General features: G+C 39.6%; 4 protein-coding genes and 3 long non-coding RNA genes across 11 annotated transcripts in view; 4 read left to right on the top strand and 3 right to left on the bottom strand.

Moving 5' to 3' along the window:
• Positions 1–11,638: 11,638 nt before the first annotated feature.
• LOC111605840 lies at positions 11,639–16,148 on the top strand. The gene is made up of 2 exons (XR_002751853.1): positions 11,639–11,943; positions 15,127–16,148. It is a non-coding gene; the product is annotated as an uncharacterized LOC111605840 (long non-coding RNA).
• A 786-nt stretch (positions 16,149–16,934) lies between these two features.
• On the top strand, positions 16,935–25,750 carry LOC102232689 (neuroepithelial cell-transforming gene 1 protein-like). Its single transcript, XM_005796394.2, has 12 exons — positions 16,935–17,247; positions 18,944–19,010; positions 19,287–19,346; positions 20,089–20,196; positions 20,293–20,460; positions 20,532–20,594; positions 20,678–20,774; positions 20,864–20,940; positions 21,015–21,272; positions 22,163–22,333; positions 22,422–22,608; positions 24,944–25,750. Exons 1-12 carry the CDS (start codon positions 17,102–17,104, stop codon positions 25,240–25,242), a joined length of 1,701 nt encoding a protein of 566 aa, XP_005796451.1. The 5' UTR covers positions 16,935–17,101; the 3' UTR covers positions 25,243–25,750.
• On the bottom strand, positions 22,622–24,862 carry LOC111610967. The gene is made up of 3 exons (XR_002753837.1): positions 24,841–24,862; positions 24,604–24,648; positions 22,622–22,717 (listed from the first exon to the last, which is right to left on the bottom strand). It is a non-coding gene; the product is annotated as an uncharacterized LOC111610967 (long non-coding RNA).
• Positions 25,751–29,333: 3,583 nt separating the features above from the next.
• On the bottom strand, positions 29,334–35,657 carry asb13 (ankyrin repeat and SOCS box containing 13). Its single transcript, XM_005796298.3, has 6 exons — positions 35,414–35,657; positions 32,420–32,619; positions 32,187–32,337; positions 31,062–31,196; positions 30,404–30,595; positions 29,334–30,311 (listed from the first exon to the last, which is right to left on the bottom strand). Exons 1-6 carry the CDS (start codon positions 35,454–35,456, stop codon positions 30,163–30,165), a joined length of 870 nt encoding a protein of 289 aa, XP_005796355.1. The 5' UTR covers positions 35,457–35,657; the 3' UTR covers positions 29,334–30,162.
• Positions 35,658–37,849: 2,192 nt separating this feature from the next.
• Positions 37,850–42,302, bottom strand: LOC111610964. The gene is made up of 3 exons (XR_002753836.1): positions 42,221–42,302; positions 40,038–40,087; positions 37,850–39,848 (listed from the first exon to the last, which is right to left on the bottom strand). It is a non-coding gene; the product is annotated as an uncharacterized LOC111610964 (long non-coding RNA).
• Positions 40,043–61,362, top strand: LOC102230443 (protein TASOR-like). 4 transcript variants are annotated; one of them, XM_023346214.1, is made up of 22 exons: positions 40,043–41,133; positions 41,400–41,548; positions 41,790–41,885; positions 41,984–42,056; positions 43,347–43,438; positions 43,521–43,658; positions 43,768–43,898; positions 43,990–44,006; positions 44,601–44,700; positions 44,794–44,888; positions 44,994–45,100; positions 45,391–45,463; positions 45,562–45,633; positions 47,852–49,981; positions 50,778–51,081; positions 51,180–51,642; positions 52,882–56,085; positions 57,519–57,641; positions 57,725–57,878; positions 57,972–58,077; positions 59,505–59,686; positions 60,365–61,362. In XM_023346214.1, exons 1-22 carry the CDS (start codon positions 41,100–41,102, stop codon positions 60,460–60,462), a joined length of 7,941 nt encoding a protein of 2,646 aa, XP_023201982.1. In that variant the 5' UTR covers positions 40,043–41,099; the 3' UTR covers positions 60,463–61,362. The 4 variants fall into 4 exon arrangements, with proteins under 4 accessions (XP_023201982.1, XP_023201992.1, XP_023201972.1 ...); XM_023346204.1 differs by having other exon boundaries at positions 40,048–41,133; positions 50,352–51,081; XM_023346216.1 differs by lacking the exons at positions 40,043–41,133; positions 41,400–41,548; positions 41,790–41,885; ... (1 more) ...; positions 43,347–43,438; positions 43,768–43,898 and having other exon boundaries at positions 43,576–43,658; positions 50,352–51,081.
• Positions 61,363–64,904: 3,542 nt separating this feature from the next.
• Positions 64,905–65,939, top strand: part of taf3 (TATA-box binding protein associated factor 3) — a 7,713-nt gene continuing 6,678 nt past the window's right edge. For both annotated transcript variants that reach the window (XM_023346246.1, XM_014473655.2), the window contains exons 1-2: positions 64,905–65,264; positions 65,631–65,873. In XM_023346246.1, coding sequence (XP_023202014.1) covers positions 65,099–65,264; positions 65,631–65,873 — 409 coding nt within the window. In that variant the 5' untranslated portion in view covers positions 64,905–65,098. The remainder of the gene's footprint in view (positions 65,265–65,630; positions 65,874–65,939) is intronic.

Raw genomic sequence — 65,939 nt, 5'->3', positions numbered from 1 at the left:
ACAACTGAGATTCCTGTTAAGTTTTTAGTGTTTTGACTGTCACTTGCAAAAATATATATATATATATATATATATATATACAGTACAGACCAAAAGTTTGGACACACCTTTTAATTCAATGAGTTTCCTTTATTTTCATGACTATTGACATTGTAGATTCACACTGAAGGCATCAAAACTATGAATAACACATGTGGAAATATGCACTAAACAAAAAAGTGTAAAACAACTGAAAATACCCCTTATGTTCTAGTTTCTTCAACCTTTTGCTGTGATTACTGCTTTGCACACACTCTGCATTTTCTTGATGAGCTTCAAGAGGTCGTCACCTGAAATGGTTTTCACTTCATAGGTCAACCTGCCCTGTCAGGTTAATAAGTGGGATTTATTGCCTTATAAATAGTCATGAAAATAAAGAAAACCCATTGAATTAGAAGGTGTGTCCAAACTTTTGGTCTGTACTATATACATATATATATATATATATATATATATATATATATAAACAATTTAGGTTTCCATTTGTCAATCTTCACTGATAAAACCTTTTGGTTTCTGAAGATCATCCGACATGGTTTCCTCCCAACTTCCTGTTTGAGGAGAAGATGGATGTACGTGTGCAGCGTTTTTATCTGCATAACATGGATTTATGGCACATCTCTGAGCTAAAAACTTGATTCCACTGGAATTGGAGAGCTACTGTTGCGACATCATGAGACATTGACAGATACTGATCATCTAATGATCAGTATCTGTCAATGTTAATGATCAGTTCATTAACAATCATACTGTTCTCAAAACTCAGCAGTAAAATTTTAGTATAGTTCTAACAAAGCAAACTGAAATGAAAACAGAAGAAAAACATGATTTTTGTGGCTAAGGAAAAAGAATGCCAGCCCATCCGTACATCTCTGAGTGCTACAGAAGTCCGTTTTTGTCATCGGCCCATTTTCCTTATATGGTAAGTAGGAACGTTTTCACCATCCGGCTCCAGATGCCATCGTGTGTTTTTGACATGTCTCTTTGTCCAAACTTATCAAACCATCAGATTTGTGGCCATTTGATTTGCTTTCTTCATTTGTGTTTTGTGGCAAAAAATAAAAGAAAATAACTGGAAGGAAAAAAAGAAGTGTAACTCAAGAAATAAAATGGCAGTTCCAAGTTTACCACAGCCACGTGTTTAGTGACTCAAAAGTGTGTTTCATATGTCCCTTCTTGGTCACATATATGTCCCATCAGGTGGGAAAAAAACCTTCTGTAAATGTAGATGTATGTGCTATATCTATGATGCTTTGATACATCAAACGCATCACCAGCGCAGGTTGTTACGGCAAATACTGATTTATCAACTTCTGACTAAGCTCTCTGACTAATATCTGTATTTTACTCTGCTGGTCTGCAGCTGAAGAAATGCTAACTTACCCGTCGTGTCATCTCGAATGAGTCACATTGGCAGGGAAGATTATTCACGGCAAACCACAAAATTGTCATGAAGCGGTGTGTAGAGGTGGTGAGGCAGACGCTGTAGACCCAGGTGGGATGAAAATGATGATTTTAATGGTGAAAATAAGTCCAGTAACAAGAAGCAGGCACAAGGAAACACTGACGAAACATAGACGAGGACCCGACGAGGAACAAAGAACACAGGTGGAGTTAAATACACGGGAGGGTAATCACAGAACGAGACACACCTGGGAACAATCAAGGGGAGGACAGGACAACGAAGAGACTAAGGACACAGAAAACTCTAAATAAACACAGAAAAACACAGATCCTGACAGTACCCCTCCCTCAAGGGCGGCTACCAGACGCCCAAAAAAAAAAACCACAACAAGGGTGGGCGGAGGGGCGCCGGATGGGGGGCCAGAGTCCAGAAAAAACAAAAACACAACAAGGGTGGGCGGAGGGGCGCTGGACGGGGGGGCCAGAGTCCAGAAAAACAAAAAACTACCCACCATCGTGGGCGGAAACACAGGGAGGGCCAAGAGTCCAAAAACAACAAAAAACTACCCACAGGGTGGGCGGAGGCAAAGGAGGCGGGAACCACGGAAGTGGTCCGGCGGTCGTCCGCGGCGGCGGGAACCACGGAGGCGGTCCGGCGGCCGTCCGCGGCGCTGGAGGCGGGAACCACGGAGGCGGTCCGGCGGCCGTCCGCGGCGCTGGAGGCGGGAACCACGGAGGCGGTCCGGCGGCCGTCCGCGGCGCTGGAGGCGGGAACCACGGAGGCGGTCCGGCGGCCGTCCGCGGCGCTGGAGGCGGGAACCACGGAGGCGGGAACCACGGAGGCGGTCCGGCGGCCGTCCGCGGCGCTGGAGGCGGGAACCACGGAGGCGGTCCGGCAGCCGTCGGCGGCGCTGGAGGCGGGAATGATGAGTCCCTGGGGCCGCCCACAGACGGCGACGACGAGCCCCCCGAGGCAGGCTCTCTGGTGGAGCACAGAGAGTCGGGGTCTCGGTCAGAGCACAGGGGGTCTCAATCGGAACACATGGGGTCTGGGTCTCAGGTGGAACACTGGGGGTCAGGGTCTCGGGTGGAACACTGGGGGTCAGGGTCTCGGGTGGAACACTGGGGGTCAGGGTCTCGGGTGGAACGCAGAAGGTCAGGGTCTCGGGTGGAACGCAGAAGGTCAGGGTCTCGGGTGGAACGCAGAAGGTCAGGGTCTCGGGTGGAACGCTGGAGGTCAGGGTCTCTGGAGGAACGCTGGCTGACTCGGCCTCGGGTGCGCCGGCAGGAACGCCGGCTGACTCGGCCTCGGGTGCGCCGGAGCGAAGCCTTGGAACCGGCCGCGTAGGCGAGCCGCGGCGAAGCCTTGGAACCGGCCGCGTAGGCGAGCCGCGGCGAAGCCTTGGAACCGGCCGCGTAGGCGAGCCGCAGCGAAGCCTTGGAACCGGCCGCGGGGGCGAGCCGCAGCGAAGCCTTGGAACCGGCCGCGGGGGCGAGCCGCAGCGAAGCCTTGGAACCGGCCGCGGGGGCGAGCCGCAGCGAAGCCTTGGAACCGGCCGCGGGGGCGAGCCGCAGCGAAGCCTTGGAACCGGCCGCGGGGGCGAGCCGCAGCGAAGCCTTGGAACCGGCCGCGGGGGCGAGCCGCAGCGAAGCCTTGGAACCGGCTGCGGGGGTGACAGCTCCGGAAGGCGACGAGGGGCCGGGTCCACCGGCGGCTCACGTCGCTGTCTCCGGGCTGACCGTGGAGGTGGCGGCTCCGGAAAGCGACGAGGGGCCGGGTGCACCGGCGGCTCACGTCGCTGTCTCCGATATGGCAGCGGAGGTGACGGATCCGGAAGGCGACGAGGGGCCGGGTCCACCGGCGGCTCACGTCGCTGTCTCCGGGCTGACCGTGGAGGTGGCGGCTCCGGAAAGCGACGAGGGACCGGGTCTGCCGGCGGCTCACGTCGCTGTCTCCGAGCGGGCAGCGGAGGTGGCGGCTCCGGAAAGCGACGAGGGGCCGGCTCCACCGGCGGCTCAGGTCGCTGGCTTCCCGGACGGAGGTATCGACGGGGGCCATATCCGGGGGGTGCCAACACCAGTCTTGTCCCCCGGAATAGCTCCCGCTGCAGGTCGGCGAGGGCTTCAGCCAGCTCCCTGTCCTCCCTGCCGGACCTCCGCCTCGGGCCGCTCTGCCCTTTAGGAGGTAACCTCCTGAATGCTGGGTCCATGTTAGCAGCCTCACCGATCGGTCTGGTCGGGTCCTACTGTCATGAAGCGGTGTGTAGAGGTGGTGAGGCAGACGCTGTAGACCCAGGTGGGATGAAAATGATGATTTTAATGGTGAAAATAAGTCCAGTAACAAGAAGCAGGCACAAGGAAACACTGACGAAACATAGACGAGGACCCGACGAGGAACAAAGAACACAGGTGGAGTTAAATACACGGGAGGGTAATCACAGAACGAGACACACCTGGGAACAATCAAGGGGAGGACAGGACAACGAAGAGACTAAGGACACAGAAAACTCTAAATAAACACAGAAAAACACAGATCCTGACAAAAATAACCGATCAGAGAGATGATAATCGGCATCAAATTGAATAAGAGATCATCGTTCTGCAGCATGACTGCTTCCAGCTCTTGGCTCATTATTATAGCACATAAATATGATGATGCTGAAACACTGTTTGTTGATTAAAGTCACACCAAGGGTCCACTGTCTTGTATACCGAAAAGCATACCAGCTGAAATGACAAATTGACAATGACCAGACATTAAGCTGAGAAGCTGAAACTCAGACTGCAGGATCAAAATGAAACCGCTGTGATTTCCTCTAAAATGCCTTGCAAGGAAATGAGTGGGAGGCGTCAAAGGCCGGTCATTGTTGTGAAACGCTGATTGTCATTTTAGTCGAGTTGCTGCTGGTGTCGGTGAATATGTGAGTTTCAGCGTCACATGATTGTAGATACACTTTGTCCTGCCTCATTTAAGGAAGAAGCGGGTGACTGCATGTTTGGTGAAACTGTTTTGGACCAAAACTCAAGACTCTTAAGAGTCTTTTCTTATGTCAACATTTACATTTAGGACGATTTGCCTCTTTAACTTCCAGTTATTTGTAGTTTGTTGAAGCTCCTCGTTATTCTCATCCAACATTTTTCAGATTACGCAACCGCTTCATACTTATTCGCTCAAACTGAACCTCCCCTCAGCTCACTACGTGTCTCGGTGCAGAGAAACAGCTTCTCTCATCCTCAGGCGATACTCGGATAACAAAAACCAGAAAAGACTAAACTAGAAATGAAGCTGTGGTCTCCGTACCAGAACTGACGTCTGGGTCAGCCACAGAGGAAGCAGCGCTCACTTCATCGCAATCTATCTAAGACTTAATGTTTGTCTGAGCAATAATTTAGCTGAATGAGACGACTCAGGAAGGCTTGGAGAAATAGTTTTCTGTCTTTGTGTTAGTCTTTATCTCCTGGAATTAACTGCACTTCATTTTATGATCTATTAGCTGCACTTTAAACCTCTGTTGTTTTGAGTCTATGTAGCCTGTAAGTTCAGTGATGAAATAAAAACACATATTGTTTCCAACGTCCCTTAACATGTCTGAACATTTCACTGGAAAAGTATGTACCTGTTCCTTTCTTTATTAAATTTATAGGAAAAAAGAAGAGCGTTGCATACTGCTGCTCTCTGCTGAGCTTTGCTGCTAAAAGGAAGGCAATAAAGCATTTATATTAGAAGGACATGTCTTTTCAGCAGGAAGGTGAATTTCAAAGAACTAACTAATTAAATGCAGCAGTGTTTTCATGAGCAAAATGAAATAAAAACACAAAGGAGAGAATATTTGTGGCTGCGTGCATGTTGGTATTTGGTATTTCAGAAAGGCCAAATAATATGTCACTTTACAACTGAATAACAACTATTGGTGTGAGTCAGATCTCATCCCAAATGGATAATATAAAGGGGGGATATTATGTAAAAGTGATTCTTTTTGAGCCCTATCTTATGTCAAAAATATAAAAGTAGTTGCTTTGATTTGTTGCTTGAGAAATCTTTGAATCTCCCGTGGCAACCATTCGGGGTGCCTAGACACTCCCACAAAGTGCCGCATATTTCCACAAAGCTCCTCCTTGGAGCCGAGGTTCCGCCTCACAGAGCACCTCTCCCCCCGTGGTTCGCCCACTCAGCTCCTCCAGACTAGTGGCAGCAGATTAGCAAACATCTGGAACTGAGAGTCTGCTAAGATTATTAACTACGTCTCAGTCCAACACGCCAAAGAACGGCTGTAAGCGGCGTCATGGAAAGGCCTTGTTGGAAAGAGTTGGAGTATCAATTTTTAAGAAAATATTTTGTCTGTTTTATTTACAATTTAAGATACAAAATTGTATGTTGAAACTCCTTCATGTTCTTCTCAGTAATAATTGGAAAAATATTTTTTGTCATTACAGCAATCAGCCCTTTCTTCTAATTGCTGATGAGCTTTTTGCGTATTTTCTCAGATTCTTCCCAAATGTTTCTTTGGTGGTGAGACTGGAAGCCCTTCTTGCCATCAACCAAATCTAAAATCTCCACCGCAGATTCAAGTTGGGACACTTCTTCGAAAAGAAACAAGTTGGTAAAAGTTAAAGATCCCTTTATATCTAAGTTTGCCATGGGTGTGAGGATCAGTGTGTCCGATGTTAAAATTAGTTTGGTGATCTGAAACATTTAGCAAATGGAAGAAGAAATCTGTAAGGGAAAAATTGTTTTTCACTGAACTGGACAAAGAGCCACAGTCTAAACTTAGCAATAAATGAGTTGCAAAGTCACTGAGTTTGTTGTTATGTCAGCCAGCCATTTCTGCAATGGTGCCATGGCGACCGTTACTAAGGATGGTACTTCAATGAGATTGTTGCATAAAGTAGCTGTTGTTTGTATATGTGTTTTCCCTTTATGTTTTATTCAGTGAGGCCAAGGAGGAATATAATGTTTTGTTCTATGTTACACCAACAATAAAGCTGGGCAGATGAAGTTTGAGCAGAGCAGGTGCAAGAAGGTTTTTATGTCAGTAAGCAGTTGGAGCTACAGTATATTAATGGTAATGGCAACAGTAATGGTCAACAGACAGCAAGTAACACTGTTTTGAATATCAGGTGTGCCGGTTGGGGTTGGTTTCCTGCACTTCACTTCCCATAAAAATAAAACATAAGATTGACTTTTTGTGCTACATTTACCTTTTTTTTTGCAAGTGCAAACATTCATAACTGTTTCCAGTCTTCTTCTTTTAGAAAGACTTTATGTAAACAAAATAGTTGAGGTATTTCTAAAGCAATTTCCCTAGCAAGTGCCAAAGCTCCCAACACCTGGAATGCAACAAAGAAAACAGCAATCCCTTCTAGGCATTGTCGGTATCATTCCATTTTTAATCACCCGTAGTATTTATTAGGCTGGACTCACTACATATCAGAGAGATCTCGCATAAAACATTTTTATCAAAGAGCTTTCAGCTGACTTCAAACAGAACAAGGTCAGTGTTTCCATTCCTTTCATGATAAGCAATGAGGCTTCTCCTAAAACCATTATGAACAGCATTTTATATGAAATTTAAAAAAAAGGACAGAGCTGCAGGAACAGGTCCAATGTTCTCAGAGCTGACTGAATAGTTAAATGGCTTTTACATTTTACATTTATGCCACGTTTTAAAATGAAATACATTCGCTGTTTACCAGACTTATGTATTTAAAAATGTTGCGTAAAGACATAATGTCACTTTGTGTCTCCACATGTGACCCAGCCGTCTATTTCACTAATGTGAAATATTAGCATAATGTCACTCGATGTTTCCTGAAAAAGATATGTGGCTCAGCTAAAATGAGTCAAACATACAGAAAATAGGATTCCGGCAAAAAATTTAACATCACACTCTTTTTTTTTTTCTTTTTTTTGTACAAATACGCACTTCTCAGAGAAACCACCACCTGGTGCTTATAATTCAGCAGGCGAAGTGTTGGAAGAATTCAGATTACCGATCATCATAAAACAAATTCCCCTCTGTTGCATTTTCGTTTCAGGCCTAAACGTTTTACAGAAACAGCCACAAAATAATCCTTAGAACAGGGTAAAGGTTTTTGGTAAAGGATGGCAGCTCTGCGTTCCATGACCAATACAAAAAAAAGATTTATACACATATAATCATACATATTAGTTCTTGTTGGGGCCTGCCATGCAAAGCAATGGCAGGAACCTATTGCTATTGTCGGAGAAAGTGTTTCTTTATTCTTTATTTTTCTTCCGTAACCGTTAATGCGGCTCATACCGCTTGGTGCACACCTACAAATGAGGTATCAAAACCTGCAGAAAATTCACGCCATTCCAGCTATTACTTCTGGTGGGATTTGGGCTTAACGTGGCGACATAATTCGCAAAAAACTACGAAAAAAACCCCATTATAAGTCAATGGGAAAAATCCTAGAAATACCCTATTTTTGAGGATTTTCTGTGTCGTCACAAATTCACCTAGAAATGCCATTCAAATTTCATTTTGTAGATACGTCTGTGATCTCTTCGAAAGTGAAGACGGCTCGTCGATACCAGTTACGGTTTGTCCACAATTTGCCTCTAAGCGACCCAAAGTTTCTCATTTTTCCTAAAGTTAGAGTGCGTCTCTGGCTGCTTAGAGTGAGAGATGAAGACAACTTTTTCAGCCCAAATCATTTTTGAAATCGCCATCACGCCCACAAATATCGCACGATTAGTATCACAATCGGTCCTGACATTGATACGCCTGTCTGCTCCGGTAAAATGTTTTCGAAATTTATCTAGACCGTACGGTTTTCTGTCACGGTGCTTCAGAGCAAAGTCATGCGACAGGATTTTCTGAGGCTGTCTGAGGCTCTCTCCCATGTATTTGAATAGAATTTCAGATCTGGGCACAACATTTCTTTCTCTCATCACTGTAAATGCTCTGAGTGAGGTACAGATATGAATCTCGGGACTATCGCAGAAGACACATAGGCCTCTCATACGCTCGAAACGCTTTTCGAATATGTATTACGGTTCCCGAACAAGAAGGATTTGTTTCCAATGCTTTTTTTCAGTAAACCGTGTTGGCTCAAACACACAATTGTGTGTTTGAGCATGTATGACTCACAGCTCACACCTGCTGAGACCATTATTTGCCATAGCAACGGAACTCAAGAGGCTGTTGGCTGCTGATTTGGACTACAAATTCGCATCGCTGTAGTTCTATCTATCCTCAGTTGAAACAGATCAGGACTGAGAACTGGCCTTTAGAACTACCCGCTGCTATGGGCTGTATATAACTGATTTAACTCAGTAACTGTTACACATGGGATTATTTTGGAACTTTAAAATTAAGCATACTGAAAATTTCAAAATAAAAGCCTTGAATATTTTACATGACGTAATTGCTCTTTTTGGCCGTATATGACTTTTTCATCCAAAGCAATGTTACACATGGGATTAGTTCGGAACTTTAAAATGGAGCATAATAATAATTTCAAAATAAAAGCCTTGAATATTTTTACATCAGGTAATTGCTGTTTTTGGCTTTATGTGACTTTTTCATCCAAAGCACTGTTACACATGGGATTAGTTTGGAACTTTAAAATTAAGCATACTGAAAATTTCAAAATAAAAGCCTTGAATATTTTACATGACGTAATTGCTTTTTTTGGCCGTATATGACTTTTTCATCCAAAGCACTGTTACACATGGGATTAGTTCGGAACTTTAAAATGGAGCATACTGAAAATTTCAAAATAAAAGCCTTGAATATTTTTACATCAGCTACTTGTGTTTTGAGCATTATATAACTATTTTAACCCAAGGACTATTACGCATGGGATTAGTTTGGCCCTTTGAAATGAAGTTTAACAAAACTTCCAAAATAAAAGCCTTGACAACATTTTAAATCGTACTGAATGGTGCACGTCCGCCTCGCTTAACGTTCTTGTGGTTCTCCGCGTGCCACTGATTACGTTGCGGCGTTCTTTAGCGTCGACGCCAATTTGTGGCGTGACGACGCCGGGCCCAAGCCCGACGGGCGCGCCTTGGCAGGCCCCGGCTAAATTTCTTCAGAAATTTTGTTTTTCTAGTTTCTGCTCTGTTATAGTAGTAAATAGTAAATCCACTTTCCTATGTTTATTAGCTGGTGTCCCAAAGGACTCTACATTTTGTCTAATTCTCTTTTATATGATTATCAGTGATTTATCCTCTTTATGTGGATGCAATGTGTTAAGGATATGATACGTACTATGGCAAAAAAAAACACACAGAAGAGTTGCATGCTGGGTGATACATTCTATGGCAAAGATGGACTCAGCAGATATTGTTAAAAACGTCACAAATCAAATGCATATTTACTTTGTGGGGGAAAAAAGACAAGTGTATATCAAATTCCTGCATTTTTTTTGTTTGTTTGTTTCCAGAGAGTTGCCTCACAATGTAAGAATTTTAAAAATATTTAAAGAATATTTGCTGATAGATAGGATTCTGCATGAATTTACCATTCCAAAATGTGTCCTGCTTAAAGAAATCTGCAGAGAATAGAGGCGATGGAGAGGACAGAAAGGTGTGAATTGGGTCTTAGACCGGGTCATTCTTAACTCGGCCACCCAAAACCCGGCTTGCAGACGTCAACAGAACCACATCATCTGCAAAAAGGAAAACTAAAACCAGACACCTTCCTCTCCATGACTACACCCAGAGATCCACAAAGATGATTGGTGATGGAGGACGTTTTGGATCAGTCAGACCTGACACTGTGCCAAAAAGGTTTACACATACAAAAAAAAAAAGAAAAGGAAAAAGAAACCCTACATCTGCGGTACATTGCGACACAAGCGTCAAGTGACTGGTCAACCAAACTCTGCGAAAGTGAAGATTTGACTCATTGTTTCGCAATAAGAAGAAAATCCCTGCTGCACCTCATCAAGTCGAGGTTCAATAGCTGATTGGAACCTCTTTTTTTTTTTTTTACAGGAAAGAAGACTTCCTGTTGATACTCATGTTTTAATCAACTCCACATGCTGGATGCCATCAACTTGAGACGCACGAACTAAAACGATCCTCTTGGCTCAATTTGCATTTATCTTCTTTCTATGTGTAAATGAAACAATTTACCACCAGCTAGTGGACACGAGGAGAAGTCAGCACTCTGCAGACTCGGGGCGGCTCTTTCCTTTCTAATACACTGGGAGAAGGAGTCAAGGAGAGAAGCACATGTTGTGTCTGAATGGTAAGTGAAGGAATACGTTGGGTCTCTCCTTTCCTCACATCAAATGAGTTAAAAGGAACTGAACCACATGGAATCCATACATCGATTTTTAGCTTGCGAAAGAGAAGAGAAAGGGAATAGCAAGTGGAGTTTATGTTAAGATGCATCGAGGTCTGTTCCTTGAAACCAAGCCGAGGAAGAGGAGGAGGAGGGGCTCTGCGAAGCAATCAGGGTGGGAAGTATACATGACTCAGCCTCGTCCTCTTCAGTGTTGGACAGATAAAAAGAGGAGTCATCGTTTGGTCAGCTGACTCACCGGATTTCAGGGGAAAAAAACCCACGTGGTTTTGATGGTGTGTGTGTGTGGGCCTTGTGCATGCTTCCTTTACAATTGAGGCCTTTGGTCCTCAGCAGAGGTACAGTTATTCAGTTCCCCGTCACTCTGCAGGAATGCAGGCTGGGATTCCTGTGCTGTGACTCGTGACCTTTCACCTGCCATCCCCATATGGATACCATTTCATCCTTCCTTTCTCTCTTGGCCAGGGAATTTCCCAGATTGTGTGGTTTGGCTCTCGGGGAAGAAGTTATACTGCATAGCATTGTTACTTCATGCTGAGTTTAGTTCAATAATAAATAAATAAAAAAATCACAGTTTTATTAAAGCTTTTTTTTAATGATAACCAAAAAAAAGTACTTATCAGAGCAGTCATGGTCCAAACAAATCACATGTGTGGCGTTAATGCAGCTGCTCCCTGTGTGCGTTTGCGAGCTCGAAGATGCCTCGTCACGCAGGGTGTGTAACAGCGTGTGTGAGAAACGACGGGCAACGGTGAATCCGGCTGGTTTCACTTGTAGAGAGAGCGCACTAGCGAAACCTCGCATGTTGACATCTTCCACATTCACATGAGTACGAACTCGTACGCTCAGCGTCCGCACGTTGGCGTCTCCGTGTGTGTGTGTGTGTGTGTGTGTGTGTGTGTGTGTGTGTTTACTTCAGCCCACGGTGACTCAGAGCTCCGATAATGACTGTGGCAGCGCGGCGGATGAAAGTCTCGCTCCGACTGCAGCCGGCAGAGAGAAGCAGGAGTGAGGGCTGAGCGCCTCGGAGCCTCCCCGCTGCTGGTTGGGTTGAAACGCATCCTGGTCCGAGGCACGAACTGTAAAAAAAAAGTCCATTACACGGATCTTCAGGCGCCTGGAGCAGGACTCAGCTCCAGGTCCGACCGGCGAGTGAGAAAACATCACGAAGGGAAGAGAGCTGTGCGTCGTTGGGCAGGGGATGGTTCACTCGCAACAGGTTCGTATTTTCTAGTCGTCGCTCTGTTTTGTTTTTCCCATGAAGGGATTTACCTCTTTGCATGTCTTTAAATGCCGCAGTTTAACTTTAGGTCGTTTTTGAACAGTCACTTTGCAACGTGGTGAATCAGAAAGCTTTAGGTTGTCAGAGAGGAGTTTAAACTGTGTTTAAATGCACTGAGGCTGACTGTGTTTCTGATCCTAACAAGAATTTTGACATTAATTACTCTATCAGTGGTCAGGAAAAATCTGCTCTAATTTGTCATTTTATTCCTGACCATAACATAGTTGTTATGGGTGACATGAATGCAAACATCTCAGATAAAAACTCGCTGTTTGCTAAACACCTGATTCATTTTTGTACAGAATCTAATCTAATATTGTCAACTATATATATATATATATATATATATATATATATATATATAGATAGATAGATAGATAGATAGATAGATAGATAGATAGATAGATAGATAGATAGATAGATAGATAGATAGATAGATAGATAGATAGACAGACAGACAGACAGACAGACAGACAGACAGACAGACAGACAGACAGACAGACAGACAGACAGACAGACAGACAGACAGACAGACAGATAGATAGATTTTTTTTTCTTGATCTTTCTTTACTGATGACCTTTGTGTTTCACGTCAGCACACCTAGAGGCTGTCCAACGGCACTGCATGCAGCATGCATAAGTAACTTGAAAAAGCCCATAATGTCATTTAAGCCCATGTGAGATCAAATCTTTCACTTTGCCTCACTGCTGATTTCAGACAAGGTAATAAGGCTCCAGACTATTAAATGACTTGCTGGCACTTGAAATCCCCTTGTTACTCATCTTGTAGCATCAAATTAAGTGACATTTCTACTTCCTGGCATAACTAATCCCATTACTTTGTCTCTGTTTGCACAACGACTTGTAAGTGATTCTGTGAGTCATTTGTCAAACACAAAAAAAAAAAAACCCAGATTGTCAAGGAAGTCGAGGAATAAGAGCTGTTTTGTTGGTAAATGACACACATTCTAATTAACACTGTATCAAGTACATGCCAATCTTTTGTTGCTGGACTAGGTGTGTAATCCCTGTGGTGCAATGGTTGACTTGGACCAAAACCAGACATTCCTGACATTTAGTAACTATTGGGGAAAGAGTCCTGAGATCTTTATAGACTTGTTAAAATAACCAGGCACCTCGAGTTGGAGCAAAGAGATGTTGGGGCTGCCTTTCAAAAACTGGAATTATGTCTAGACCACACAGCTTTCCCCTGGAGGGTCTTTCAACTTAATGGATCAAATGGGCAGATAAGTTTTTCAAAGCGATGGGTATTGAATACAGTCAGCACTTGTTGTTATTGTACTCCGTTGTGCTTCTAAGTCCCTTCTACATCCTTCACCAGAAACAAATTGGCCAGATGTTTAACCTGGGAAGCTGAAGCTCCGTCCTTCAGAGACAACACCTCTGGTTAGACCCTCTCGAGCTGATGTGTTGTTTTAGAGCCTGGTGCTAGCCGATGCACGCAAACCAATCCGACACCGTAGAATCGAAACCATATTTCTCAGATCGACTTTGGTCAGTTCATAAAGGTTCCAGTCTTGAGGTTGGCTGCCTCTCTTCCTCTCTTTCTCTCTCATTCGCACTTTGCTCTAATGGAGTGCTGAGTAGAGACCAGCCCCTTTCAGGAAGAACTTCATGCTCATCTCCATCTGCATGAGTGTGACCTCTGCTCTTTCAGTCTGGATGATGACCAGCTGACTCACTCCTGCCTTCAATTGTCAGGTGCCTGATGACACCAGGGGAAATTAGTTGGACAGAGAAAAGGCAAAGCTGACGTCCATCAGAGCTATGACTTCCCCCGTCCCTTGACTCTCGTTTACAGTTGGCTTTTACTTTTTCTTTTTTTTTTTTCTTGAGCACTAATTAATTCCTAGGAGGTAAAATTCAATTTCATCCAGATGCGATATGATGTAGCACTCACACCAGTCCTTTCTTTGGATGAAAATGGAGATGATATGGGTGTCCCTGCTTTTTGATTGAATTATTCAGTAAGCAGTGAAAGGAGAAAATCAAAGGATGATGATGGGATGACAAAGAGTTTGTCACAAGAAAAAAAAACGTCACCCATTTTCAATTCCCATTTAAGTGAAACCTTTGCGTAAATGACTAACTCTGAGTTTAAATTGTACTTGGATGTCTTAATTCCCAAGTTCCACATCTGAAAAATGGACTAACTTTCCCTAAGGTTGTAATTCTGATGGAAGTTCCTCGCCAACCTGATGTGTCTAAAACAGCTACAATAAAGTTTTGATTGTCTTTAACAACATCTTCACACTTTTGTTGGGCTGTGACTCATATCAGTTATAGCACAGCTGCATGAGTAATATCTCTATCCACCTTCACATTAACTGCCACCTCAGGTAGAATGTGCAAAAAAGTCAAATAAATGCATTTAAATTGCAGTTTCGTCACCTCACAATGAAAATGTAAGAAAAATGCATATAACCTCAAGTTTTAGTACATTTATGTTTTAGGAAAATATATTAAAAATACAAATAATCGAAATTATTGCTGAAATGGTTAATCGAATTAATCAAATTCAACTATCAATGAAATAATGTTCAATGTTCAAAGGCAATTTGCTGAAAGAACAACACAGAGCAGGAACTATACATATATATGAAATGAAAATCTACAATCAAGCGCCTTTTCCCATCTATTTATTAATAAAACAAATAATCAGCAGACTAGTAGACACTATTATTTTAGCTGTTGATGCAACACTTCCAACAAATGATCAAATGTTCACTAAAGGAACACTACGTTATTTCATTTCAGGCAACCAAATCTTAGTTTTCTTACTCAAAAAAGTAATTGATTTACTTGAATCTAAACCTAAAAGACTCGGACTTCACCGCCAAAACTAAATCAGCGGAAATATCCAAAATGCTGCATCAGCTAAGAAGCCCCACTGATGGTTATCAAAGCAAGATTTAAACATTTTAAAAGTAAAATGAGTGCTGTGCTCTTTTTTTTTATGTGTAATTAATTTAAATACTTTCAGTAGAGATACATTACCTTCTTGATCTAAAATGAAAACACATTAACGTTTCTAGATATGATTGCAAACATGATACTGCTTGAGACATCAATCTTTTTGTTCATTTTGTGTTTTTGCAGACACGGGATGATCCGGGGAAGTGGAACATCAGGTCACATTTCGGACTTCCACCCAAGCTCTGCCGAGGCCAGCCGTCCAACTTCTAAAATTTCAGACACTGACAATTGGCTCCGGTTTGACTTCTTGTTAATTTAGCACTCCCCCTGGTGTCCATCCGCAGAATGAGCCACTCGCAGAAAGAAGAGCCTTTCAGCTTGGCTGTGCATCTGGATCGACTCCTACAGTGTCAAGAATTTCCTTCTTTCTGTATAATTTTGCATGAAGCTAAAGATTTAAATCTTTTTGTCCAACAATCTGCCCTCAGGAGCTGATTTCATTTGGGAGCATAGATGTTTTGTACCCAGTTTCTAGCACCACATGAAATCAGTGTTCTGGGAGGCGGACTGCCAGCATGTACATCACTACACGTCAAAGTCATTTTCCTCTCGGGGCTTATTCAAGATCTTATGTCCTCAAATGACCAGTTGTGGAAGAATGTATTGATATAACAAACTGTTGTTAAGTAGCTGCAGGTGCATTCAAATAGTACTTCTTAAAATGAAATAATATTTTGCATCTTTTCACATTTATGTAATTTAGTACTATACAGATAAAAACTGGTTTGATTTAATTGACGAAATAATATTTAAGCACAAAACCGTTATCTTGAAGTTGTATTTATGTGGCTCTCTGGGATTAGTGACTTCTTCTCTGACTGGCCTGTGTTAGTACAGAACTCATGTCACTGCGGACAATAATACTTTATCAGCTTCTGTCAGCATCTATACACAATATTGTTTTGGTGCAACACATTCAAGTCTGAGATACAGAACCCATTTTCTTCCTGAATGGTATGACGGCTGAACATTTCCAAGGTGTTCATACTTGCCTTTAAGTGTTTTTATTTTTTTCTTAGACACTGAGGAAAAAATGTCTATCTGGATTTAAATAGTGTAAATAAACGCATGGCTTCAACATTATACGTAGAACAGTAGAATGTTTATATCTTCATTGTGGAACAATAAAATATATCGCTATTCAATTCTGTTCTATGCTAATTATTATAGGGATTTCTCTGGCAGAAAGTCATAACATGGAAATGTTACACTAAGCTTTGCTTTTCAAAATGCCAAACATTTATGTGATATATTATTTAAGTTGGTTTTGATACTTTTTAAGGGTTTCGGGAAATGTTTTAATGTTTGTCTCTGACCATTTGCTGTAGTTTTAATCATGTATTTCCAGATGTTTTATTTAATCGAGACTGTAAGTTGCCCTTAAAAATGAAGTACAAACATGGATGAGAGAAGAAAAAGTTATTTAAAAATCTAGTAGATAAACTCTATCTACAGTGTGAGAAAATTGAACAGAGATCACATAACACCAACATAGCTACTACTATATGCCAAGTTTTCAACTCTGAACAAATTACCTTATTTGTGCAAAAAATAAATCAATAAATGTCCAATATAACCCCCTTGAGTTTAAGAGACTAATGGTTCAACAATCGGCGAAGAAAAGCACCCAAAATAATTGTGGGACCTTCAAGAAATATAATACTTATTAGAACTACTTTAAAAGATTACAAGAAAGGTTTGCACCATAAATTAGTAAATGACTCTTTTTTTGTTAGGGAAATGTAATAATAGTAGTTAGAAAAATACCTCAGACACCCACTCCATTTAATTCATATCAGAAATCAGAAATAAGTTCGTTTTTTGTAGGACAGAGTTTCAGCCATTTCTTGTCGGTTTTTATTTATTCTAGCGCCATCTGACTGTGGGAGGAGCAAAGTTCTGAGCTTTCTCCTGATTGGTCCATTTCCAATAATCCGCCATATTCAAACTTCCGCCGTCCAGTGTGTGTGTTGTCATTGATTCCGTGTTTTCTTTGTATAGATAAAGCAACTTTTCACACACTCGGACTTAGTTTTTTTACCATCTACTCATTAATACACATTGGTATAGGATATCTGACAACTAACTGACTCACAAAATGGAAGAAAACGAGGAAGTTCACGGAAGGACGGTGGGAAACCAGAAGCAGAAACTGCGGAGGATTTCATCGAGGACGTCTACTACGAGTGTTATCAGCGCTGCAGAGCCGTCGCCTCCGCAAAGACTGCGGAGAAAAAACTCGAAGTACGTAGCTGCAAAAAACAAAACAAAACAAAAAATACCCCGCTCATCATTTGGTAGCACTAAGTAGTAAAACACCTAGGTAAAAATAGGTTTAATCCGTGATAATAGCCCCACTTCGTCGACTGAGACGGGCAGGGCTGGCATTAACTGGCAAATGATGCCTTCAGGTGCGCCTCGTAGATTCCTCGGATGTGCCACTTAATAACATTAAGTTTTTGTAGAAAATTCTAGTGAATAAAAAAAGAATTAATAATGACAATAATTCCTCGTTACAACTTAAGTAATAAATGTAGAATCAATTTAATTCTCGAATGATTGTTTATTAAGTCATCTTGTAAATTCTTAATTATGGAGCTTAGTTACAAGGAGTTGTTTTTGTCAGAAAATATTACAAAATTGCTTATTTTATTTCGAGCAATAGAATTTACTAACATTATTCAGCCCAACTGACTATCAAATTGTAAAAGATATCAAATCTGTGATTATTGAAGATTCTCTTGGTAATTGACAGAGGAAAATTTCCAAAAATCTTTTTTTATTTTTTCATTTATTAACTGCACCAAAACTAAAAACTATGCGTCAACCAGAAATATCTTTTGATGCACTTATTTGAGATGAATGAAATCAGATAAAGGCATGGAACATGCTTCGATGCATAAGCAGAAATAATTTAGTGATTAATCAGTTTATTGTTGAATTTAAAATGTTTACGTTGGTTTGATATCTTATAGTGGATAGGAAATGAAAACAGTTTGAATCAGCGAAAACAAGCAGGTCAAAGAAAAGTGTAATAAGTATCAGCCTTTTCAGTGTATCTTCAAATAACATAGCAAGTGGAATACATATTTTAACTCTGATCAACAGTTTAATCATTTCTGCAGCTGAACTATTACACTGTAGTAAGTGATAAACTATGTCATGCATTCAAATTGTCTTTGTATTTGTCAACTTTAATAAATGCAAATAGTATAAGGAGTTACATAAGGAGTTTTCTTCAGCCGGATCACTGCATTCACAGCATGCAGCAACTACAAACGTTCAGCAATGTGCCAAATATTATGTCAAATCATCATTAAAGTGTTTCACAAAGTATAAACTCATTTTAAAATATGAACAACAATAAAATAGTTGGGGGAAAAATAAATAGCTAGATAAAAATAGCTTAAAATATATAAGAAGATACTAACTTAAAAGTTAGCATGCTAAACTAGAGCAAAAAGCCGGTGAATGTCTTTATAAAATGTGGTCATGTGATGAGCACAAGCATAAGACTGGGCCAGTTTGTACAGCTGGCTTTTGACGGCTCCCTCTGAGAGTCACGACACTTTGTAGCTTCACTGTTTGGTCAATATAACGGACCGTTTTGGGGTTTTTTTAGAGCCACACAGCTGAACGACTTCTTACAAGGCTTTAAATATTAACATCGTTCAGTTAATGAAATGACATCCTTTCTACTACAGCCGCTAAAGGCCAGGAGAGTTTGAAAATAGGGTGTGTCCCTCCCTGTTTTTGAGATAAATTTCGTCTTGCCAAATTTATAAGACAGTTTACAAGCTTATAAAGTGTGAACTGTCGTGCAGTTTACAGTTTAGTTCTTCTTTTTAGAACTCATTAGAGTTGTATTGTTACTCTGCGGATGGCGTTCACTTGTTTCCACTGTGAAATGTTTGCAGAACATTTGTGTCTTTTCCTGCAGACTGTCACTGCAGAGAGGCAGCTCGTTCACCTTCCTCACTCCAGGGACGCCTTGGGACTTCAGTCTAGTGAGTTTATGTGACAGTGCTGCTGCTTTTATTTACTAATGACTTATATGATGAGATTACCAGATAAATGTAAATAATTATTGATCTATTACATCCTTTTTTTGTATCCTGTTAACCTAGAAGTTAATTAGTTGAACTGTTTGTACCAACTCTTTCCATTTACAGACGGTGGATATGTACTTTGGCAAGACGCTGACGTTTTACATGAAATTTGTTCTGTTTATCTTTAATCGGGTGTCTGAAAATAAACAATAACCTTTTGTTTTGCTCCTATAGAAAAGAAAGCGCAAAGATAAAGAGGATGACACCGTCAGCCTTTCCAGCTTTGACCTCAAGGTGAGCGATCATCCTCTGTATTCGATGCAGATCTTCTATTGAAAGAATCCATACAGTACCTTATAATCCATCTGCGTGACTCAGATCTCACATATAACGAGCTCAGATTTAGCCTGCTAAAACTTTGTACATGAAAACCACTTTACCTGAGGAAAATATAAAGAGAAAACCTTAAACATGCCATTCCTCTCTGAGGGTTGTATTTGCTTCGATATTGCTGCCATCCATACAGTTATTCAGTCTACAGTCATAGACTGACGCGTCTAAATGAGTGGTTAAACTTTTGAAGAATCCGTATGACCTGATAAGTATTGTTCTAACAGGAAAGTACTATTGAGTCTCTTTCCTGTTTTGTGAGGCTGCAGGAGCTGCTAGACTTGTCCTGACCTGCATTTTGGTTTCTTTGAGCTGCAAATGGTCTAAACACATAAACCGAATCTTATTACAAGCACCACGTCATTCAAATTCCTTGACCAGAATTTTACATTAAAATATATATACAGTATATATTACACATAATAACTAAACATGTTATTTTAAAGGTTAAAAAAAACTGTTAAATTTAATCTTTTCATTACATTGTGGGCAATAGGCATTTCTGTGCTCACTCATTCTCAAAAAATTCAAATATCATCTTAATTTATTGCTGTGGAATAAAACCTAAAGATGGAATGAGTGACTTTATATATTGACGATTTCATATATTAATTCAGTAGAGCTAATGTGAGATGGCATTTTCCAGGAGCCCAGTAATAAGCGAGTGCGAACCCTGGCTAAAGTTTCGTCTCTCGTCAACCTGATATCTCCGTCGAAAAACGGAGCAGTGCGGCGCTTCGGCCAGTCCATTCAGGTAAACGTTGACCTGTTCACACATTTATACCATAAAATAAGGTGTAACTGTCTTTCCTACAAACGTGTGAATTTGTATTTCCCCATTTCTCCCCAGTCCATGTCATTACGTAACGATGGGAAGTCGCCAGGGACGACTCTCAAAGCTCCCAGCAAGGCCCCTGCTATGACTCCCACCAAACGCAGGAACAGCACGCTGTGGTCAGAGACGCTGGACGTCCATCAGAAGAGCGCCTTCTCTGCTAAGGAAATCAAAAGACAAGAGGTAGTGTGAGTCAACATTTTCAAGATGGCACAAGGAAACAGGAAGGTTAATAGATTATATTTATCCTGCAGGCAATTTATGAACTTTTCAGGGGCGAGCAGGACCTCATCGAGGATCTGCAACTGGCACGAAAGGTTGGGAAAACGTCCTGCAAATTAAATGAAACATCTCGTATTAAATGTTTTCACAACCCTCTTATGGCACTTCCCGCATTTAGGCCTACCACGACCCCATGCTCAAGCTCTCCATCATGACCCAGGAGGAACTAGCTCACATTTTTGGTGACCTGGACGCATACATCCCCCTCCATGAGTGTGAGCTGCTGCTGACCAGCCTGTCCCCTAAAGCTCCATTTGTTCCTAGCAACTGCTCCTTATTGGGTGATCTTTGTTTTTTTCTGCAGACTTAACGATGAAGCTCACAGAGGGAACAGGCCCTGATGGAACAGTAGATCAGATCGGCCAGATAGTGATAGACTGGGTAAGTATGCAAGCAGGAAGACGTAATGCGACATATATTATTTCAGTGCACTAAAAAGTAAAATGTCCTTTTAGCTTCCTGGCCTGAACGCTTACAAAAACTACTGTAGCAACCAGCTTGCAGCCAAGGCACTGCTGGACCAGAAGAAACAGGACAAGCGGGTGCAGGACTTCCTGCAGCGCTGCCTGGAGTCGCCTTTCAGCAGGAAGTTGGATCTGTGGAGCTTCCTGGACATCCCGCGCTCACGTCTGGTGAAGTACCCTCTGCTGCTGAAGGAGATCCTCAGGCACACTCCTCCTAATCACCCCGATGTAACCAGTCTGGAGAGAGCGGTAGGTTCTCATGTCTAATGTGACATGTGGTGATTTCACACACACTTTGATTTACAGTTGTGGTTTTCTCAGACCTGAGCCTCCAGAGTCACGCAAAGACAGTTACAAAGTCGATCTTCTGTCATCTGAAGAACATTTTCAGGATTTAAAGACTAGTGCCCCTGCGAGATCTAGAGAAAGTCATCCATGCGTTTATCTATTGTCGCATGGATTACTGTAACAGTGTCTTCACAGACCTGCCTAAAATAATAAATCATCCAGCTGCAGCTGATCCAGTATGCTGAAGATGGAGCACAACATATTAAATTTGAGTTGGTGACACCTGCAGAAACCCTGGGACTGTGCTTAATTCATTTCGGTTCAATTCAACTCAAGTCACATGAGAGACAAATAGACTCAAAAGTAGTAGCTCAGACAATATAATTCATAAAATTCACACATACCTACACATATATTTAGGTAATAAAATTTTTATGATTGTGTGCATTGTGAAGTAATTATGTAACCCAAATGCAGCAGTGTAGCAAGAGTTCTTAAAAAAGCAATAAGAGTTGTTAAAATTATGCCAGAAGCTTGATTTTGACTACATGTAATGTGTAGCTTTTATGCAAAGTCTTGAAAGACATTTTTTTTTTTTTTTTCAAATATTGGATGCATGTATATATATGAGCTTTGACATTGTGAGAATTATGTTCACCCAGTTCTTCTTTTTAGAACTCATTAGAGTTGTATTGTTTCTCTACACCACAACAACAATCATTCACATAACTCACTACGAGCTCCAAATGAATGAAACATTCGTGCTGATGATGAGCGTATGTAAACATTTGACTGGAACTCTACTTTACTCATTGCCGCTTTTCCAAATCATTCTTCCATTTGGGATCCAGGTCACAATAATTCAGGACATTTTGTCCGACATCAACGTGACGAAAGGGGAGTCTGAGTGCCAGTATTACATAGACAAACTGGAGTTCCTGGATGAAAAGCAGTGGGACCCTCTCATACACGACTGTAAGACCCTGCTGTGTCACGGCGAGCTTCGGACCAAGAGCGGTTCGGTGAGAACGGCGGCTGCCCCCCTCGTCACCTCACCTCTCTCTGAAACAGTAAATATAAGCTTATTTCTCCATTAAAATGGTGTTCCAGAGGCTACACGTGTTCCTCTTCTCCGAGCTGCTGGTTCTGACCCGACCGGTGACGCGTAACGACAGGAGCTGCTTCCAGGTGTACCGGCAGCCCATCCCAGTGAGAGACCTGGTTCTGGAGGACCTCCAGGACGGAGAGGTCCGCTTAGGCGGGTCATTCAGGGGGGCGTTCACAAATGGAGAGAAAGGTAAGTAGAGTTGTGCTCCGCAGTGACGCTGCAGGGGGTTGTGTTGCTTTCCAACTTATTCCTTCAGGTCTGCTGTTCTTTAGTCCTGCTTCGTACATGACGGTTTCCGCTACGGGTGAAACGATTAATCGTGATTAATTTATGATTGAAATAATCATCAACTAATTTAGTAATCGGTTAATCGTTAACTGGAGTATACGGACTCGAAAAAATGCCATTTGCTGAAAGAACAACATACTCGGAGCTGTAATTAAGACAAAACTTTACCAAATATATGTACATTTAGCATTTAAGATAAAAAAAAAAACACCTTCTTTGTCTATAAATATGTTCTATGCAAAACTCCTCAAGCGGGATTGTTTTAGCGTCACCCAGTTCAAATTCTGGACAAAAAACTCCTATTAAACACCTGTTGATATCCAGTTGTTAATCCAAAAATAATCAGCAGATCAGCCCTACACTGTCTTGATGTTAAGTAAAGCAGTAAACTGAGCTTTTCACATGTTGATGTTAGAAGTATTTTCTAGCTGCAGATGAATCCTTTGCTAGAAATAACCAAGCGTTCACTAAAGGAATGCATTGCCATTGCATTTTAGACAATAAAATGTTTTTTCTTACTATAGAAGAGATTAAATTATTTGTTTATTTGCACCTTTTAATATATTTCTAATATTGCTTGAAATAGTTTAAATGAAAAATCTGCAGAATAGGCCAATTATTTTATCCGATTAATCATCAGAATTATTGACAGATTAATCAATAACTAATACGATCGCTAGTTGCAGGTCTAGTTTTTGTGTTCAGCCGTCCTTTTCACATCCATTCAAGTGTCATGTCAGCACTTTAACATGAGCCATCTAGTAGAGAGGTTTAATATACATGGAAAGCTAATTAAATAACACTTCCTAGATAAATTAAAGTAGAGATTCTTTTTGGCCCTTTGCAAGTTGGATTTCTTTCCCCCTCCAAATAACCTGAGATGTTGGGTTAATTGGGGAAATTTGTCATAATTTAAGAATGCAAATCAAAAAAAAATTTTTTTTGAAACAAGTAGTTGCATGATTTCACAAATCAGTTTGGCCTTCTTGAAACTGTCTGAACATGTCTAAGCTGTGAGTGGGAGGAGAGATAAAGAGTCTGGCCTTCAAAAGTAAATTTTGGTTCAGTTTACATTATAGTGATAATCCTTAGATTTATTCCTTATATTGCATCTCTCTTTGAATCTCTAAAATAATGGCATACCTTATGGTTTTTAAAGACATTTCAGGATAGCACCCACACTACCATGACCTGTTTAACGGTGATTTGTACTATTTGGATCACACAATATCATGAAAATATATTTCTGTTGAAAACTATAACGATATTGATTTTTGATTAACTCAGATTTTCCTGACTCTTTTCAATCTTTACCATTACACAATGGAAATGTACTAAAAACACATCAGGTAGACTAAAGGCCATCCAGCTGGGGAAATCTATCATCAGAACACAGAGTGTGAATCACACAATGCTTATATATAATAATCTATCAAGCAATACATCCATGCAGTTCTTTGTAATTGCAGTACTGAACACACGGACCTTGTAGTGATACATATTAAAATCCTACCCAAATCCTAATTAATGGTTTTGGATTTGATTTCAATTTGTTCATTTCTCCTCATAGAGTCTCTATTTGAAAACTCACAGCAGGTACTCAGTCGGGTTATGATCTGTGAAAAACGTGTAATATTATGTTGCATCCACTACAATGGACTGTATTATAGTGGTGCTTCGGTTTGGGCATGAGACTGAACTCATTGTGGCAGCACACAGCCTTTCTTCTCTGCACAGATGATATCAGGGGTCCCCCAAAAAAATGATTCATCAGACAAAGTAACTTTTACACCAGTTTCGGTTGCCCACTCTTGAACTTGCAGTACGATTCAGTCTGGTCTTTATATTATTCTAGAACAAAAGCAGAGAAAAGCAAAAAATGTTGCTAAAACTCACCTTCACCTCAGTGTTCATGCAGATGCCAGTTCCAAAAAGACGATCCTGCAGACAACACTGAAGTTATTGATACTCAAGAAGTTTATGTTTTTTACGTCCTTTATTGAACGTGCAGGGAAATATATATAAAATATATGTAAATATTTGTTATTTTTACATTTGGGGATGAAAATAAGCACACACAAAAATAATAAAACTAATCTAAAAAATGTGAAGCTAAGTATCTGATTCTTTTACCTCTGGCCAAGGAATGGTGTGTGTGTTTTTTTGTTTTTTGTTTTCTCAAAATAACATTATTTTTCTGACTTTTTCCCTCTCTTTACTTCCTGTGCCTCTGCAGCTAAGAACGCTTTCCGAGTGAGCTCCATGGACCCGTCCCACGGCCAGTCGCACACGCTGCACGTCAGCGACGTTTACCACAAACAGCAGTGGCTCAACTGTCTGCGCACCGCAATCACCCAACAGCAGGGGGCTCCAGCCAGAGTCCAGCCCGTCCTCCCCTCTCCTGCCTGTGACGAAAAGACGGACGAGAACTGCCCGCCACCTCCAGGCCCGAAGCTCCGGCGTCAGACGCTGTCCAAAAACAGGCTGGAGCAGAAGTTACAGGGATCACAAAGGAGGAAGGAAACCGGAGTGTAGGCAGACCCAAACAGGGGCCTCTCTCTGACAGACGCATCCTCAGCATGTGTCCTGTCAGTCAAGTTTGTCTCATTGCTCTTATCATGCTTGTCTTTTTAGCTGCACTGAAGCTCCCATTCCTCTCCCCCCCCGTCCAAAATGTGTTTTTGTGTTGTTTTTTTTTAAAAACATGTATTTAGTTTACAAAAAAAAAAAAAAAGAGGAAAAGGCGATCCATTTCACTTGACTGAGTTAAAAGTTTTACACCACTTGTTGCTCTCAAGTTTCATTCTGTGGTCGATGTGTTTAACGTGCGTTAAGCCGTACGTTGAGTTATCTGGTCCGAGATAAAGGGATGACGAAACCAAGGTGACATCTGAGCTTCACACGGGTCTGAAAGTGTTTGCTGCAAGATAGCAATCGAGATATTGCTATGTTCAATAAAAACTGAAATAAAAATGTATATAAATGTAATCTGTGAAAACCTGTGAGCTGGATGGCAAAAATAAGTAAAACGTGTTTGCTCGTTACTCTTTGTACTGCGTGTTATTGGCTGGGGGGTGTTTGCACTGCATTCACTTTTCAGTTGTACTTTGACCCCTTAAGCCACTTCCTGCTACTGATGGGTTTTCTAAAACACAGTGTCACTGCATTTCTCTAAAATACTTTTTTTTTATAAAAAGAACTTTGAGTTTTTACAACTTAGAGTTGTGCAAGTGTTAAAAGATAATGACCTGAACTGAAATTTGGGCTTTTTTTTTTCCTGTTTCGTGTGGTTGACAGGTTAAAAAAAAAAAAGTCTGATGCAGGTTTAGTTCCTTTTTCTAATGGCTGACAGCAGCTTGTTAACACTTCAGTTGAGTCAGAAGCATTTCTTGCTTGAAAGAAGAAATCAGGATTTGCAAGGATAATGTCAACCTGATACACATGCAAAAAAGGGAAAAAAATCATTTTCATATATGTAAATAGTAGCCAAATTGATCAGTCATTAACTTGACAGTGAGCAGTTTTTGAAAATGATGTCACACTCAGCCTTATTATTATTTGCATTAAAACAATAAGATAATTCTGCTTCTTACCATTGGCAAATATAAGGAAACCAACATGAAAGAAAAGTAGCCGACTGCCTAAATGAGAAACAGACACAAAGTTGACTTCCCCCTTTGCTCCCCTTCCCCTAAAAGGAAATGAGATTATTTCTGCAGATGGATTACATCATCGCTGTGGCCAGGTAATATCTCTAAACTTCAACAAACTTCTTCAATAACATTCAGAACCTTCAGAAACCTTGAAGTCCTACATATGTTGCCTTTCTTTTTAAAACAGTTTCTCAATAATCCCATTTCCTCCTGAACATTGATAAGACCTTCACAAAGCGTCAAACTGCTTGACATGCAGATGGTGGCTTCAGGTGTAAATGATCAATAGCAGTCTGACTGAAAACCCTCTTTCTCCGTAAATGGACGTGCTGTTTGCAGGAGACGGTCTGCTCAGTGAGTTCAGATCAGTTAATAGTCAACAGAGGAGGTGGTTTGCTGTTGGTTTTCGTCTCTGTCATCCTGTTCCTCTCTGCAGTTAAGAGCACCTGACCCCTCCCATCCCCCATGTCATAAACAGCTTGGGCTTAAAGTAGCATCAAATGACCGACTCAGACTTCAGGAAGTGAAGCTAGACTTCTGAATAGCTTGACTTTCTGAATCATTTTACAGTCAATTGGAAAGCTCTTGATTATAAATTGGTGTCTTTGATTTTTCTTTTTTTTCTAATCGTACGTGGATAATGGATCATTGAAAACTGGGTATAGCTCTTTAAAAGTACTTCCACATTGTGATATTTCTCCTAGTTTGGTTCTTTCTCTGAGATTTCTTCATCTAAATTCAGGATGTTTGTTTTTTTTGCAGTTTGGAAAAGTTTAGCTGTAGTCAGGATAAGAGCATTTTCTAATTTAAACTCTCTTTCTGTTGTCCCACCCTCTACACGTATGCATTTATTGATTTGTCCATCCATTTGTTCTCTAATCAGTTTGTAAATCATCCATCCTATCTGTCCATTCGTTAATCGTTTTCCTATTTACCCATCCATTTGTCAACTTGTTTGTTCATATATCAGTCCAATTTTGCACAACTGCACCGTGGCACACTTGCTGTACATATATTTACACATACATACTGTTTCTGCATTTTTTGAAACTATGCAAGGACTGCTCTAAGCTGCTTTTTATATTGACAGCATGTTATATTTTATTTTTATTTTGTCTACAATTGCTACTCAGTGGTGGTTGTTGTGTGTCTTGTCTCTATGCTGCTGTAACTGCGAAATAATTTCCCTGCTGGGATGAATAAAGTAATTCTATTCTATTCTATATGTATTCACTAGTTTGTCTATTTTTTCCACCATAAAGGTAACAATCAGGTTTTTTCCATCTATGTAATTCTGCACCAGTAAAGCTTTGATCACAGTCTGCTTGAGAACGTTGGAAATTTGAGCTGGGAAAAGTGTGGAATTTTTATATAAAACAGGAACCCTATTGAATTTATTTCATAACACCTTAACAGCTTTTTCTGGGACATGTTGGACATTATTTGACCCGTTCAGGACCGTGGTTAATGATTTATATTTTCAAAGCAGAATCTCGAAACCACGACTTTGGGGTTGAAGCCCCAAAGTCGTGGTTTCAGCTCAGATTTCTAATCTGTAGCGATCAGCCGCCGGTGCAGAAGGAACTCTGAAAGCATATTGGTTCATTTCGGGGGAAGACGGCGCGTTATTAAATGCATAGAAACTACCCATATTTATATTTCTATTCCTGCTTATACAGCAGGATTTTTACCAAAACAATGACTCTCCTATTTCCTAATCCATATGCAACCCCACAGTCAGGTAACACTTCCGTAACGAATCCTGTTGAGACTCCTCTAGTCAAATCATATGAATAAAATATGTGTTCAGGGTGTAAAATGCAATTATAGACCACCATTTCTTTCAAATTTCTGATTTGTATCATGTTTAATTTTAGGAATATTGTGTTTTAAATTGGCTTTTTTCCCCCTTTTTTTACATGTACTTTTGAGTTTTTATGTAAAACATTGACTTCAGATGCTCACATTGTAATTTAGCAGACCAATAATATTGAAATCAATGTGAATTTTTTTGGCTATTTCATTCACAATCAAGACAAGCATTTCAGTGTTTGCTACAGTCTGAGCCGAGTAATTGTTTTTCATGTTCAGTCATGCTGCAGTGCAGCTCAGACAGAATGAATGCATAAATAATGGGAGTGCACGTGCACAAGAGTACGTTTTGTGGGGTCTGAAGTTCATTTCTGCCTTACTGCAGTTGCTTTTATCTGATCTTGAGCTTCTTTGTTTTTTCTGCTTCTAATGACCTGGACCTATTCATGCGTTTCAAAAAGAGCAGCATGGTTTATTATTGTTTTTCTACCAACAATATCTTCCATTACAGATTTATTTACTTATGAGTAAAACAGTAATTATGATGCAGTCATATTCGCCAGATACAAGTACCTTCTGAAAATAACATTTAAGCTGGTATTAAGCCCACGTTTCTTCATTATTTATTTTTTTTATTGATCTGACGTAATTCTAATCTGAAACTTCATGTTTTCATGAGATTTAAGGGAAAAAATGATCATATTTAATAAATTTAAAGGCTTTCAAACTTTGAGTTTAACATAGTGAAATAAGTTACTGAATAAATTTAATTTTCACTTTGTATTAGAGAGAGGTGGAGTTGAACACCGATTAATTTTCCTTTGAAAGTACAAAGTTAATAGTTATTTTCTCTGAGATATTACAGGCTTAATCAGATAACCGGATTAATGTTACATTCTAACGTAGTTCTCTTTTTTATTTTTACAAAATGTACACAGTATTTATATTTCAGAGTTTCTAGCTAGCGTTAACGTTTTTAAAATTTTTCTCACACTACTGTATTTGAACCTGCAGCGACACTCACTCCCGTTTCTGCCTTGATCCACGACTCACCTCCACAAATCACGACACAACTGATCTAAAGAAAAATTAAAGACTGATTAGAAACAAAAGATGTAAAGCAATTCTTAATATACCAATTTTGTTTTCTTTTTACTTCCATGAACTTCATAGAGGTATGACCTCTTTATTTATAAATATTTACATATTTACATAAAAAATAAATATAGTTACAGAATATATACAAGTACACACGATTATACAGTGCTAATAATGGAACAATACATTTGTTTAGAGTCAGTTTATCATTAGAGACTTTAATTAAACTTCCAGAAAAAACAAAAAAAAAGCTACGTATGTATTCCACTGTATTAAAACCTCGTCTTTTGGTTGTTTGGGGACTGGAATATATGTTAAATAAAGTGAACAAAGAGGAAAACATATAATGTCTGCCTCTACATAAGACTCTATAGAGAGTTTTTGTTTCCTAGAAGTCAGGACAGTACGCCATGATGCCCAAGCAAATATATTTCTGATCTAGCAGAGAAGTAGACACAGATTCCACCCCACCTAAATGAGTAGTGGTGCTCCAAAGTCCGTGCTGCCGTGATTCAAACTAATCGTTTCGGTGGAAAGCAGTTCCAAGAAACATGAAACGCCAGATTCCAGGCGACAGGTGTAACATTGGAAGGAAGGTGGCCTGTAGTAACAAGTGCAAGGACTTCTTCTGTAATTTCATACACATTTCTGAAGAAAAGATCTGAACTGGCCAACACAACGGAAATCTGTGTTTCATACTGCTTTAATAAGGAGATGTACTTGTTAATTAGACAAGGTAATTGAGTGTTTAGACTCTAGATTCAACCAGCCTGCCTGTTTTTAAAACATCTGGCTAGTTTTACAGTCCAGATTTTTTTTTTTTTTTTTGCTCTCTCAACAGCCTGCCACATTGCATCCTCCACAGATTTACGCTTAAGTCTGTCAGATGGGGTCATATTTCAATGACAAGAGGCTTCATGTAGGAGAGGAATCTTGTGATGCTCTTGGGCAAGAGCAGCTCCGAAATGACTTTGCGCGCTCTTGTGCCGAGAGTCCTCCTCAAAGCCACTCTGCTGAGCTGCTGCAGGCTCAGGGGCGTATCTGAGGAGGGAAAGAGCAAACACCAGATGTTTGGTATTTGCCGAAGCTCTCGCCCTGTAAAAGGAACGGTCAGTTCAAGTGAGAACACGTACTTTCGTAGAACTCGAGGCAGAGGTAGGAGGGAGAGCCCACGCTGGTGTAGTGGATTGGCTTCTTGTTCAGGTTGTCTCGAACGAAAACGCTCCCCCCGAACTCCACAAGCAGCTCTATCAGATCGGTGCTCTTGGTTTTAGCGGCGTGGTGAAGGGCCGTCTCGTGGAGCTTGGAAGCGTTCACGTTTGCTCCTGGGAGAAATAAGGAAATCGCATTGTTCCTGGATGAGGCATTTACGTTTGTGTGCCGGTCGTACAGAGCTTAGCAGGAGTGGCCATACCAACTTAACTTTTCCACACTTTCTAGTAATTTGATGTATTTTACTGGGGTTTCGTGTGATGCACCGACACAAAGCAGCACGTGACTGTAAGCTAAAAGTAAAACGGATTATTTCCAAATGTTTTACTGATAAAACTGTGAAAGGTGTGGCATACATTTGTGTTTGTATTTGCTGTTAGAAGCTGCGAAAAAAACTACAACAATTTCGGAGGTCCCCGTTTTAGCTAGACACCAACTCCGCACATATCGTCAGAGGCGGTGGGGGCGCTACTTTGTATTGGTTGGATCTCATAATATTCCAATAGTCTACACTGACGTTTGTGATGGTAATGACGCGAAATGGTAGCCAGCCTGTTTGGAGGGGGTCGGCTCAGTTACCTGCAATGAGCAGCACTTTGGCGCAGTCGAAGTGTTGCCTGGCACACGCTACATGAAGCGGCGTTCCATAGTGACAGTCGTGAGCCTCCATGAAGGCGCCTCGATCGATCATCAGCTGAACGCAGTCTGAGTTACCTGACATGAAAGGCAAGGTATCTTTATTAGAGGCATGGAAACAGTGGGCCACTCTCTGACTTTTCAAAATCAAAAAGCAAGGTGACGTTTGGTCTTTTGTAAACTTTTGTGGCATTGTAATCAGATGCTAAAACAGTTGTTGATATATATATTTTTTTTACTTCCCATATCATCCTCTTCACACAGCATGGTGGGAAAATAAACTTCAATCCTTGTTCCGATGTTTTCATCACATCTCTAGTTTTAAAGAGCTTAAATATTGCTCAAACTGTTGAAATGGGAAAGTTTAGGATAGAAGTTTGTTTTTTTTCCAGCTTACATTTCATGAAGTACTGAGAGGTCTTACTAAACGTGCAAATCATTTTGTGCTTTTGATTGTGAGTGGTTAACAAAATAAGGTCTTTGAGCTAAATTATGTTTATACGCAAGAGAAAAAGGGAGTTGTTTATTGCAAAATGTAAACATTTCTAGACAATCTAATTAAGCAGAAAGGAAAAAGTACAATGTGTACATGAAAAAAAAAGGACACATAAATAAATAAACTGTCAAGGAGGTAAAGGTAACAAATATATTTTTTCTGAAATTTAGAGCACAAGTTTGTGCTACAGCAATTAAAAAAATGAATTAATTTACCATCTTTGTACATCTATATCAGCTCTACGTGAGCAATATCTAAAACAGAGAACACAACAATGATTTTCTTTTTTTTAACAAAACCTAAAAGAGCTAAAAGAGGAAATGTCTAAGCTAGCTAAGTCCTTTTCGACTTTTCAACAACACATCTGTGTACCGTAAATTATAACACCAGAATAAAGCTTAAGATGGCTTGTAGCTATCCACTATAAATAAAAAACATTTCCCGGAATCAACTAAACGCCTTGAAAGCTTTGAGAGGATTTTCAAAAGAAGCCCCAGGAAGTGTGAGCATGATAACCTATCTCGAGATTGTATATCTTGCTGACTTGCAATGCTGTTTGCATGAGCCCGTACCTCCCATGCACGCCTCGTGAAGAGGAGAGAAGGTGAAGAGTGGAGGATTGACGGTTGCTCCGTAGTCCAACAGCAGCTTGACACAGTCCAAGCTCCCGGCTGCGCAGGCATCACACAGCGGGGTGCTTCCATCGATGTTCCGGGCATCCACCTGCAGGACGGCCCCGTAATCGCATGTAAAACACACTAGACGAGCCACTTTCATGTGTACAACCACACTGGGATCACCTCACTTGTGCACCAGCGGCCAGCAGCAGCCTGACGCACTGGGTTTGACCCTGTATGCAGGCCTCGTGCAGCGGAGTGATGGAGTCCACTGCAACGATGTTTACGGCAGCGCCCGCCTCAATTAGCTGCTGCAGCTGCAGGGCTCGGCCCTGCGCGGCGGCCTCGTGCACCGCTGACCGGTCCGTCCAGAATCCGAGGCCATGAGCTGCAGACACAAAATAGCAAAACAAGTCCGAGCACTCCTGCTCATGTCTGAGGCGTGGGGCTGTGATCCGTCTTCGGCTGTCCGGCTTGATCTTTCAGATACACACGTACGTTGTCCTCTACGCCTATTGGTACCTCTTATCGTAAACGTGCAAAAATATTTAAGATAAATTCACTTTTATGAAGTGCGCAGGTATTGCAGAATTTTATTTAAAGTACCACATTTACATCCAATCTCACAAGCTTCCCACGGCACCACAGAGCCTCCACTGTGCTTAGCGGTAGATAAGGATGGGAATTGATATCACTTATCGTTTTGATTCCTTATTGAGTCTCCTATCGATTCTCGTCGAGTTTTGAAATAAACTTTTCAACCCAAAAGATGCAACATGTTGCATTTGATTCAAGCGAAATTAAAGTCGGCTTAAAAAAAAAATCCCTCTGGCAAATGAACATTTTAAGATGAAATGCAAATGTCTGCACAAGGAACAATCTTTTAAGACTCAGGGCGCATCCAGCTGTGGAAAACGCCCGCTCAGATGTTATTTCTTTTCGCCTCTGTCATTTTAGTCTTCCCTCCGTCAACAAAATATGTAGCTAGAAGTCTACAAGAGCTTACATCTGAGCGAGCATCACTCCGGCAGTCCTCATCAACTACAGTCATATTGAACATATTGGAATATTAACGATAAGCTCCTGTATTTCTGTAACTCAACTCACAAGTTGTACACAATACATAGGTTAATTCCACACATGCTGATGTTTTAAAGCTTTTATTTCTTTTAACAATGATGATTTCTTGCTTACAGCTAATGAAAACATGACATTTAAGATTGGAACATCACATCAGACCAATAAGAAAACATTCTTAATGCAGAACTGTGGGTCTCATGAAAAACTTGCTTAAATGTTATTTTCTAAAGGTGCTTTTAATGTGACAAACGAACCTCGTCGCAACCCATATCCTAATTTAGCGAATATGACTGTAAATGTTAATATGAGGTGGAGATTATTCATACAGGATGGCGCTAACATGAGTACAATAACGTTACCTGGGGCATTCATGGCAGGTGTCGCTGTCACCTCCCTCCCCCCCAAAAGGTCACCGCCGTCGCTAAGCAACGTATCAAGCACTTTACGTTCGTATAAATCAGTCACATGCTGTGTGGCGAACTGTTTCAGGATGTCAATGTATTTTAGACTTACAGTATATTGTGATTAAAGCTCCGCACATGCTGCAACCGGCCGTAGTATGTCATTCTTTTGAAATGTAACTATAGTTTGAAGCGATTCTGCCGCGACGCCATCTTGGATATTTATATTATCGCCACGCAAATACGTCACACGTCATTGGAACCGACAAGCGAAATCTCTAGGAAGGCTTAATGCTCCTTTAAGGGAGATGTCAGTGTTTTCCTAGTGGACTTCCATTCATATGTAAATACTTTAAAGTTAACAATAAATACAAAATAACTCACATTGCTGCATTTTCAAAGTTTGTTTTTGATTGATCCTGATTAACAAGAATCACATTGTGCCATTAATTACTAGAACATTGTTTATGTTCTTGCTGATGTCAGTTTATGTGTTCTGTTTTGTTTGTAATTACGGAGCCTGTCTAGTGATGTGGGAGAGGAAAAAAAATCGTGGCCACGACATTGTGGGCATGACTTAATATCTCGTGGTCACAACTTTATTACTATCATTGTTGATAATAATGGACAAATCCGATTTTATTTCTATGTGGGTTTGCGGTAAGGCATGAAGTATAGCTTGTATCTTACACTGCAAAAACACAAAGACGACGGAGACTTTAATTCTTTGTCATTGCACCACTTTGCAGCGTCAAGGTCCCATTTTGAGCATTTTGCTTCTTCATCAAACAGTGGTGTTATACAGCAACCGTCTTACAACTCAAGTGACAGTTATTTAGCCACGCAATGTTTGCAGGAAAGTTCCTATCAAAATCTATATTTACACTACAGAGACAAGAGTTTGTGGTTCGCCAGATGGAGTACCCAAGACACTCTGATAAAGGTCAAGCAGTAGATATTTATTTATTTATTTATATTCAGTTTATTCTATATGATTTGGCATGGTGACCAATTTGTCCCAGGGGCAACTCAGTGGGCCTCGACTCACATAACCTAGTCTCAGCTGCAAGCATGAAGCACATACAGGGACGCAGCTAAGTACTTTCTGAGATGTTTTAATATAATATAATATAATATAATATAATATAATATAATATAATATAATATAATATAATATAATATAATCCCTCTGAGGGTGTTCAATACACAAACATCTGTCAGATATAGAAGATGCAGACTATAAATATTTATTTCCTCATAGTTTTGGTGCCTGGCGCACCTAATGTGCACCACATGTAGTGCACAGCCATGTTTTGTGCCACTGGGCACATACTCCGCATTGAGTGCAAATGCTTAAAAGCAATAGAAAAATATTCCAGACAAATCTGACAAATAAGTGGCACCTTTTAAATCTGGCGCCCCATGCTTTTTAATGTCGCCCTGGGCGACCGCCCTTACGGACGACTTCAAACACTTTTCTCCTCCCTAACGAGCTTAAAGCCTGCTGCTTTCCATGCTCTCCGTTTATCACTACTTTAAGAAACCACGCTACGGTTCCCTGGTGGCTGCATTTTCAAAAGCTCACTCAAGCCAATAAATGAACGCTAACATAAAACGGCATCTACCAAGCTCACATAATCACGGGCCAAATCTTTTTATAAACTGGTATCTCAGGTTAGTCACACACTGTAAGCTACTTACCGATTTCTCCATACAGCGACGGTCTGACCCGGGTTATCTCCATTTCATGTTCCCGTTCTGCTCCTTCCGGCTCTCGGCGCAGGTTCAGCCGAATGTGTACTTCATTTTGAAGTAAAGAATTAAGGATGCATGTAAGCAGCGCATTATTACTAAATAACAGCTGGCAGTGGAGCAGAGTCCTGTTCAGAGAGAGCAGCCGGGGTGCAGGCTAAATAAACAATGTCTGAGGATTCTGGGATATGTAGGCGGGGGTGGGGGCCATAGACGTTACATAAAACGCAGTGCTGTCCAAACGTCAGTATTATCCCTTCTCCTGTTGGCAAAATTTGTTTGAATCCTTTTCCTTGTAACAATAATAAGTCAATCAGATCCCTGTTTCTGAAGGACGTGACCTCTACTCCTGTGGTCGTTCATTATTGGAATCGCTTTCATATTACTGTGTCTTGGAAATTTATCTGGCTGCTCCCTAATCACTTTCTTCTCTCTAACAAGATAAAGGAAGTTTCTTTTAAACTCATTCACCGAATCTACCCCGTTAAAGTCTATTTAAAGAAATTCAATTCTAACATTGATGTGAACTGTTCCTTCTGTGTTGTTTGCCCAGAATCGGTCACTCATTTGTTCTGGTTGTGCCCTCATTCTAAAATATTTTGGCAACATTTTTGTAACTTTGTTGATTCCAAAATTTCAGCAGGCTTTCAGTTATATTGGGAAAATGTCTTATTTGGATTTCAACAAAATGGAGGAATGAATGTAAAGAGTCTCCTTATCAATTTACTAATTATTAAGGCTAAATTTCACCTACATAAATGCAAATTTTTGAAGAAAAAACCAAATTTTTTAGTTTTTTTGATCGAACTTAAACATTATTTATCAACAATTCATTCCTCCACTAATCAAAAATCAGAATCAACAATACGGGCTTGTAATCAACTTGGAATTTTGGATTATCTTTTAAGTTAATGCACTGTGACATCTGGCACACATATCACAATTTGTGCTATTTCCTTTATACATATTTATATTTATTATCGTTTTCTTATCTTCTTGCTTTATTTTATGCTCCCCCTGGTAAATTATTGTTATTATCTTCCTGAGATTTGTTCACAGTACATTTGTATTGTTGTTTATTACAATAAAGTTTAAGAAAAAAAACAAAAAACGTCAGTATTATCCTTTGTAGCGCTTGAAAATGAGCTCAGAAAATTTGACATTTAATACATTTCACAATTTTCTCTGAAAGCCATTATTTGCTATCCTTTTGAAAAATGATTCTTCAACACAGACCGAACTCCATTTAGTAAAGTTTTGTGACTATATAAATTAATGGAAAAAAAGTTCTAAAAAATGGTCTGGTTGATCTTTTATTGGTTGTAATAATACTTATTGGCAGTAAGTGTTGTGCATTAAAGTCACAAGACTTTTTGTTTAATGTCGTGACAATATCAGGTGGGATTAACACAAATGTCCAAACAGACAGTTTTTAAGCTTTAAAGTACGGCCATGGTCAATAAATAAGAATGATTTCCGATGAGGCTGGTTTCTCAGATTAAAAAGTACTTTTTGAGAAGAACAAGATATAAAACACACTTTTCATCAAGCCCACATTTGTGTATTAAAAGTGTTTTTATTGTCTTGTAATATTCTAATCTCAAATGACGTCTTCTCATTAGCTGTAACTGGAAAATAATCTTAAATAAACAAAGGCTTCAGTCATAATTCACCTACATAATGTGTTTCACTGGGATGATTAGTAAATAAATTAAATTAAGTTTTAAATCATTTTCTGATTAATAGAACATATTTTTACTTAAATCAGTCTGACATGAATAAGAACTTTTTCAATCTTTATGTAAGGTTAATTTCCACTCAGCCGTATTCATGGTTGAGTTGTTGATGGTAGTGGAAGCCACAAAGACTTAGATAGGATGCTGAGGTTTGACTAAAAGGAGCCATTTAAGCAAATCATCTGGCATGGCATGGAAAAATGTACAACATGACAAAGTCCTCATTGTAATTTTATTAAATTTGCTAAAATGAACTTGAGTTTAGATAAAAAGCTACCGGAAGGCTGAACATTTCACTTGACAGTAGACACTTTTGAATAATTCATGCTCCCTGATTGGTGGGGAAGGAAAATTTCATATTAGCTTTGAGAAATTATAATTGAACCAAAATATATTTCTTTTTACATATCTTATGTTTTTACGTAGCATATTATGTTATGTCGTTTACGTAACATAATATGCTACGTAAAAAAAAAAAAAAACATATTTGTAAACAAACACATTTACACATTTGTTTGTAAAAATGTTGACCAACATATTTTTTGTTTGTAAAAACCAAAAAGATATTTGTTTTTACTTACTTTACATTAAGTAAAAGTATATTTTACTGCTGGAGCAGAAGCTCAAACGCTCACTTGATCTTGACTTCCAGTATGAATACAGGCCGTGAAAGCGGGGCCTCACGATCCTTCTGACTTTTGGGGTTTTAAGCAGGAGGTGTCAGAAAGGTTTCCGCAGGGATAACTGGCTTGTGGCGGCCAAGCATTCATACCGACGTCGCTTTTTGATCCTTCGACGTCAACTCTTCCTATCATCATGAAGCAGAATTCACCAAGCGTTGGATTGTTCACCCACTGATAGGGAACGTGAGCTGGGTTTAGACCGTCGTGAGACAGGTTAGTTTTACCCTACTGATGATGTGTTGTTGCAATGGTAAAAATAGCAAAAGTTAAATATAAAAGTATATTTTACTTTTATTGTGAAAGTAAAATATACTTTTATATATTGAGATTCAATTTTAGGTAGAGGTTATGAACACTTTGAATGTTGATAGCAAGATATTTTTGGTTTAACTGTAATCGTTTGCAAATATCCTTTCATATGATATCTAATATAAAACATCTTCTTTCTGAGAAAATTCAATCCAAAACCCCAATTCACGTCCACCAGTATCCAAAACTAAATGTCAGTAAGGATATCCGAATTTGAACTGTCTGAGTCCACAGGTTATCTAATGTCACTTCCTTCCTTAAAACCGTCTCATTGGTCGAAAAGAGGCGAGTGTGTTCTGTTGTGGCACAGGAAGTTGGTGTGGCTTTCTTACAATTTGTGAACAAAATTCAAAGAAGGAATAAGGATATGTGACAGGGAAGTGGTGAGACCAAGGGTAATGTTACTGTAGTAGTGGTTTAGGGTTGAGTATAAGAATGCTGAATATCTTCTTGAGATAAAGGGCTAAAAACAAGTCCAGCTCAGAATTGGTGTTCAGGTTTTCGAAACTTTGGTCCCTAAAGCATCTTATAAAATACTCCTGCAGCTTTTAAGCTACAACCAACAAATTCTGACTTTGGGATCAATACAAGATGGAACATGTTTTGTTAAAAGTTGATGTAGATAATCAATTTCTTTGCCATTTGGACCTTAGTCCATGAGTGTGAATACTCTAAAACATATTTTAAAGTTTCCTGGTAACCAGTGTAAAGAGCAGGTGTAATGTTACTTTGGGTTTTGTGAAAAGTCTTAGTGATGAATACTGAATAACCAGGAGGTGTGAAATTTATGATTTATCTTGAGTCACACTGGTGAAAAGAGTTTTACAGTAATTTAGGCACGAGGACACCAATGCACGATTAAAAGACAAATACAACTGGATGTAATCCAAGTAGTAGTAGTGGTGGAAGGAAACTGCCAAATAAAAAAATAATCACCACAGTATGCCAGCCAATGAACAAAGGTAATGTTGGACCCAGAAGTAAACCATGCATGTTAATGAGGCAGAGTCAGGCAAGAACTTGCATGTCCAGATGGAGAATTTCCAGTCAGACAAACGGTGAAAAAACAAATCTAATGCAAAACAAACAAACAAAAAAAAACAGACTGTAAAATAGAATTTGTGAGAATCAAACGACTCACTGAGTTCAAGTGCACAGATAAAGACAAGTTAATCAGTGAGATAAAACAAGGCTGCAACGGCAACATAAATGTCCTAAACTTTAATACATTTTTCAATAATGTATGATCGTTATTTTTTATAATGTTACAATTACAAAAACTATGCATCTACACTCGTATTTATTTAGGATGTCTTAAGGTGTGTCAATCTTCTTAAATGCTTTGATTAAAAACAGCAGATGTATTTTTGTCCTGCATTCAATTACTTTTTAGCCAAAACTGGGCGCTTTTGAATCTGGAAATATTATTGTCAGTGTTATATGTACAGACAGACTTGGACTCATTTTGTTTCATCATCTTTCTTGTAAAACAACTGACATCGGTCAAGTTTTAATTGCTTCTTAATTTTTCACAAAACTGGTCCATTTTTCTCATCCTCTTTTCTTTGGTTCTTTTGATCCCAAAAGCTACTGTTAGCTCTGTCACATTGGTGTTGGTAATGTTATGGTTTCATTGTGCTCTTCAGCAATTCAAGCCTGTAAGAGAAGACAAAAACAACCACGGTTACATGCTCCTTTACATACAGTGAAAATTGTCTTTGTTTTTTTTTAAAAAAAAAGATGTTTTCTTTCTATCCAGAGTGGAGGTTAATGTTTTTTTTTCTGATAGCTAAAATCAAACGTCAACAGAATGCATTGTCAACAGATATTTGATCAAATTCTTACCTTCAGCTACTTTCAGTTTCAAGTTGGCTTAATCTGATTCGAAACTGCTCCTGAAGGAAAATGCCATTTTAAAGGAGGGCCCACCTTATCATTTTGTTTGTCTCAGTTCTGTTATACTCTTCAGCATTTATAAAGAATTTAGTTAAACGAACAGGAAACTGTCTTAGATTATATGCTGGTTATAATCTACTGCTCTAAGCAGGTATAAATAAACTAAAGCTTAGATTCCAGTTGTTGTTTTTTTACTGTAAATATCACTTCCTCTTGGTAACTGAGATCATAATGGCTGATATACTGCCATACCAACCAGTTTCAACGGTATTATTGTTTTTTTATCATTTCCAATAGGATGCACTGCCGAAGTTGAGCCGGTTGCTTACTTGAAGATTCTATATTTTGAAAGTATGAATAAGGAAAATACCCAAACTGTTATAGAACAGATAGCCTAATTAACTTCCTCATTCTACTAAGAATAGTTACAATAAGCCACATTAAACCGATCCCTGTCCTCATACGTTTTCGAAAAAGCTCACGCTTCACATCGCCAGAGAGGTTATGTCTTATATATTTTTCCTAAAGGCAATGCAGGAAAAAAAAAGACATACGAGACATGAACCGCAGGCGCAAACTAGCTTCGCCACGCCATAGCTCCAGCAGCAGCAGCAGCAGTTTGGTCTACACTTTCAAGATGGACGCTTTAAGCTCAATAGGTTTCTGTTTCTTTTTCGTCGCGTAGAGCCCATATGTTGGTTGCCCACGCCAGGAACCTCGCGGGGAGACACATGTAGTAGCGTAGCTAAGCGACTGTGTCATTTGGAAAGCGGAAGAAGTGAATTTAATGTGGACATTTCTGCTCCTTCGTGTTTGGACCGAGGGGGTATTTTGTAACTTCCTGGTTGTCGCGTGAACATGCCAGTTGGAAGTGAAGCGACAGCGCGAGGGACTCTGAGAGCGTCGGACATTTCGGGATTAATGGGATTTTATCGGTCGTTTGTGATGTTCAGAAACGGGGACAACTGGTTAAAACGACAAGCAAAGGGAGAAGGACAGATTTCATAAGCAATGGAAAGTCGAAATGGAGGAGCCTCAAGTGAAGGTGACGAGCTTCAGTGTTTTTTAGGACTTTTCTTTTAATGGGTATTAATTGGAAATATCCATTTTGTAATATTGTAACCACTTTGAAGCATATTAAAAGAAATAGACACCTAAATGCTAGGTGTTGGTTCTCAGGTCAGAATGTCCCAGGATTGTGAAATACCTTTTTTTTTTTTTCTTCCCCTGCTCACTGACTGCAGTTTTCTGTAATTTTCCAGCTCTTTGTATATGTTCCGCTCATGGCCATATTTTCTGTTTACACACCAGGTTTTTTAATACCTGTGTCGGAATCGTCGGACGCCTTTCAGAGCAATATATTGGCTCCACTTCAAAGTGCTTACTTGTACGAAGAGTCGCAGCAGTTTTTCAGATACAAGTCTGCTGTGTTAGTCAAGAATCCTGATCTGGAGAACAAGGTCAGCTCAGTCTTTTCCTCCTCACCACACAGCCTCTGTTCAACACTAATCACAACCTAAAAGAAGTTCATTTTTACAATATGAATATTGTATATTAGCTAATTTAAATAACCTTTCCACTGTTTTTCTGAAAAATATAATGACATTAAAGTGCGACTTTAATATTGTCTATGTCGAAGTAGAACGTTCTTTCGACTGTGTCAGCTTTCAAATTGATTTCTGATTGTCTTCTTCACTTTAGTACAACGCATTTCGAGCAGGTAAAACAAACGCAGGGTACTCAGAAGATGATCTCAAGGAAACATACGGCTTTTTGTTGTTTGACGACGGTAGCAAGGTACATTTCGCCGTGACCTCCACAGCTCAGAGAATATATGTTTAATTAAACGTTGCTGAGGGTCTTTTTTTTTAAAAACTGTTTTAATATTTTTAAAGGCTAATGCACTTGGACAAACTGGTGTAATCTCTGGAAACAGCACATGTACAACTTTGGGAGATCCAGCAAAAGGTAAACCTCTCATTTTCTTATGTACGACATGCACACACCCTGAAGTCTGATGCAACCAGGCGAATAAGACTAGAACTGCAGTATAAGACTAGAACTGCAGTATAAGACTAGAACTGCAGTATTTAAGATATAAGTATATGTATATATATTTCAGAGGAACTTACCGTTAAAAATGATTTTTTAAAAGGAAGTCTTCATCCGTCTTCCCAGTCGAAAGACACTGTTGTTTGTCCCGCAGTGCAGTAGTCCCTTTGAAAGTGAAAGCAAGATTCAGAGCTTCATCAATGTATATAACTGAAAGTGGGAAAAAAAATCCTAAATTGAAAGTGAAACTCTAAATCACAGCATATGTACACACCACTCTGAACTGTATTTACTTCAGAAGTAGCATCACTGTAGCAGTCTTGATCACTTTTCTCAGATTTTTCTGCATAAATATATAGTTGAAGTGTTATCTGTTTTGATGATTTGTTTCTTAGAAATCCTTTTTAGTGAACTGAGGAATAAAAGGCCAATGGAATAAAAGCTTTATTGTTTCAGATGTAACTCTATATAGTTGTGCTGTGAACTTCACTTTGCTGGTTATTAAAAGGATTTTTGATCCAGTTCTTGTGTGATATAGACTGCGAAGGTAGTTGCAGCAGATTGTCCATTTCTCTCTCATTCAAACCAGCTTTTATTTTCAGGACTATGTTTCTATAAACTGCTGACAAAGCATAATGAAAAAGAACCCACCTGACAGGTCTTTGACTGCTCATGTTTCCCACTAAAACCAGATTTGCGACTTTCTCTTTTTTTGCAGCCTACAAAACTTTCAGTGACTTTTACCCATTTACTATTTATATTTTTCATATACCAAATAATATTTTTCAGTATACAGAGAAATGACCCTTTTTATTGCATTTGTTATAGCAAAAAAAACCCATAAAAACAACAGCAACAAATGATAGCTTTGTTGATTTGGGGCAAAGTTATTTCCCTTCTGTATTTCTATTGTTTTTCTGCATGTTTCAGCAGCAGAGGCATGAAGATAAATGTCGGGATTATGGCCACTTGTGAACTCAATGAGATCATTCACATTTCTTCTCCTGCATAAGGCGTGTCTCTCACGATGACACGGCCTTTCTGCAGGGTGTGGTTGTTCTTCTCGGGGTGTGTCAGGTTTCTGGGAACCTGTTTCACATCGAACGTTAAAGCATTCCTATGAGGCCTTCAAATAGTAAATGTTGCTGTTTTTACTTTATTCTAAAAACATGTATTTAAGTGAATGTTTTTTTTTTTCTGTTAAAGGTGTTTACATATCGATGTACTCTGATTGTTTGGATATAAACCGTTGGTATCATGGGAAATCTGGATACATTGCCATCATCAGGCTGACAAAGGTACTGAAAAACAAAACGATGGAACATCCGTTTGGAAGAATTACCGCTGATTATTAATTGTTGTTTTGTTGTCTTCGTAAAGGGTAAAGTTAAAAAGGTCGCAGAGAACTACACACAGAATTTCACAGAGCCCACTGTGGGCTGTGACTGTCATGTGTCGGACCAGTTGCCTTCTGTGTCTTCCAAAACCAGCTCCTTTCTTGCTTTTGAGAGAACTCAGGTAAAGATTTCAGTCTTTAGAAGTGCTCCTGTTGTCACAGCCGTGTCAAATACGTTACTGTAGTTTGCTCCAAACACCAGGCACCTAGAATTGATTTTGTCTCTTTCAGTTTTACATTTATGAGCTGCTACATGATGGAAGCAGTGAAACATCTCAGTCTCCCAGCGCTGCATGTCCATTTGCCATTGTGTCATTTTCATATATGGATACAAAAGCATCACCCGTTACACTAGGGAAAAGGTATTATTGAATACAGCGTGTTTGTTTTAGTTACATATATTTAATATTAGTTTTAAAATCATTTTAATTATGTCCCAATTTCTCTTTTTAGTGAGGTGCAAAAACAGGGTGAGTACAATTTGAACAGTAGCAAAAACTTTTTTTAAACATACTCATTTCCTGTAATTGCCTTTAGTGGTTTGTGTACATTTGCAAGTACTTCTAACACCATAAAGGAAGAAATATTGACTGAGAAACAAATTAATTTATTTACAAATACTCTATCTCCTTTAAACTCCACAAGTTTCTTTTATTTCTACATATATGTGGCTTCCGAATGTAGAACCACTCAACAGAGTACGGTACATTCAGTTCAGTCTCAAATCACAATACCAAAACACACAGTCACTAAATGAAAAGGCTTCTCTGGGTAGTGCAGTAGTTGGCACATCTTATTTCACCACCCAGTGGGCCTGAAAGCGAAGCTCTGAAGCTGTAAATCACAGCACACCAAACCACAGTTGCTCAAAGGTTTGTCTTTAAAAATCTTCTCAACCATTAAAACCTGTTGCAGGAAATAATAGTCATAACATTCTTTTAAAAAGTGATTTTTCTTTTCTTTTTTACTCCTTGCACATACTGAAATTGCTATAAATAAACGTACCAACTCTTCACAGATATTGTTGTAACTTGTGATCATAGATTATTTGTATTTTTTTTCAGTTCATCACTACTTACCATGGAGGGGTCAGCTTCAGATACAGAACCAGATTTACCATATTGACCTCAGATCCACTGCTGTGGCCTTTATTCCTGTACAACTGTAAGTTAAATCTGCATTTTAACATCTCATCTGTAGTTTCTTCTTTAATTTGTAAAATATATCCTAATATTTGTTTCTCCCTTTCTGTTAAAGACCGTCGGTGATCAAGGTTAACCAAGCCATTCACATGTCAGTTCTGAGAAGCCTGTTGCCAAGAACTGTTTTTGAAACGAGCTATACAGAGGAAGGTAAAAAAAAGTTCAAGCATTTTTTTTTACACATTCAATCCAGGACTTTTGGATGAGTTAATTCAGCCACACATGTCGATGTTTCTGTTTTCTGGTCTCTTTCAGTCTTTTTGGACGGCTCGTACTGCGACTTGTGTGAGTTTGTATCCTCTGAAGCAAACGAAGCCAGCTCATTTGCTCTGCTGCTCTCAGAGATCAAGGAGAAAGATTTTGTGAGTCTGTAGAGCCTAGTTACTGTTTTACATAAAATGACTAACAAAATCTGTTATTAATTTAAAGTGATGTAGATCAAATCCAAATTCCAGCACTAAGTTTGTGCACCAAAGCTGCAAAATTATTATTGGATTGTTTTACTTTTTAATATCTGTGTAAAGAATCATCATAATAACATGCAATGGGAATTCATGCAATGTTTCATTTTGCATGCAGCACCAGATTGCTTTTGAGGTTAAGTTTATTTTTATCTCTAACGTAAAAAAAAACATTGCTTGCATTTGCACAGGCTCTCATCATTCCTCTGATTGATGGAGGATTTCTTATCTTAATGCACTCATCGCACTTCCTCAGATATGATGGTAAGCTATGAAAATGAGACTGTATACAGGTTGTCAGTTGCACCTCCAATTCTGTCTATGAGACAGACGCATCATTTTGCACATTTTTGCTCTTCCAGATGCGGAGTCTGCTTCGGCAGAGGTCATGAAAGGCCTCTTTGTGTTTCCTGACTCACGGTTTGTAAGGAGAGGTGATTAATGCGTTTTTTTTTTTACATTTTGACATTTATGGTATACCTGTTACTTGTGTGACTTAATATGCAACTTTAGTTTTATCTGGATTTCCATTGCAAATGCAAAGTAGATTGAACCACCTAAGGTTTTCAAAGCGTTTGTCTTACAAATAAAAAAATCTAAAATGCCTGGCATGCATTATTCAGTTCATTATCCTACGCTTATTCCTACGCTAAATTAAATCCAGTGCTACTAATTGCTCCAATAAATTGGTGAATAGTCAACATGTGAGTTATTTAAACTCAGGCCAGGAATAAAGTTGTGGAGAGGTTCAAATCAAAGTTTTGTTACTTTGACTTGAAGAAACAAACTTTGAGTTATTGCTTCAAATCAAAGTTTGAAGTAACAAATCAAACTTTGATGTGTTACTTCAACAAAGCATTGGGATGTTAAAGCATATTAATGCTTTATGATCTCATTGAGCACTGTTGAATCCATCATCTGAAAATGCAAGCCTACTAAGAAATTACTATCAACCTATAGTTACTCATAATGCAAGAAAATTGTGAGTTAGAAAGCTGCTAAGAGGGTCATGGTTACTCTATAGAACAGGTGTGTCAAACTCAAATACACAGTGGGCCAAAATTTTAAATTGAACAAAGCCGCGGGCCAAGGTTGAACAAATGAATCTTTTAATATGGACCCAAACAAGTTTTGATTTAACAATAAATATTGAACAAGCAAGGCTTATATAACTTAAAAGTGCAGGCGTGCAAAATTGAGTTGCTAAAAATAATAATAAAACATATAAATGGCATATTAAATAAAATTTAAATAAAAATTGAATGCCTCCTTTCTGAGGCAAATGTCAAAATTAGCTTTGTACACAGGCTAATAAATTTGAAAATAAAATAACATAACAACTATGAATAAATCATTAAATAAACTATGAATAAACCATTCAGGCCTTGGAGTAACAAGAAAAGGTGCATAGAAAACTTATTGCTCATTTTGCGACACACTGATCTACTCTGATGCAGCCAAGTCAGATATCTGGCATCTTTTCTTGGATGCCAGTTCATCAGTGTCGGGGCTCAGAGTTTGAGCTGAGGAAACCTTCATTATCGAACAAAGGTGTTCGTCAGTCAGACGTCTCCTGTGAGACGTTTTCGTCATCTTCACTGAGAAGAAAAGTTGCTCACATACATATGTAAACAGATATTCTGTCTCCCACCTGTCCAGAAAAGTTCTATTTTCTGTCTTTGTTTTCGCCATTTTTTGGTAGGGTAACACAGTGACGGCTGTAGTTTGAGGTCGCAGTGTGGTTTGGGGGAGAGATGCGGGGATGCGGGGCGCGCCGGGGCTTTCAACCGAAGGAGTGCGCAAGAAGACGGATCACCACCTTCCTAATACATCCATGTCCGCTATCATAAGTGCTACTGACACAGAGGAGGAGGCGTGTCTGCCTCTGTCCTGATTGACGCACCAAAAAACAGCAGAGCATTATGGGATTTGTAGTATAAGCAGTGAATGCGGCGTCACAGTGTCGCCACCGTATAATACCGGCGGGCCGGCTCTAATATTAATTTCAAATTGCCTCGCGGGCCAAATATAATTACACTGTGGGCCAAATTTGACCCGCGGGCCAGAGTTTGACACCTATGCTATAGAAGCTGTATGAGTATTCAGGTGGGAGGTGAAACTGTTGATAGGACCACTTAACAATTCTGGCCTCTATGGTAGATTGGCAAAAAGAAATTCAATGTTCCAGATAAACCATAACAATTAAAATTTACAGTTTGCCACAAGCTACGGGGACATAAAGAACAGCGTGCTCATCCAGTGAGCCAAAATTAGACAATTGTAACATAATGTGAAGTGCTGTGTAGCTGGAAACTAATACTGTATATTATCCTCAACACACTACCCCTCCATTGAGCGTTGTGGTGGCAGCTGTGGGTATCAGGCTTTTCCTTAGCAGGGAAATGTAGAGCTAAATACAGGGGTATCCAATAAAGAAACATGTCAAGAGGATGCAGAGAATTTTAGGCCAGACTTCAGGTCCAAAATCATTTAGTTATTGTATGGCCTAGCTTGAACTTTTCAATAAAGAGGAATAGGCAAAGACTTTTGTCTCAGGCTCTCCAAACTACTCGGCTAATTACAATTGTTTTTCTGTCATAAAACTTTACAAAACTAAACACAAAAATGTGTTGTTTTTTTTATTTGTCACAGACACAAAATTTCGAGAGAAAAACTGTCCCCTGTCATCTGAAATTCTACATATTCTACCAGTGCTAAGTTACGCCGAGGGCGAAGCTGAGAAAACGTCCATGGATCCAGAGGATGAACTTTGTGAAGTTTTGACTGAACACATGCAAAGTTATGCCACTTTAATAAATCCAGGATTTTCTTCAAGTCCTTCAAGACCTTCAAGGGAGCTAGGGATGTTTCCAGATCAATATGATGTGGCTGAAGCGCACAGACATCTCTATTTGTCTCCTGAGTGGAATAACAGAACTTGGGAAACCTTTAAGTCATACATGAGCAAACCAGACTCCTTCCAACTTCCAATAGCTAAGGTTTCAGAGATATTGGCATCAGGACAAGAGGAGCGAAGACAGGAGCTTGATGATGATGTCTACATCTGTCTGTCATCGCCAGAGGAAGCGCAAAGTAGCCCAGTTTGCATGGAAGCAGAAGACCAGTCACCGGATGAGCAATCGCTTTGTAATATTGGGGTTTCTATGGATATTGATTTTCCAAGTCCTGAATTTCAAATTGCTGCAATACCCATGTCTCAGAATATTGTGCGAGACAATGTGCAGAGTGACATTGTTACCAAAGATGATCCAACATGCGCTCACCTCACTGATCAATCTAACAAAGCTGATGATCCAGGAGCTCAAGACCCACTAACTCCTCCAACATCAGAGGATCTTCCTGCAGAGTTCATTGTCAGCATAACCTCAGCAAAGCGAAAAGTTCCAGATGAAGTATCTACGTCCAAGCATACTGACTTTAATTTTTCTGGTCTTTCAACCATGGCTAAGTTACGAACAGCAGAAGTAAACTCTGTCATTGATCTGTCTGACAAAGCAAAAAGGTGTTTGGATTTCCCTAAGGTCACCAATCACCAAAAGAGTACAAAGAGAAAGAAACGACGAAGAATATATTCTGTGGTGAAAAAGAAGGTTTCTAGCTCTTCTGTCAAGACTCATAGTTTAAAGACTGCTGTCTCCTCAGTTAAGGTTGAACATTTAAACCGCGAGACACAGGAGCACAGTGAGGAATTACATTTTCCTCAGATGAGAAGTTCATTAAAACCGAAGTGGAAAAAACTTAACAGACGGAAGTGCAGATTTGGTACACTGTCATCAAAAAGTTACAAACTTAGATCTGCTGTTGATTCAGACAAAACTGAAGAGATGAAACCAGATGTAGGACTGGTGAGTTTCCAAGGGGATAGTTTCTTAGAGGTCTTGCCTCTAAGAAAGAAAATGGAGCGCTGGGACCTGAAGCCCGTCTTGAGTGAATGTGGGAGGATTTTGCTTCCTTTTGGCTCTGTAGATTTTTCTGATCAGGTTAAGTCTATGCTGTGTACAAAAAAAGATGAGTGCCCTGAAAAGGTCTCGCACGATGTTCCTGTAACTCTTCCTGACCCAGTCACAATGGATAAGCAACTTGGCTCAGCTTCAGAGACAGCAGTTGCTGAAGCCACATCCACAAGCACTGTTGATGATGAAAACCGTCAGCTTGATCATGAAGACATTTTGACACCGCCCGTTGATTATAGTGGGCGAGTACCATTGACTCCTAACTTTTGTTCTGTTTCTCCAACAAATGACACAAATAATTTAGCAAAAACTACTGAAACCAAACAGCTTGAAATCTTTTCTCCAGTCGAGCTTTCACCAAAAGGGAAACTCCTTCTTAGCAAACTAAAGTCGGTTCTTTCAAGACGAAAAAGAAAATTAGACCTCCCCACCAAGCCACAAAAGAGGGAAGATGTTGACCAAGAAAGTGACTTTTGTTTTAAGAGAAGCAAAGTGAACTCTGACACTGAGACACCCAGGGGTAATAATGCAACTCCTCAAAGTGTCAATGTTTCAAAAATGGCATCGGTTGACCCCCTTTTTGCATATTGCTTAGGCTTGACTCCTAAACAGAATCTAGAAAATGTTCAAAAAACCAAGAAGGTGGATGCTCTGCTGAGGAACGATTCAACACAGAAAGAGGAACATACCCCCTTGGACAAACAGCCACAAATAAGTCTAAGGCCTCTATCAATTTTCCCAAGGAGAAGTAGAATTAAGACTCTGAAAAGGCATCAGGGCATCTCTGCTGAAAACGTTAAAAAGAAATGTAAGTCATGTCTTTCAATTATTTAGATCTAGATACTCTTGGGCTGTGATGCAAATGTCTGACATTGATACCAGCTTGCTCTTTCATTGGCTCTGTCAACTCTGTAACTATCCTAAGCATGCTGTTGCTACTCTTTACTGTCTTTGTGCACTTTAAAATGTAGTTTTTCTTTGCTAATGCAGCATTTTTGCTTGTTGTGTCAAAGCATGCTACGATTAAATAAAGCTTACACCTGCCTTGTTAAGCAATGACAATATCTGTTGGTGACAAATTTCTTATTGTAAAACAAAGGTGTATTTCATGTGCTTTCAATGTGCTACTTTTTACCTTCATGCATTTTCTCTTTTTCTCTTCTGTTTTGTCTTCACAGGGTGGTTGCATTTTCAAACTCCAGCTTGTTTTACAACTGAAAAAAAATACAATGACTGTACTAGTGATAAAACTGTCAGGAAGACTGTTAAAGAAAAAATGAAAAGTACTTGCACATCTACAGATGCATTGAACTTACTTGCTGACTTGGCACTCAGTAATGACAAAGTCCCTCCACAACCAAATCAGACACTTGAAAGAACGCCTAAGGACAGTGTGAAGAAATGTGACCTTTCAAAAAGTCTTTCCAGTGCTGATCAAGAGTCAGTTCTCCACACTCTACTTAGAAATCCTGCTGCTAGAGCCCTTCAGTCTCTCGAATCCCCTTCAAAATGCTCCCTTGTGGCAGAAAATAATTTGGTTTCTTTGATATCTAAAGATCATGCATACTCACTGCCCCCATCTTCTCTACTGTTGGATTTGTCAGGTGCAACCTTCCAGGTACCACCTTTAAGTGGTTCGACCAGACTGCTGAACCATCACCAGTCAATGTATGGCGATGGAGCTAAAACACTACACCCTTCTGTCAGTACGGGAGACATAGGTGAACACACCAAGACTCCAGAAAACCTGCAGAAGCACCGGCGAAAGTTAAAACACTCTCGCACCTTTGTAATGAAGGAGAAATCCATTCAAGTCACAAGAAAATGGGAAGAAAACTACAACTTCAATCTAGACAGCAGGTTTACTAGTGATGCAAAGGACAAAGTCATCATCCGAGCTTTGCACGGGTATGTTTGGTTTCATACTTGGGTAATTACTGAAGGGTAATTTCATGTTTTGCTAAACATTTCCTGGTGATGTATAATATTTGTTACATTTTCAATAGGCCTTGGGATTTCTCCATGCAAGACACTGCTGAAGAAGTGCGACTCATCTTCCACATGTGGATAGGTTTGTTTTACAGCCGGTCAACATCCAGGTTCTTTCAAGTGGATCCAACTTTGATGCAGCAATGTTCAGAGGAGAGTGGATCTGTGGATGTGGCCAGTGGAACGTTATCAGACCGAACGAGGCGTGAGCCTGAGATCTGTTCAGCTGTGGATCTTTCAGGTCTAACAGAGACTCCAGACCTAGACGCTTCAAAACTGCTGGACCTCAGCAAAAAAGACAATGCTGTCTTGGAACCAGAATCTGGAATTTTGGATTTGTCAGTGAAAAACTTTGATGTTAAATGGGTTTCAGTGGAGCAACAGCTCAACAAAAAAGTGACTCTTGTGTCCAACAAGCCCTTAAAAGCATTGAGTGCCCTAAATCCAGCACCAGGCCTACAGGAGAAAGAAGCATTTCAGGTTTGGCTTTCGTCTTCTTCTTCTTATTATTATTTTAAAAAATTATTGAGATTACCTTTTTGATGTAGACCTAATAGATAGCCAACTCTGAGTCTGTTTGCCTGGGGTTGCAAACACTTGCACAGTCTCCTAAAGAAAAAAACTACTTATTGCTGTAGTTAAAGATGACTATCATTGGTTTACATAAATTTGAAAACATTCTTATTATCAGAGCAGCAAACCTGGGTCTGAATAGTCCAAAACACACATCACTGCTGGTAAAAAAAAAAAAAACACATTTAGAAGACTACACTAATTATTTACTGACTTGCACAAAGCTTTTACTTGAATCCCATTGAAACTTGAGCTAAAGATGGAAAGTCCGTGCCAAACGGCCATTGAATCTGAACAAACTTGAAAGACCTGCCTAAAAAGAATGTGAAGGGGTGTAATGCTTCAGGAGATGTCGGAGGCTCATTAAACTAGAACCGACAACTGCAAGTTGTTGTTCTGCAATAAGCGTAAACGAATGATTAAAAGCATCTGGGGACTACTTAACAAAAATACACACTCATTCTTTGGGTAGTTGGCATTCACATGTTAGGACGGTGTTTGGTGACATACCAGTAAAAATGAAATAAATGGCCAATATAGCCATTTGTGAAGGCACAATCTTCAAATCTTGCCTAAGAGACTGTCTGTTTTGGGGTGACCCAATCAGTAAAACAGGATTGAAGTTGATTGACCAATGTCATTTCTCTGAACAACCATGTCAGGAGAGATAATAACAGACACGAGTTAACAAGAAAGTGTAAAGGGTGTGCAATGTTGTTAGTGTCAGTGACTGTTTTATAACTATCAATCAGGATGACAGCCATTTTAAGTGATGACCTATTTATTTGATCCACTTAGACATGCTAACGGGAACAACACACTCCTTGACTCCTGTTGAAACAATAATGTTTGAACCACTTATGAGAAACTCATGATAGTCCTAGGATTAATTAACAGGGCATTTTCACATTAACTCATACATTTTCTTTATTAACAAACTGTACAATACACAGTACAACAATTATCTAAAATAATTTCTGTGTTTACACATTTCAACACAATTTATATCTAGTTGTAATTGTGTTTTTATGAACTGTGTTGTTGGTAATCTGTTAAATATATTGTAAAACATTGGCATTTTTAAATCAGAGGCAGTACTAATTTTTAAATATAATTTTTTTCTTTCTTTCCCACATTCTTTTACAGTTCAACAAAGAGATGGTGCTTTTCAGAGATATTTCCAGTGAGGTCAAAGATGATAAAAACATCAAGAGTAAAACAGCTGAAACTGAAGACAAACTATTACATTTTGATCACAATGAAGCTCCTTCTTCTAAGAGTGACTGGATATTTTGTCAATCAGAGGTGATGAGGAATTTACCCCTTGAGCCTCAATCTGATGGAGCTGCACTGGGAACTGAACCTGTGCTTCACGAAAGCAGTGAAGACATCAGCTTCAAGAAAGTTGGCATTGAAAATGAAGAGGATACAGTAAGGACCATACCCCAGCAAGATGCATTATGCTCACCCACATCTGTTATGGACAAGGAGGTAAACAGTGGAGAAGAATGCAATGTGATTCATACAGGCGTGGGACTACAGGAGAAGGAAATCTGCCAGGATGGCAGTAGAGGTCCTTCTCCGGATATGACGAACACATATTCAACAGGAGTCAAGGAGTCTGTGAACAAAGAATCTGATATTGTTTGTAATGGAAATTATGTACATGAAAAGCTGCCAGGTGAGGAAAGTCCAGCCTCACTAGACAGGACTGACAATCGAGAAGGAAATATGGACTGTTGTACAACAGCTGCGGTGAAAGATTTTAAAAATGAGGATGTTTGTGTGAAAAAAGATGGTGATCAAAACGAAAGCTGGATTTCTAATGCTGACATTGATGGAGACTTGAGAAATGAGTCATTACCCAAACTGTGTGGAGGTCGTGCACAGCAGGGTTACATTTCAGAGGATAGTCAAGTAGATGAACAGCTGTCATTGTCAGCCAGCATGGAAGATTCTTCGCTGGGTGTAAATCCCAGTGTGTCTAAACATGAAAGTCCCTCCTTTGAAACTGTTAGCACTCCATCAGAAATTGCACCTGAACTTAAAGACACTGCATCACAGGAAAACTTTGATATAAACAATACAGACTGTCAGAAGGTGGTGTTGCCCATCTCATGTGAGAGTAGCTATGACTCTCCCACAGCTCCATGTTTTCCTCAGGAAAAGGACAGTGTTGAATCCCCAAACAAAATGGAAACATCAGACCAAAGTTTGGAATCCAATTCTGAATGTGAAGAGAAAAATCTTGAGCAAACTCTACTAGAAGTACAGGAGTCCCCATCCAAATGTGAAGGCAATAATGTGTGTGAGGTGGATGAACAGCTTACTGACAAGACTGATTCAAAAACTGATGAAACAAGTAGTTTCATCAAACTTTTGCAACCTGGGAGCAAAAGTGATGAAACAAGTAGTTTCATCAAACTTTTGCAATCTGGGAGCAAAAGTTTAAATTTGGTTTTAAATCCAACACACCCACCCAAAGATGTGGGTGAGGTACATGTTGTACCTCCTGAAGACAGGGTAGAAAACGTTGTTCAAGATCAGGAGCCAATACCCTTAATTAGTGACGCTACTAAACCTATAGCTGCGCTACCTGACCAAATGTCAGTCGCATCAAATATTAGCACTGAGGGAGAACTATCCCCTTGCAAATCATCACTTCTTGATGAAACTTACACACCAGAAATGTTTAGGGAACAATTTGATAGCAGGTCCCCAACTCCTACTATAGACGAAAAACCTTGTGATTTAAACTTCTGTTCAAGCCCCAGCAGAAGCACCGTTGATCTCATTGATTTTGAAGACGACCAAAATGTGACTGAAAACTCAACACCTACAGATGATCTTCCTTTGGATAAAAAACTCCAAACTTCTACAGTTAACACTAATCCAAATCCCCCTGTTGGCCTTTGTCCTGATATCAAAATAAGAACGCTACGGGTTTTGCGAAGTTTAAACGAATTCACTGAGATTCCCAACCACCAGGAGACACTAGCAGACCCAGATTTTCCTCCCCACAAATCTTTTGTCTCAGGGGAAGTTTTACAAGAGGAGGAAAAAACTAATTTAAGTAATGAAGGCCGTCCATATTCTCAGCGTCCAGTCATGGCAGTAAAGCCATCTAAAAGCGAGGAAAGTCAGGCGCATTGGCAGTCAAAAGACATAGATCCTAAACCTACCTCCCAGTGTAAAGAAGCTAGTGGCAATTCTGTCAAATACTTATCACCAAATTCCATGATTTGGAAGGAGACAAAGCAGTTTTTTAAAGAAAAGTCTGATGAAATTGATAGTAATCACAGCGTCTGTGAGCCTTCTTCCAAAACCCGTTGGTTGGCAAACACAATCTCCAGTGAATCTGACACAGAGGAGGAGACAGACACAGATTCCCTATCAAATTCTCCTCATCAGAACTACAGAAGAACCATGTCAAAGCTCAACCAAGGTTCATCATCACCTACATCATCTGTGCGATGCTCTAAATCTGAGGAAAGTTTCCCTGAATTGGGGGATCAAGACCCCAAGTTTATGGAATATACTGCAAATGGGACAGCTGAGAATATAATCATACATATTACTCAGAGAGACAGCTCAGACAAGTTACTAACTTGTCACAAATATGATGCTATAAGTGACGATGGTCGCATTGCAGGTCCTCAAAGTTCACTCAAGTGCACAGTCTTTAATTCTGGTCAGAAGAGGCCCTACTCTTTTCTGGAGCAGCTCTCTCAAAGGTGCCTTCAGAATGACATCACTCGGGCGTCAATGGAGCAAGAGTGCCTCATCTTTTCAGAACAGATGAAAAATCTTTTGAAAAGGAGTAAAAAGGAGCCCCTCTCTCAACCGGATACTCATAACAGTTCAGCGGCTTGTACCAGTCCTCTGACTATCAGCTTTTCCAGACTTGAGGAGCAAGAGGATTCAATGGAGTTTTTGGACACCCCTCTTGTTAGACAAAAGATACAGGTGGATATGTCTAACAGTAAGGTCCAGACGGCTTTCACAGAGGAACGAAAGGTGATCCATGCTCTGTCTCAGGAAAACAGCAACCCAATGGAGCAACCTGGGATTTCTGCAATGACTGCAGAATGTGCTAGACTCTACAATGCAAGGATGCATGATGTTTGCTCTGCCAAAAAGGTCCCACCCAGATCTAAAAGCAGAAAAGGTCATCAGAGCGACCCGAGAACTGACAAAAGTAACCATTTTGACTTCTGTGATCAAATGAAGAAAGAGCTAGATGAGACCTTCCGGAGTAATCTGAATGCCGTTGTGAAGAAATCCTGTAAAACAAAGTACAGATTCTTCATATTGGTGACATCTGATGACATCTTCTTCAAAGAAACAAAGGTAAAATGAATTTCAAGCAGCTTGGTTTTAATACTTTGTGTTGTGGGAATGTCTTGGAATAAAGGTATTGCCTTATATAAATGGTGTATATTCTCAATCAGCCAGCTGCCAAGTATCTTCTTGAGACTTAATAGGCAGGGTGGTGGTCCCTCTTTCGATAGGGGGTAACCAGAGGATGTTTTCTATTCATAGTAGAATAATACATCTCTGTTTCACTGGTTAAGTAATCACTATGGTGCTGGAGATAAGACTCCAGGTGACAGTCAAGCCTCATATTGAAAAGCAGTGATTTGGCTTTCTATCGGATCAAGGAACCACTGGACCAGCTCTTTCCACTTGCAAAGATATATGAGAGTGCAGGATGTTTGTTTAATCAATCATAAAGTTGTTGATTTGAAGAATGCTTTCTACATATGAATAGTAGAGGGTACTTCAGCATGATGGTGTGCCAAGACATTTTTTTTTTTTACAGAAGTAATCCTGTTTACTTAAGGGACTGTTGTGAGTAACCCGTTCACTAAATTATCTTCCACCAAAATGAATAATAATGGGGGGTTTATTTATTCATTCATTTATGGTTTTTGAAACCAAATTAGAAAAAAGACAAAATAAAATAAGACCAGTTAAAGCAAAGCCACATTTTGTTGGTGCACAATTTCTGGCAGAACCCCAGAAATGACGGCCTGAACTTCTGGCACATTTTGTTTTCACTCAGCATTATAGAAACTACCGAAGGCTGACCATCAAACGGCAGCAGATTCATTTTTGATATGAAATAGCCATGGAGCTGTTTTGTCACCTTTCGTACACACCTTGTATATTAGGCGCACATGCTCAATTTTGCCCTATAGTAATGTTGGTGCGTAATTTCAGTCACATCATCAACTAACAGTCTTTCTTTTGAACATGGAAATGTTCAAAAGAAACGATGAACAATACTATGAACATTGTATTCTTCTACAATGAAGAATACAATGAACTGTAACATGAGTAGGCTATGAAGGTGCTCTATTTCCACCGAGAGGAGTAGATGGCATTTCTGTGTTTATCAGCCGTAAAGGGAATGATTAGAGAAAAAAAAAACATTCTCTGTCTGTTCACTTCTTCCTGTCATATCAGCTACTTTCCTATCTTAATTTCATAACAAGCTAGGAAATTTAACACTAGAATGGCCACAAGGTGTCAATTTGACCGCCACATTTAAACCTTAATCCATTCACCTTATACAAATATGCAAAGGGTGGGAAAATATATTTTATATGTACAGTATTGGTTGATCTTGGTTATCGGATATAGATATTTTCATGTCTATTCAGGCCTAAAAATGCACACGTTTCCTTTTAATGTTTATGCCAAACCAATAAAAGATTCACTGATGGCAACGGTTTATTTATAAGTTGTCTTTTTTTTATTTGTTTCTTACCGTTTTAAAGGCTCAGCTGGAAACGGAGGGCCACACTGCTGTGCAGCCATCTGAATTCTTCCTTGGCGAGGACGGTTCTTCATCGCTACTCATTATCCTCAGAAACGAAGATATTGCAGAGCACATTTGTAAGGTAAAGGAATAAGTGGGCGAAACAAATCAACATCTGCTATAGGACATAGGGTCAGGAGTTAATGGCTGCTCTCAACTTTTCAGATTCCACATTTGCTCAAGCTCAAGATGAGTGCAGGTGTGCTGTTTGCTGGAATCGATGAACCAGATGATGTCATCAATCTCACCCACCAAGAGCTGTTCATCCGGGCTGGCTTTGTAATGTTTGACAGAGCCGTGCTGGAGCCCCTCAGCGTTGGTATGTTTACCTAACTGAATCCTTTTCAGTGGTTCTTAAAGAACCTCCTTCTCCTAGTTTACCTAACTGTATCAACTTTGTGTGAATTTGCAGGCAACATGAAAAAAATCTCCAAAATCTTGCAAGAGCTCAGCAAGATGGGGAAGTGGAAATGGATGCTGCACTACAGAGACAGCCGTCGCCTGAAAGAAAACGCAAGGTTGGTTTCATTTCTTTAAAAAAATGTCACTTTTTTTTCTCTTGGCACGTCACACTTGTTATACAAGTATTGATTTTTGCTTATTTTATTTATTTTGACAGGAAAGTTTTCCTCAAGTGCAGACATATATCGAAAAAATGTAATATCTTGAAAATGTTCAGTGTCTTTTCATAAAGTGAAAACCGTATGTCATTTAGATTCATTACAGAGAGTGAAATATTTAATCTATTATATCTTGTAAGTTGATGACTACGGCTAATAGATTATCTGTCTCCATAATTTTAGAATATTGTGAAAAAATTACATTTTGGAAACTCATGGTGTCACATCATGAACAGTTAGTTAACTCAAAACACCTGCTAAGGTTTTCTGAGCCTTTAAATGGTTTCTCAGTCCAGGTCAGCAGGACACAGAGTCCTGGGGATGACTGCTGACTTGACAAATGTTCAGCAGTCATCGACATTCTCCAAAAGTAGGGCAAGCCACAAAAGGTCAGTGCTCAAGTAGCTGGTTGTTCACCATTTTCCTTTTGCACCACAAGGAAACTTAAAACTTAGGCCACTTTTTTGGTGGTTTACGTTGTTTTGTCAGTTTGTCCTCATCTGACCTCAAACCTTGTGATTTTGTAAAGGCAAAATATTGCTGAGCACGTTATTTTTGACAAGAGGCTCACAGCAGCTCTGCAGTTTTGTTTGTTTTTAAAATGGGAATACTGAAAGGATAAAGGAACAGGGTTTTGTTTTAGTAGCTTTGGACAACAATTCTCTAAATGTTTCATTTATATTTCAGAGCACTACCTCATGAGGAGTTTAAACATGATTGCTCTGCTTCATGGGTAGTGCTCGATGTTTTCCAATAAAATAAGGTTCCTCGTGTTGAGCTTAGTCCTGAACCAGAGACAACCTGGGCCAAGGAGAAAAAAAGAGTTTCATCTTTTCAGATAAAAATATGGTTTACTTTTAATTTGGGAATTCAAGGTCCCAGAGTCTGAAGGAAGAGTGGAGAGAATCCATGTTGCTTCAGGTCCAGTCTGACGTTTCCACAGTCAGTGATGGTTTGTGGCGCCTTGTCATCTGCTGGTGATTGGCAAACTAAACTGGCCTGCACTTCACAGAGAATCTTAAGGCGTATTGATAAGACATCAGACAACACAAAGGTTTTCCCTTCTCTAAATAAAACAATTCACATGTAAAGGTTTAATCAATTTAGGCTAAAACTGCAACCTTATCCAATTTTGCATGAATGATGTGTCCTCAGGCATGTACCAATTGTGTTTTATTGTGAATATTTGTGAATGTGATTTTAAAACTTCAATATGACTCAATTCAACTTTGTTTTTTGTAACGGTTACTTATTTAAATGTCGGACGGATTGTCTTGATGATAGTCTTATGTTAAAGGTTTTCCCTTTCTGAACATTTAATCCAGGTTGAGTGAAGAAGCAAACGAGAAGAAGCTGTTGATGTACTGGTGCCAAGATGCTGATATACTGGATGTCTTGCCTTACCACGAGTGTGACCAGATGACTAGAGATCAACCGGATTATCTGGCATGTCTGCTCCGACTGCAAGTCCAACATGTATCGTCTCGTTTTCTTGTTTTTGTAACTGGTGAGAAACTATGTTTGACGCTTTTTGTTGGTTTTAGAGGTCTTGTAATTTAAATGAAGCCTGAGTTTGACATCAACCTAAACTAAACTTTCCCTGTTTTAGATTAGATTGGATTACCAAAGTTATAAGACCCACACATCCTTACTAAGTGATGGTAGCTCAAAAATCTGGACTTTGTTGTCCTTAAGCCACTTTGAAACCAGTTTTGCAGTACGCTTTGTCATAGTTTATTTGGAAAACCCATTTTTGCCGAAGTTGTAACGCCCATAACATCATGTCGTCACTCCTCCACATTACAGTTGGGAAGGTGTTTGCAGACATCCGAGCTTTCCTCCAAATAAAGATGATTGTTAAAATCAACTCAACAGTTTTAGTTCTGTCAAACGACATGAGCCGTCTCCAAAAATTAAACCTCTGAATATAAATAATTTTGGTCTTGCAAACTGACCTGAAACAGTCTGATTTAAGGTCTTGAACTTGTTACTGAACCAGGCACTTCAGTGTACCAAGAAAGCAGGAGGTATTAAGAAAGGTTGCGTTAAAAATGGCATCTTAAAGCAACTATTCACAGTCAGTTTTACGTAAAATCCAGTAAATTATTGATTTCTTTTTTTCTTGAGGCCATGTTCTCTTACTACTCTCTGCAAAAGCTCTAATATGGTTTCCTTCTTTTTCCAGATGCAACGACAGACCGTGCCTTTGAGAGGAACGGGATTTTGACAATGACGTTGAACACTTTTCTGACAAAGTCTTCAACAGAAATATTCAGAGTTTGACTGAAAAGGGTTGAACTGATGATCAGGTTCACTCTCTGAAACATGAAACAATCAAATGCTCTTTGTATGTGTGAATTAAAAAGCCACCAGTCATGGATATTTAAAATGCCTACTACATGAGTAGCTAATCTTTCACTAACTTAACTGTTGAGTTTCTTTTTTTTGTAAGTGACAATTATCAGTTTATCTTTCAACAGGCTGTTCCGGTCATGTTTCTGTATAGCCTCGGTAATGATTCAGTTATTGGATAGATTGGCAGACGCTGGCAGCTGTGCTGTTTGAACGCAGTTTGTATTGTAATTTAATTCAACATTGTACATTGTAATGTAAATCCACTTACAAATGATTTTTATGTTGTTCATATTTGTTCCGACATACTGACTGTATAGATTTTCAACAAAGCAAGAAAGCTACGTTTTGTCCTTTTTTTTTTTATTAGCAATACATATTTAAAGATTACACTTGTACAGTATTTCCTGACTTTATTTAGAACAAGAACTAATGTCTAAAGTTTGTATGTTGGTTTTTTAAGTGTTTAAACCAGTTTAAAATCCTGTTTTTGTATCTAGGAGAATAACTTCTATTTTCTTAATGTTCGATAACTATTTTTCTTCTAAATATAAATCTGTCTGAAACTTGAAGAGACCAGATTTTGTCAAGCCGACTCATTTGAAATTCAGTTTTAGTTATGTGCAGGATCTGGGCTTTACACCCAGTTGTTGCACCTGCGGAAAACTTGAAAGGCACCACACCAAAAGATAATGTGGGGTTTCTGCACAGTCTGGAAATGTGTTTTTCAGCTCCGGATAAGTTTATAAAAATGTAAAGACTATTTTGAGAAAGAGCTTTCATTTCCAACTCGTGTCACTTTGCTTGATTAAAAATTATTTCTGAAACAAATTGCTCTATTTGGTGCTTTATGCAACACTTGTGCAGCGCCTTGAGGAAGCATTGAAATACCCCAGGTTATTATGACAGTGTTCTTTTTGTGATAGACCATCACTAAGTAGAGCATAATAGTGAAGAAGGAAAATGATAGATGGTTAAATGTTCTTTTACAAATATAAATCTCAAAAATTGTGCTGTTTGTATCCATCACATTATACTCTGAAACTTGGATAGTCCACCTTGAGGGCAATTTCATTTTAACTCCAGCTGTTCTCTGAAGGTATCAGTGATATTTTAGAGAATATTGGTGAACAAACAGCATCACATAAAAAACATTGGACCCAGGACAGGTCAGGAGTGATGTTTTGAAGAAGCTTTATAACCCAAAAGTTGGGTCAGCAGGGACGATGAAGATTAAGGGCGTTGACAACCGTACAGTCCTGAATTTTACCTTTACCGGTCGAAGTTGCAAAGGCTCAAGATTGAAGAGGAGACTTGCCTTCCAGCAAGACTGAAACCTTAAACCTGCAACCAGAGCTACAGTGGTTTAATCAAAGCATATCTGCTTTTGAGAACTGCCTGATCAAAGTCCAAAAGACGGTCTGTGTCGGTTCTAGATGGTCGTCATTCATTTTGGGTGTGACCTGTTTAGCCAAAGAGAATGGGCAAAGAAAGTCGTCCCTGGATGTGCTAAGCTCGAAGATACATATTGCAGAGACCTACAGAAATTGCAGCATAAGTTGTATTGAGTCAGGAGGGATGAACACAAATCCACACCATTAATTTTCATTCATAGAAAAAGCCTTGCATTTTTCTTCAATTTTACACTCATGCACTGCGTGTTGGTTCATCACATAAAATCCTACTAGAATACATTAAGTTTGAGGTTATATTCGGGCTAATTGCGTAAAAGGTTCAAGCGGTACTGAATATTTACCATATTGTCAGTTTTTCTTGCTTGATTTATCTCTTCAGGCCTTGAGGCTATCATCTCAGGCATGTCTCGGTTTTATGGTGACTGACTGATAAACCACAGATGCATTAATGCTAACAACATATCATAAGTACAGATGGTAACAGAGTTGAGCAATGTCTATCCATCGTTTAAACCCCTTCTACATGCAGGGTTGCTATCAATCCATATAATGCGGTTTCCCTTGACTACTTTTATTTTGTATGTATTAATACTGACCCTGAAAACTGGGAATTGTGGGAACGGGGAGATTTGAAGTGTTTTAGATGTAGTTCTTGGTTACTCTTTGACCTAAATGAGTTCACAATATACTCCTGGAGTAATTTTAGTATTTGAATCGTTTGCCACAGTTTCATGTTTTTTTCCATTTCTAGATTACCGCTTTTACTGTCGTCTGTTTGTTACCATTTTCAGACAGATGGAATGGATCACTTATTTTTTTTCTAATCTGTTTTTCAATTTCTTTGGATCAGGGCATGATGCGTTTTGAAGTATTTTATCCAACTTGACATTAGTACCATTCAAGTGTTCAATTCATCTTTTGAAAACCACATTTTTATATTTATCTTGTGTCTAACAATAAAACTGTTTGATGATCTGAAACATTTAGGTGTAAATAGAAGCACCATCACAGCTTTATCAACAAAGAAACGACTAAGAGACCAAGCTTGAAAAGGTGCTATCTGAAAACAAGCTTCCAAACGTGTCCTATCCTCTACACCAGTGGTTCTCAAACTTTTTTCAGTGATGTACCCCCTTAAAAATATATTTTTAGTCAAGTACCCCCTGACACGGGCAAAACATTTTTGGAATAAAAAAGAGGTACAGTGCTGTAAATACCCTATAAATACTGAATATAAAATTCAGTGCATGAACACACATTTATATTTTATTGAACTTTTTACAAAATAATTTTTCCCAAGACTTATTATGAGGAGCCTACTGATTTTTTAAAGATATTTTGAAAAGCCTCACGTACCCCCTGCAGTACCTCCACGTACCCCCAGGGGTACGCGTACCCCCATTTGAGAACCACTGCTCTACACCACTACTATGCCACTGAACACCAACAGTTAACATTTTAATAGAAATTTAAATTAATGCCACTACAAATCACTGGGTCTTATTTTTCATAATAATCCAGCACCACCTTGTGTAGACTATAGAAGGTGCGAAAAAACAAGAACCGACGAGCTGATATCGTTTACGTTCACCTGAACTTTGAAACACAATGACGAGTCTGAAATTTCCTAGTTTGCTTAAAACGCAACAACTTCAACAAGGGGAGGAACACGCCGATCTTATTCGCTGCCAATTTGTTACTAGCCAGAAGCTACCAGTGCGAAGGAGATTTGACTCTGCGTTAAGAGCTGAAACCTTAGAACTGACCCTTGGTATAACTTTTATGTTCATATTTTCCAGCTAAAACTACTGCGAGTCTGTCTCGAGAGCTTCCTTTTCGACAATGACGGCGCTCAAATATCGACCATGTTGCCCTCTGACTGTTTCGTCCAACGATCTGTTATCGACGGCGGGGCTTCCTGTATGTGCTCAAGCAGTTGGGGTGTGCTGTTCGGGACTGAGCCGACGTGATTGGCCGGTTCGCGTCCGTGACCGATGACCACATTTTTTTTGCACACGTGACCTTAATATTTGTTACACACTAATGAAGGATAGTCAGTTGTCACTCTCCCTTAAGCTCCGTGTCTCACTCGCCCATCATAAGGAGTTAAAGATCATTACAAAAAAAATAAATAAAGGAAGTGCAGTGTTACACTGTGTGATCGTTGCATATTGTGACGGCAGAGGGAGCTATTGAGGAGCTGAAACAGCCACAGACAGCCTCTGGCGTGTCAAGTGATGACAGACCAGAATCGGTGATAAAATCAATCAATCTGGGCTAAGTTAGAAAATTACAGAAGCCAGGATGAGGATCATCAGGATAAATCAAGGGGAGGGACAATTTAAAGACAGCATATTTGATGGAAGGATACATATTCAGATATATGTTATAGATTGTTGTTTATTCTATTGCTTTTATGCACTAGAATAAAAGCAATATTCTAGAATATTGCTTTAGAATATTGCAACTAGAATATTCTAGTTGCAATAGTAGTATAGTAGTAGTAGTAGTATATATATGTATATATATATACTACTACTACTACTATACTACTATTGCAACTAGAATATTCTAGTTGCAATAGTAGTATAGTAGTAGTAGTAGTATATATATGTATATATATATATATATAATGTCAAATGGCATCCTGAAGTGTAAGGAGCATGTCCATATATGCAATATGTTTATATATCTTGCAAACCCTTTAATGTTTATATATATATATATATATATATATATATATATATATATATATATATATATATATATATATATATATATAAACATTAAAGCAAAAGACTAATTACATAAAATCAGACCTAATTATAAAAACCAAAAAAATGAAACATTCATCTCGCTTTGCTGAACTTAGCCAAAAGGTTCGGATCTCTTCACATCTACCCAATTCCCATCCCTGACTGACAATCACTTTTGCGCATGTGCAGACTAGACCTCCGGGATGGGTTTTACCGATGAAATCAAGATGGCGACCCTGGCGAAAGCGCCAATATATCTACTAAAGTAAATGTCCAAAACTAACCGAGATAGTGGGTTTCCCCTGGTCCGTTGGGGGTTCGGTGAAACATGAAGACCGGGGTCATGTCTTTGAAACGGAACTGAGTGGTATTTTTCACCGTAGCGAAGCCAGCGAGATGTGCGAGAACTATGCCCGCTCGCTGCTGCGTGTTTCGGTGGCGCAGATCTGCCAGGCTCTGGGCTGGGATGCGGTGCAGCTCACAGCCTGCGATCTGCTGTCCGATGTGCTGCACAGGTACATCCAGCAGCTGGCAAGGGTTTGCCATCGCTACTCTGAGCTGTGTAAGTTCTCTGTTTCATACTCTGATTACTTTCTTTTGCTCCAATAAACCAGAAGTTGTCGATCACGTTGTTGTTGACTTGTTCCCTTCAGTAGCGCCCCCTAGCAAAGGCTGATGTGTCAAAAAGTGCAGTAACTTAATACCTGACCGGCTTCCACACACCTCAGTGGTCACTATGCTTACTTTACGGTTATTTTCACTAAGAACAAGTGAAACGCGCTTTCGTTTTGTGTAATTCATCTGAAGTGTTCATTTAGTTCACTCTAAAACTTGTTGATCATCTCCAGCTTCTGCTTCCAGTCAGATTATCCAGCCCTAAACTTACAGATTAAAGGTTTACCTTCTTGTTTTGATCCCGTGTTTGTAGACGGAAGAACAGACCCGGTTCTGGACGACCTCGGCCAGGCCTTCAGACTGATGGGGGTCAACCTGAGCGAGCTGGAAGACTACGTCAACAACCTGGAGCCCGTGGCGTTCACCCATCAGACGCCGCTCTTTCCCCTCAACAAGAACAACGTCCTGCAGTTTCCTCAGCCTGGAGTCAGAGATGCAGAGGAGAGAAAGGATTACATCCCAGAGCACATGCCGCCTCTGGTCTCCTTACAAGAAGGTCAGCATGCTTGTTGACTAGAGTACTGTGAAAAAGTATTATTCTCCCTTCCAGATTTCTTCTGTT

The sequence above is a fragment of the Xiphophorus maculatus genome, chromosome 2 (assembly GCF_002775205.1).
Source record: "Xiphophorus maculatus strain JP 163 A chromosome 2, X_maculatus-5.0-male, whole genome shotgun sequence".
Taxonomy (NCBI): Eukaryota; Metazoa; Chordata; class Actinopteri; order Cyprinodontiformes; family Poeciliidae; genus Xiphophorus; species Xiphophorus maculatus.
The sequence above is the reverse complement of the archived record's forward strand: the minus strand, read 5'-3'. Positions and strand labels throughout refer to the sequence as shown.

Excerpts from the sequence above, each read along its gene's own strand:
- LOC102230443 (XM_023346204.1), top strand. The coding sequence starts at position 41,100 with ATGGAAAGTCGAAATGGAGGAGCCTCAAGTGAAG. Across the intron at positions 49,982-50,351 it reads TGAAAACGTTAAAAAGAAAT|GGTGGTTGCATTTTCAAACT; the intron begins GTAAGTCATGTC and ends TTGTCTTCACAG. Across the intron at positions 59,687-60,364 it reads TTTTCTTGTTTTTGTAACTG|ATGCAACGACAGACCGTGCC; the intron begins GTGAGAAACTAT and ends TTCTTTTTCCAG.
- LOC102232689 (XM_005796394.2), top strand. The coding sequence starts at position 17,102 with ATGGAAGAAAACGAGGAAGTTCACGGAAGGACGGTGGGAAACCAGAAG. Across the intron at positions 20,941-21,014 it reads GCCAGATAGTGATAGACTGG|CTTCCTGGCCTGAACGCTTA; the intron begins GTAAGTATGCAA and ends ATGTCCTTTTAG. Across the intron at positions 22,609-24,943 it reads GTTCACAAATGGAGAGAAAG|CTAAGAACGCTTTCCGAGTG; the intron begins GTAAGTAGAGTT and ends GTGCCTCTGCAG.
- asb13 (XM_005796298.3), bottom strand. The coding sequence starts at position 35,456 with ATGGAGATAACCCGGGTCAGACCGTCGCTGTATGGAGAAATCG. Across the intron at positions 32,338-32,419 it reads TGCTGGCCGCTGGTGCACAA|GTGGATGCCCGGAACATCGA; the intron begins GTGAGGTGATCC and ends GCCGTCCTGCAG. Across the intron at positions 30,312-30,403 it reads CTGCCTCGAGTTCTACGAAA|ATACGCCCCTGAGCCTGCAG; the intron begins GTACGTGTTCTC and ends TTCCCTCCTCAG.